Source organism: Cydia pomonella, chromosome 10, assembly GCF_033807575.1.
Source record: "Cydia pomonella isolate Wapato2018A chromosome 10, ilCydPomo1, whole genome shotgun sequence".
NCBI classification, from domain to species: Eukaryota; Metazoa; Arthropoda; class Insecta; order Lepidoptera; family Tortricidae; genus Cydia; species Cydia pomonella.
This window is the reverse complement of record NC_084712.1, coordinates 21,925,270-21,978,770: the sequence shown is the minus strand read 5'-3', so window position 1 is coordinate 21,978,770 and position 53,501 is coordinate 21,925,270. Positions and strand designations below refer to the sequence as shown.

Genomic DNA, 53,501 nt, shown 5'->3' with positions numbered 1-53,501 from the left:
CAAAACAGGGCTAATTTTACTTTTCACGTATTGCAAGTCCGTCACTCGAATCTCATCGTAACCTGGTGATTTTCTCGGTTTTAGCTGGTCTATTATTTTTTCTATCTCTTGAGGCGAGACACTCTGATAACGAAAGGAGACATTGCAGTTGTTTACGTACAGTGATCTGTCCAAAAAAGTTTTATTACAAGTGTGTTTGACTCGATCGATTTCTTCCGTAAACATTTTGGAAAAGTTTGTGCATATGCTGGGCACAGAATCAGTTTTACCCAAGTACTTCATTATTACAGTATCCAAGTCATCTTTTTTATTGCCCAACCAATTATTAATAATTGCCCAGATCTTTCTTTGATCCCCCATACAATTTAATATTTCGTTTTTTCTATGTTTGTTTCTAGCAGCATTAATACGTTTATTGGTTATATTTCTAAATCGGGTGTACTCTAACCTTAATATCATATTTTTGGGGTTGGCCCTCCAGACCCTAAACAGCTCGTCCCGACGTTCAATCATACTTTTTAATGTCGTAGTGATCCAAGGCTGAGTAACTCGCTTATCTGTATTACTTACTATCATTTTACAGCTATTATATATTTTTTTAAAGATAAACAACATATGTTCGTATAATAACAATGGACAATCGAATAGAAACATCTCTTCCCAGTCTATTTTATCGAGCTCACACTTAATTAATTTATTATTCAAAACACATCGCGTGCTATTTTGATTTGACACATTAATCGCAGAAGTCTTCAACCTAACGCCGACTAGGTAGTGGTCAGATAGTCTGCACGTAAAAATATGTCCATCTGCGCATTTTCGACTTCGCACCCATATATGGTCAATACATGTCGCTGATAACGATCCATCTTTTACCTCCTCTCTAGTACACTCATTGATGACGCACTGCAGGCCGCGTTCACACAGGGTGTTTTTGTAACTTTCCGTAATGCTGCTCGGCTCGAGAATGTTGATGTTGATATCTCCGGCTAATATAATGTCTTGATTTTTAGGTATCGTGTCGATGAGTTTTTTCAGGTCTTCTATAAATATATATCTATTGGAACTTGGCGGTCTATATGTAGCGATAACATGTATCCTTTCTGACTTGATATTAACTTGGCAGTGTAGTATTTCAGCTGCGTTTATCTGAGTGTGTTTAGTTTCGGCACGCAAATCGTTTTTGACGAACAGCAATAGTCCTCCCCCTCTCCTTGTTTCTCTGGTATATGAAAAAGTATCATATCCTTCTATTTTATACATTGGTAATTCTAACTGTTTCACATTTATTTCACTTAATATGACTATATCTATGTTATATCCACACTCTTGTAAAAGTAGCAATATTTCATTAAAGTTTTTTCTTAACGATCTTATGTTCAGGTGTATAATTTGCAGATTATTAGTTGATTGTTTTATATATATGCTCCATTGCTTCGTTTCCGTAAACGTTTTACATTCTATGTCGTCACTTTCAATGCTTTCAATAAAATCGTTCACTTTTATACTTTATTTTGAAAACGTGTAGTGTGGTCCCGCGCAGCTGTGTTATCGCTGCGGCTTTGTTATTCTGCGGTCTCGGAAGACAGCTTGTTTACGTCGGCTTCGGAACGAATATGATATATCTTTCTTTGATTATCATCCTTCTTGACGAGAATTCGCAAGTCCTGAACCCAGACATATTTATAACCACCCGTGCCCTTTAGAGCAGTCTTTGCGTACCAAAACAGCTGTCGTAAATGTCTAGGCAAGCATTCGTTGATGTACACGCGACTTTTATCCTCATTGTTTAGTATATCCTCGTTAGTCAGAGTAGTTCTTTTTCTTGAGATCCAGTCGCTCCTAGCATGCTTGGTATGAAGCGTTACAACAATTGGTCGTGGTTTAGTTTCGCTGTCTCGTTGTCGGCCTACCCTCTTTGCTTCCTGGATATGTTCTGTATTTAAATCTAGCTTTTTGGCCACTTTTTCTATTATTTTGGTAGTGTTTTCACTCTTGTTCTCCACTAGTCCTACTACTTCTACACACTTCTCTACTTCCTTAAGTTCTAGCTGGGCTACCCGCGCCTCCAAAGCCTCGGTTACTTTTAGCAGGTTAACGTTTTTGCCCTCTAGCGAGGCTATTTTTTTTTCTGCATTTGTCTTGAATTCTACCATAGATTGATATTTCTCTGCGTAAAAATCCACGGAGTCCTGGAGCTCTTGTAGCTGATTTTGCACTTTGTACAACACTTCCAGCTTTTTGTTCATTGGAGAGGTCTACCACAGGGCTCGGTTTTAAGTCCATTACTGTACAGTATATATACTTCTGACTTAGATCAGTCCATCAACCAGCATTGCAATGTCCTCCAGTATGCGGATGATATTGCAATATATTCGGCCCATAGGAACGTCGTTGATGCGTCCCATCACATAAACAATTCTCTTGTTTCTCTGGGTCTTTGGCTAGATGCCCATGGTTTAGACTTGTCACCTTCTAAGAGCTCTGCTCTAGTCTTTTTCAGAGGCAGAAATTGCCCTCCTATTAATGTGTCATTTCGTTCTCAAGCCATCCCGGTCCACAGGAATGTAAAATTTCTAGGTGTGACCTTTGATTCCAAACTATTATGGTTTGAACATATTAATAGTACAATTGGAAAGTGTGAAAAAAATTTGAATATCATTCGAGCCCTATCAGGCTCATGGTGGGGAGCCCACCCATATTCTCAGAAATTATTATATAACGCTTTAGTTAGGTCTATTCTTGATTTTGGTTCCATTATAATTGAGCCATGCCGTAAAAAAGATCTTAAAAAACTAGATAGGATTCAATCTAAAGCCCTAAGAATAGTTACTGGCGCCATGAGATCTTCTCCCATTAGAGCGCTTCAAGTAGAATGCGCTGATCCCCCCTTAAAGATTCGTCGCCAGTATTTAGCTGATAGATATTTATTACGTGTTGCTCAATTAGAAAATCACCCGATCTTCCCAAAGCTTCAACTATTACAATCTCATGTTGAAGTGAATCGGTTATGGCTTAGAAGACCAAAACCAAATCTTGTTACTAGTCTAGTTAGATTAAATAATATTGAGGCTCCGTTAATCCAATTCCCTAAGATTCCCATTTATACAGTGCCTTTCGAGGCCCTTATGTTCCAGCAAAAATCAGTGAACATTGGAGTCAACCGTAGTTCGACTGACGTCAATGACAGATTCCTGTCTACAGTAAGAACTAAATGGCAGGGATGGGATTTACTCTTCTCTGATGCTTCAAAATCAAATAATAGTTTAGTTGGAAGTGCTTTCATTCATGACAATTTGAAGTCAACCCACAAATTTCAACTTCCCTCGGTCTGCTCTATTTTCACCGGAGAATGCGTAGCCATTTTGAAAGGTGTTAAATATATAATAGAACACAAATTGCCTAAATCGGTAATTTTCTCTGATAGTCTCAGCTCGATCCAGGCCATTACCTGTAGCTCTATTAAAAATTGCTCAAAATCCCCCATAATTTGCCTAATTAAAGAAGCTCTTTTCGCTTGCCATTTGCTAAATTTAGTAGTTCAATTATCATGGATTCCAAGCCACAAAGGCATTCATGGCAATAAAAAAGCGGATGAAGCTGCAAAAGAGGCGGCTACAAACGGTAATAGGTCCTTCTTTCGATGTTTCAGTAAGGACTTGGATGTAGTTTCCTCGGAAAAGCTACATTCTGATTGGTCAGATCTTTGGGTTACCAATAATAAATTACAGTTCTTCCAAATTCAACGAAAAATTTATTCTAAGCCTTGGTTTTTCAAATTTAAGTTTAAAAAAAAAGTAACGAGTAGTCTGATTCGCCTAAGGCTGGGTCATGTGTGTTCTCCGGAATTTCTATTCAGGATAAAGGTAAAAGGTAGCCCGGAATGCCAATGTGGTTATGGCGTAGGCACAATTGACCATATATTTTTCGAATGTCCGTTGAACCGTCTTTGCTTCTACGATCTCTTGCTCAAATTCAAAGTATCTCTCCCCTGTAATGTAAAGTCTCTTCTAGCTAGTTCTGAACCCAATGTATTAAAACTGTTGGCGTTTTTCCTTGATAAAAATAATATAAGTCTTTAAATATTTTGTATGTATACAGCTATATGTGTTTATTTTTAATGTTATATTGTTTAATCTTTCATGTTATGTATATAATTCTCTAAATTCAAAATTCTGGGCTAAATCATAGGTGCACTCCTAAGTTTGTCCGTAATAAACTTGACGTTGGCAAAGTGCCCTGGCAGCAAAAGCCATTCTAACGAAAAAAAAAAAAAAAAGATTTTATCTATCTATCTATCTATCTAACGTGGCTCTGAAGTACCGGTTCTATGTAGTAGTCGTTGCAGGTTACATTTTCTGTATTCAATGATATACTTTGGGATTCTCTCTGTATGTCATTGTTTAGGGGTGGCACCGTAACTTCTCTTCCATTTATGTATAGTTTATTATTTCTCAGCATTACTCTTTGTCCGCTTTGCCTAGCTTCTTGCATTTTTTCTCGAAGTATTTTCCTGCTTCGCAAGCTCTCTGGGTCTAGGAATTGCGACACAAATAAACCTGTGTTTCTAAAGTAAATAGCATTTTCTAGAATATATTTTGTAGTTCTTTTACTTAAAAACTCCATAACGACTGGTCGCCTTGGGCCTCTGCGCCCCATTCGTCGAACTTCTTCGATTTGTAGTGATAAATCAATATTATAAATATCATAAAAGACTCTTACAATTCGGTCGATTAATGTTGATTCCGTTTCATGATCAAATTCATTTAAACCATATAAGACAAGTCGCCTTGCGCATTCTGAATAGCTAGCGCTACTTGGCTTATATAATTGTTTCGGGTGTTCGGAATGTATGCTTATGTTATTAGATGAGATATTATTTTCAACTGCAACTTTTGATTTAGGGACATTGGAATAGGTAGCAGAGTTGTTGATACGTTGTTCTAGCTTATAAGTATGCTCTTTTAAAGATGCCAAGTCTTTTTGTAAAATTGCAATTTTTTTGTTTGTGTCATTTATATTTGTGGTTGTTAACAGTCGAATATTGCCCGTTTCTATATTATTTTGGTCCGTGATGGTTTTAATGTTGTCGATGTCATTTTTCAAGGTTGTATATTTATCGTTTAATTCGTATATATTAGTTTCTATTTTATGAATTAGACTGGTGAACTTTTGCTCCTGTTGTTCTAGTTTGACTGTGATTTGAGAGCGAAAGCTTCTAAGCTCTGTAAGAATAGTTGTTGTTATTTCGTTTTGGTTCGATATTTCGCAACTTTTACTGTCGAATTTTTCATTTGTGCGTTGCAGACCGCTTTCCTTTAACATTTCCTTATGCACGATGTCGGTAGGCAATGTGTCGGTAGGCAATGTGTCTCCCAAGCATGAAACGTTACTTTCATCCAATGACATATTTGTATCTTCTAAAGCATGCATATGTTGTGTCAGACCGGTGAGACCGGCTGGGGACGCAGGTGTGTTATCGTCGCGACGCCTGCGCGTTATGTTATCACATTTAGGGCATATCCAAATCTTTCTCAACTCATTTCCGTGCTCCCTTAAAAAGGCCGAGGTGTAATTGAAACAATTAAAGTGATAACAATCTTTACATTTAGAGCAACTCAATAGTTCTCCTCTCTCAATTTTCAAGTCACAAGCTAAACAGTTCATTTTAAATAGAGTATCGATTCAATACGATAGAATAGAGTACCCATTCAGGGCCCGTGACTCAGCGTATAGGTCATGTTCAAACAGTCGCGCAGGGCCCGTGACTCACATGTGAGTCGTGAATAAATTCTGATTTAAACATAAACAAAACGTAATATGACGAAATAATATAAGTATAATTTGAGCTAACAACCATCTTTATAAGGCATGTTGAAAAACATAATTGTAAACATGTTTTTTTTTAGTGAAACAGGGTCTAGAATATTCAAGTTTGGTTTACTGGAAGTGTAATATAGTAAAAATTCTGAAATTCGAGATACATACGTGTCCCAAGCAAATGGATAAATCTACATTTCAAAAATATCAAAAATATATATATGCCTGAAGTTATTGACATGACTCAAGGTATGGGTCACCGTGGCCTGGCGCTAATTGTAAAAACTACACATATCTTCATAGCACGCAAAAATAAACTTTATAACTTAGTTTTAAAGCTTATTTCATGACGAAACTCGTTGCAAATTGTACCTTTTTACAATGGATTACTGTTTGGATGGTAGCAAGCAACATTTCTAAGGACCAAACTTATTACCATGCCAATTTTTTTTGTTTCATTATAAAAACAGGGCGGCTTAAACAGTCACCAACTAAATGGTATGTTGTATTATCGCAATAGTGTGTGAGAAATATTTAAAAGAAAAGATTTTTTCTAAACATTTTCGTGGTAATAAGTACTATAATACATTTTAAGTGCTCTATTGTTTATATTATAATGACGTTTACCAAAACAAAGTTCATGACCGGCCACATGTAAGATTATCGGAGACACTTGGACAATAAACAATGGATGCACCTGGGCGGCGGCGAATTTAGCGGCGGTATTATCTTTAACGTGGTATTTTTGACATAAACTCAAGAAATGATTCACCCGATCCCCTCTATTAGGATGTATTTTAGAGTAACATGGGAAATTATATTTAGTCACGATTTATTCGTTGGCGACTTTATGCTCCTCTCTGTGCTCTTCAGTGATTTCGTATTTTGTGATTTTTATGACCTTGGCTATGGATACCCGGAATTTGAACCCTCCTGACCTCCTGACAAATTGTGCTATGAACTGGATGTTTCTGAACCCTATAATTATATGAAAATAACAGCGCCCTCTTGACAATGATCATCTATTTCTGATCAGGCTTTAAAATGTTCATTCTTAGTTTCTTACAAATATCAACAAATTAGTAAATATATATATATATTTTAATATGAACAGTAAACAGTTGGTTAGTAAAAATGATGCATAATATTGTCCAACGGACCGGATTCATAAGCGGCAATTTCTTTGACGTTTGCGCCAGGCCCCGAGACCCATAAGCTGAGTCACACGTTTTAGCTGAAAACGGTTTGTATGGTGGCCCGGCGTGTTGTGTACGCTTCGTGGTTCGTGGCCATGAATGGGTTAAGTCGGTTATCTGTAGCGCGGCGCGGGCGCTCGACACAGACGGCACAGAACGCGACTCTTTCCAACAAATAGGCACGGTGCCGCGCAGTGCTAGAGCGGCTCTGAGCTCGCTTCGATGACTCACCGATCGACACGGACGGCACAGAACCCGATCCGTTCCACCAACTGCGCACTGTGTAACACTGTGTCTTGACGGGTATCACTAGATTTTAAATTTTGATTGTTGATTATTTGTAACTTAAGCTTCCAATCTTCACAGTTTTTTCACATATTGTTCACATTTTAGTATGTCTTTAATATTTTATATCGTTTTATAAGCGGCGATTGCATGTTACACTACTCTGATTTTTTATTTACGGAGACGGTTTAACACAAGTTATCACGGTCGGCTCGCCCGTGCGGATGTTCGTGTTGAAGGTACTTAGACAACGATATATATAATATAAATATTTATAAATACTTAAATACATAGAAAACACCCATGACTCAGGAACAAATGTCCATGCTCATCACACGAATAAATGCCCTTACCAGGATTTGAACCCGGGACCATCGGCTTCATAGGCAGGGTCACTACCCACGAGGCCAGACCGGTCGTCGTTTGCATGGTGATGTACATCATATATTTTTTGTAGTTTTATCATTCTCTTATTTTAGAAGTTACAGGGGCGGGGGACACATTTTACCACTTTGAAAGTGTCTGTCTGAAGAAAAAAATGATATTAGAAACCTCAATATACATTTTTGAAGACCTATCCAGATACCCCACACGTATGCGTTTGATGAAAAAAAAAAATTTGAGTTTCAGTTCTAAGTATGGGGAACCCCCAAAATTTATTGTTTTTTTTTATCTATTTTTGTGTGAAAATCTTAATGCGGTTCACAGAATACATCTACTTACCAAGTTTCACAAGTATAGTTCTTATAGTTTCGGAAAAAAGTATCTGTGACATACGGACACACAAACAGACAGATAGACATGACGAATCCATAAGGGTTCCGTAAATGAGACTGTGACAAGGACAAACAATAATATTGCTTTCTCTGCTACTCCCGCTGATAGATACATAAGACTATCCCGTTCGGTTATTTCCCCCCACCGCTCATTCCTGATCCAGTTATACTAGATTCATGCACTTTTTAGTCTCGTAACTAGGCCATAAAATAAAGTAAAAAATAACATACTTAGAGCGAACTCGATATATACTAAAAATTTACACTTGCGAAGGGAATTCAGGGACAGGCAATATAAATACGGTAAATAAGTGTAACAAAAAACACAAAAATTGATCGTCATCGTCTTTTAATTATTCTTACAACTCGCAAGTCTCTAAGAAGAAGCAACATTTCTGGGAGTTCTAATCTGCCGTGCTAACAACAAATGTAATAAATAATTTTAATAAGACCACCCAGAAACCACAACCGAGACGGATCCAATGTCACTTCATAATCTGTTAAATGTAGACTGCAGCCCACACCAAATAATAATTGATAATGCCTGTATCCAGTCATCAATAAAGTTTTCAGTGTTGAGTAGAATTCATATTGTGCTTATCTAATTTATTCTTAAACTCAATGAAACTTTGAGCCAATACTATATCCTCTGGGAGTTTGTTCCAAGCTTTGACCACTCTGTTGCTAAAGAAGTGTCTATGAGGATTGTTGTAGGACCTGCGAGACACCAGCTTATACTGATGACCTCTCAGACGGTTGTTGATATTGCGCTCTAGCATCTTATGAAAATCTTTGAGGTCATAGTGTTGGGCTATTTGGTATGTCTCAATCAGGTCTCCACGTTCTCTGCGCTCTTTCAAGGATGTGGGCTTCAGGAAGTCCAGGGCATGTGTTAGAGATTCTTCGGTATCTTGGTGAAACTGCGTTACACCTTCTCCAACATCTCAATATCTTTGACTCCACTTTCCACACTCAGGTTTTCTGAATTTTGAGCATCATATCCTGCGTCAGATTCCCAAAAGCTTTTCTCATACTTAAGGAATTAGTCATATATATATACACAGGCTTGTCATTCGGTTTTAATTTTTTTTTTCTGGTGCGCAGTAAACTCGTGGCGGCTGCGGTGGTGCGCGCGGCCGAAGCGCGCGCCGCAGTAGCGGCACTCGTAACGCTTCTCCTTCGTGTGGGTCACCATGTGGACATTCAAATTCCTAAAAATAATAATTGATTCTACAATTTAATAAAATCGTGCTCCCCAAGTTGGACAAGCGTCCATAGGCTATAAACTGAACGTCAAGAAAAAGTGAGATTCGAACCGGTGTCTTCACTGTCTTCAGTTTACGCCGCTAACGCCCGGAACTCTAGGCTACCCCGTCAAGGCGGTACCCGTCCCAATTTATAGAGCATAAGTATACAATCTTAGAAAGATGAGGCGTCTAATAGCTGTCGACGCCGGTTCGGATCCAGCCTCCGCTACTGGAGGGCTGTGTCTCTTTCTTTAGTATATGAAATTTCAGTTTGTAATCTAGTAGCGAGACTTAAAACACAATCTGTCCATTAAGTAATAAGTTCAAAATGGCGGTTTAGACCGCGAGCCAGGAACAGATTTCCATGACCAATCGCCTCCCGGGCGAAAACTCGTATAGTAGTTAACGGCTATATGGTGAACCCTCGTGGACGTCAGCTGCCGCTCCGTTGGTGGGTTTAGGAATGGCGGCCACCGAAACACGTAAAAAATAATAATTTGTCTGTGACGGTTTTTTTTTATTTAAAACATCATCTAAACTATCGTCTGACGAAGTATCGATGACATATGACATGACGAGATATGCTTCTGGCCCGTGGTCTATTAGTTTACCCGGTAGTCCTGAAGCTTTTGTCGCACAGCTCGCACTGGTAGTTGTTGACGCCGCTGTGCACGGTGAGGTGCGCTCTCAGCGTTTCCTTCGTCTTGAGGGCTAAGCCGCATTCGTTGCATTCGTACAGCCGCTTCTTTGAGTGGGTGCTGGGGGCCATTATTAGGTGGAGTTAATAAGTCGGTGAATTTACATGGATGCAGAGGCATAGATATACTTAAAACTAACATGCATATAAATTAACATTATTAATAATATTCTGTCAGTGTTGACTGTTGATGTTGAATCAAAGACAGGAAAGTTATCCTGGTACTCGAGTATTTTTTTATTTTTTTCTTCTTTCCCTTGCAAGAGTAACATTGTCAAGGATCTATTTTGTGAGTGTGACATACTGCGAATCCGAAGTCAACACTTACAGGCTTTTCCAATCATTAAATAATGTGTAAGATGTCCACCAAGCGGATGCATTTTTTATTGTTATGATAATTAAACACAATACATAACTTATTAATCTAAATCAGTGGTGGGCAAACTTTCTTCATGGGGGGCCAGAAAAATAAAAAAAATCTCGCTCAGATTTTTTTCATTTGGTTTTGAAACCGTTATGTCGCGAGCCCTATACTAATTATTTCGAAGAATCGGCGGCGGGCCAGATGAAACCCTTGCGCGGGCCGGAACTGGCCCGCGGGCCGTAGTTTGCCCACCACTGATCTAAATAATCCAGTTACTGTATACATACAAGTCCAATTATTCATTTATACTTTATTATTGTTGATGCTTACCCTAAATGTTCTTGAAGTGCACTGTTGGTAAAGAAAGCTTTAGGACATAATTTACATTGATGTTTTCTTTCTTTTTCATGGACCTGCCGACTAAAAGAAAACACAAATGATTAGAGGTCATTGACATATCTAAGGATGGGACTTACGGGCACTAAGAAAGGGGCCAGTACAGCGGTGTCACGTCATGCATACAAATTCGAGCCAATCGTGCAGTCTAACGCCACAACGCGATTTGTTGATGAGTTCGCATCACGCGCGCGATTGGTCGCAACTAGTTGCTTCAGATTGCACGATGGGCTCGAATTCGTCACTGAACTAGCACCATTCTTAGTAAAGTAAAAAAGTCATTTATTCAAGTAGGATTTTATAATCTCTTTTGAATTGTCAAAAGTACATTATATTAAGTGCCCGTAAGGCCCGTGCTTATATATAAGGTAGTAGGGTATAAGTAAATGTCAGATAATAATTCGTAAACTTTTAAAAACTTTATATAACCTGACTAGAATTTTTTCGTACTGTTACATCACTGAGGCCATACAAACAAATCAATTGTCACATCAACTAGAGTCAGAGTAAGATAAGTGGCAACGATTATGATAGCGTGCACTGTCCGGGCTGCCAAAATCTAACTAGAGGCTGTTAGCTGTCTGTCTAACTTACATATGTCTCGCGACAAAAGGTTTCCTGCTGAACTTCTTCTGGCATATATGACACTCGTGCGCATACTCATAGTTGTTCGTGTGCGAGATCACGTGGGCGTCCAGCTCGGTTTGCGACACGAAGCGGCGCTCGCACTCCACGCACGGGAACCGCAGCGTGGCGGGGTTGTGGCGCGCCATGTGCACTGACAGGCGGGTCACCTCTGAAATGCATTTATGATTATGTACAACTGAAGGAAATCTTATTTATCAGTTATTACTACTATTGAGTTTATAAAAAAATGATATTAGAAACCTAAATATCATTTTTGAGGCCCTATCCATAGATACCCCACACATATGGGTTTGATGAAAAAAATTTTTTTTATTAATTTTACGACGTATTAAAAAAAACTACTTACTAGATCTCGTTCAAACCAATTTTCGGTGGAAGTTTGCATGGCAATGAATATCATATATTTTTTTTAGATTTTTCATACTGTTATTTTAGAAGTTACGGGGGAAGGGGGGGACACATTTAACCACTTTGGAAGTGTCTCTCGCGCAAACTATTCAGTTTAGAAAAAAATTATATTAGAAACCTCAATATCATTTTTAAAGACCTATCCATAAATACCCCACACGTATGGGTTTGATGAAAAAAGATTTTTTGAGTTTCAGTTCTAAGTATGGGGAACCCCCAAAATGTATTATTTTTTTTTTCTATTTTTGTGCAAAAATCTTAATGCGGTTCATAGAATACATCTGCTTAGCAAGTTTGAACAGTATAGCTCTTATAGTTTCGGAAAAAAGTGGCTGTGACATAATCGGATAGACAGACAGACATGACGAATCTATAAGGGTTCCGTTTTTTGCCATTTGGCCACGGAACCCTAAAAATGGGTATTAATGGGTAAATCAACTTTTTCATGTCCCTATTCCTAAAAAAATAAATAAATACTACTTGTTACTACTATTCCAGGATCACTGAAAATTGTAAAAATATTTTTTTCATCAAACTTATGTTTGGTAACTGTAAATTACATAATTATTCTTCTAACAAATTGTATAGCCTGTCCGATTTCTAAGATCAAGTTCACCATACATTTACTATGGGGTACTTGGTCTTGGAAAAACGGACAGACTATACTTCATTTAATTTTATTGTTTGTTGTCTGGTGGGATAAAGTAACAACAACAAATTGTAAATAGATACAAACTTCAAAAATTTCCTTTTTGAGCTTTCCAAGCAATGCTCATGATCATCAACTAGATGATTAGGTTTAAAATAAAAAAGGGTTGAACATACCTTTATTGCAAATACTACATTTTTTCTTTAATCCCAAATGTACGGTCTTGTAATGCCTATGCCTATCCCCCTTGTTCAGGAACAGCTTGGGACAAGCTTGGCACTGCACCTTACGACGCTTTGTCTCTGGCTGGTGCTGCAGCAGGTGCTCCTTCAGGTTACGGAAAGTCTTGCCACACTCTTCACATATTTGCGCTTCATGTTTCTCTGTTGATTTTTTTAAGGTTTTCTTTGGATGGCTAAATTTTTTTCGTTTTGGTGCTAGAAGAAAGAAGTACTGTTGACATAAAAGTTAGTAGACCATTTGTATAATATGCAATGCAATGAGACTAGTAGTCAAACAAGTGCCGTACTTAACCCTTGACAGCCAAAGATGCCAAAGTCAACCTTTATGCATTCCAACAAGGTTCATTTTGACGCGCTGCACACATCAGGCATGGCGTTCAGATGGTTAATTCGGAATTATAAACTTAATCACTATACTTTGTTTTCTTTGCATTAGAAGAAAGGTCTGAACATGTCAGAAGGGAGGAGCCTAAGCAATATCTTACCATACAAATCTTTCCACCATTTTTTGCGGGGGGGAAATGTGCACACAATCACACTTCTCACTCACTACATACAAAATTCAATCTGTAATGACGACACAAATATATAGAAAATGACACACGTCAAAGACAAATCTTGCACACCTCGATCTCTTTTTGTGTACGGACAAGTCACAACATGCACCGCCATAGGCACAGTTATGCCAGTACTTTGGCAGAGGGGAAATAGTATGAATGCTGTCTCCCTTCTCTGTGTTGCTCGAAGATTTATATACTATATAATTGTTACATATTTGCAGTAACTTATTTTTCAACAGTGTTTTTCATTAAAAAGACACTTCAAGATTGCTTACCTTCTTTCTTATGCTAAAAAACGAAGTATTGTTGCAACTAGGTTTAGCAAGTTAGCTTCTTACCCTTAACTTTGGTTTGTTCCCTAATATCTTCATACTTCTTCTTCACTTTTTGTACTACACTTAGTGGCTCTTCATCTGACTCAACATTATGTGTATCTTCATTATCAGATTCTATTTTCACATCTACTTTGTCTTCAACCTTAACATTTCCTTCTACCTTAATTTCTGTGTTGCAATCTTCAAGCACACTGGGCCCAAAATCATCAGAATCCAAGTAATTCTCATGCTTTATTCCGTTTTCGTCTACGTACACAGTCAGTTTTTGGTCTGGTAGCTGTACTCCCGAATCCAAAGATTTTAAATATGCATCATTTTTCAAAGATAATACCTTAAATTTATAAAACGATATGATTTTTCTGTAACAGTTGTTACACAGTTTCGTTGTTGTTTTAGAGTCTTCTGTAACCTGCAATTGAATGTAGACGTGAAATAATTGTAAAACGCCTATAGATTTACTTTCACTTTACTGATTTCACTACCTCTTTACCTTGATATCCAAGCAAAACAGCATGACATCGAGGTAGTTTTTGTTGTCCTCATTTAAGCACTTTTCCAGCTCTGAGAGATGTGTGTCAGCTGGGGTTTTGAGGCAGGTTCGGCATATATTCATATTCATTATTATAAAGAGCTGTTGGGTCACGTTTAAACTAAAAGTAAAATAATTGCCTCCTCAACACCAATGTCAACAAACAACAAGCTAACAACAACAGAAATTGACACTTGACAGATGTTTGTAAGTGCGTTTTGTTTCGATTGTTATTCTTGATACTTAATACTTGCACACTATCACACAATATCTGAGTGAGGAGCACGAGCATGTTAAGGTTATTACTTCTATACTTACACTGGACACTAATAAATTGCTGCTAAGTGAAACAGGAAAACCACTTATAGTCGATCAAACAACTTTGTCACTACAAAAATGTGTGTAATTAAATTTTTCTATGGGAACCTATATGAAAATAGAATGAGATTCCTTGCAAGCTCTGTGAAATATTTAAACTTCGCGAGTGCCTCACACAGATAATTCATTAGTTACTTCGTAAGTGCCTCGACAATTTAAACTTGCGCAACTTACGAAAGTTGCGTACTCTGCTTGCAGGCTGATAGAACGAAACGGATTCATGTTCAACATAAAACTGTCAGTGTCATGATGGTGTCATATGTCCCTGCTGAATGTCAGTGTCATGTCAAAGTTGATTAGATTGTTGCTGTTGTCGTCGTCGAAAGTAAAATAGTTATTTTACTTAATTTTACGTATAAACTACGTACCTTATTAAACCTTTTATAATGAATACATGCAGAACTTGCCTCATAACTTCAGCTAGAAATGATATTTCAGACCTGGAAAAGAGCATAAAAGATGACAAAAGAAAATGCATTGATATCATGGCGTTTTGTTTAGATATAAAGGTACAATATTTGTGATATGGTTGAAATAAAGGTGTACTACAATTGTTACAAGTTTCTCTCTAATTCCAGGTTACAGAAGACACCAAAATAACCACGAAACTGTGTGATACCTGCTATAGAAATATCATCTCGTTTTACAACTTTAAGGTTTTAGCTTTAGAAAACGATGCATATCTTAAATCTCTGAACCCACTAGAGAAGCCTGCAGACCATAATCTAACTCTGTATGTGGATGAAAACGGAATCAAACACGAGAATATCGTGGAGTCAGATGATTTTGGCCCGAGTGTAATAGAATATTGCAATAGAGAAATTAAAATAGAAATAGATGTAAAGGATGACAGACAAGAAGATTCAGAAATAATAGATAATGTAAAGGAAGAAGATACATTTGCAGATGTAGATTTAGATGAAGAGCCACTGAGTGTGGTACAAAAAGTTGAATATGAAAATTTTGAGGATGATTCCAAAGAAGAGGGTAAGACTTAGTACAAGAACCATCCAGCCCAGTATATTTTTTCGCAAAAATTAATTTAATCATAGATGAAATGGCTATGTTCATATGACATGTAATATTATTCAACTGAAAAGCTAATAATAAAAAAATCTTACAAACCTAAGTTTTTATACTTTCAGCTCCAGAACACAATAGTGGGCAGCGGATGTTGAAGTGCAAGGCCTGTCCTAAGCAGTTTGTCACTTTTGGCGGGCGGAGCAAACATTACCAGACCACACATTTAGGCAAAAGGTCCAAATGTGATATTTGTTATAAAGGTAATATAGATGGAAAGTACATAATTTTTTTCTTGTGACTTATTGCCATGGCTAAATCTTCTAGCTCACTTTTTAAACCGGGTTTTATAGGATTTCATATATTCACATTTGTGATAGTTATAAGATCAATAAATAATGTCCCCTGTCATTCAGGACATAATAACAATGGAAGGTAGATCCTGTTTATTGTTATCTGACTTTACCATAAATACCATGTCAGGCATATTAAACTGTATGTTATGTAAAAAATTTGTAATGAAGATGATTAGAAAAGCTTAGAGAAAAAAAATGGTATACATAAATAATTATCAGGGGGCACCTTACACAGATCAACCTAGGCCCAAACTAAGCAAAGCTTGTACTATGTGTACTAGGCGACAATATATACATATAGTTAAATATGTATTTATATACATAGAAAACACTGATGACTCAGGAATAAATATCTGTGTTCCTCACACAAATAAATGCCCTTAAAACTCAGGGCCATCGGTGAATATCTTATACCTTTAAACGAGCAATTCTTGTATATATATTTCCGGGATCTCGGAAACGGCTCTAACGATTTCGCAGAAATTTGGTATATGGGGGTTTTTGGGGGTATACAATCTATCTAGATTAGTCTTATGTTTGGGAAAACGCATGTTTTCGAGTTTTCATGCGTTTTTCTTTCGACGCAGAATATGGTAGCTAATTTCGTGTTGCCGGCCACTGTTCGTCTGGTCCAGCGGGTTAAGACGCGGACTGCTAAACGAGAGTTACGGGTTCGAATCTCGCCCGGTGACTAACTTTTGTTTTTTTTGATATGTTCAAGCTTATATATAATATTTAAATTTTTATTGTTTTAGACAAGTTTAATTTAGTAAAAAAATGTAGTTAAGATTATCATCTATACACCACCATATTACAATAAATAGTTATAACCGAGCAAAGCGGTCGCCCAGGTACTGTATATGTTAATTGTGTAAAAAAATCAGTGTTGGACACTGAGCTAACTATCACTAAAGTAGCATTTATTTTATTTTGTAAGTTTTGCAAACAATGATATTTCAGAGGTGGTGCACCTACCGGAGCACAAGCTGCGCATACACAACCCTTCAGGCATGCGGTTCAACTGCTCGGTGTGCAAGCGCCCTTTCATCAAACAGGCGGAGCTGGACTTGCACATGCTCACGCACACCAAGGACTACAAGTTCCAGTGCGATGTGTGTCAGAGAAAGTTCAGCTGCAAGGGTTTGCTCTCGCTACATATGTGAGTAAAAAATTAACTTTTAACGGGTTGGGCTAATATGAAAAACTTAACTAAAAAGTTTATTAAACTACTGGGAATTATTTTTCTCAGTAGTTACCACTAAACTACTTGCCTGTTGTGACTCGGCCGAGGCACGTCTACACTGGCCGGTATGTGCGTGAGGAAATTGTCTCGCGCGTATGCTGACCCGGCTAATGTTCAATACTGATAAAAATACCACTGGTAACAACTTGATGGTAGCTAGTAGGAATAAGACAGGCTCTAGACAGAGACACATGGAGGAATATGGGGGAGCCCTATGCTGAGGATTGCTGCAGACAGAGCCCAATAGAGACAGTTGGAGGAGGCCTATGCCTTACGGCACACCGAACTGAGGGATATATTATAAAAAAATAAAAATAAAACTTATTTGAAATGTATATAGTTCGGAATAAATGGCTTTATTATTATGCCAAGAGCAACCAGACAGAGCGTCTGTGGAGAAAGGCTAGCAGTAAGTAGGAATAAGTCATTTGTTGCAGTAGTAGGTAGAGTAGTAAATAGCAACAATGGGAATTTTAAATAATTAAGGAATTATAATTTTGGTTGGGGTTGTGAGGTTTCTCCGTTTTTTCTATACTCGTGAGTATACTATTTAGTTGAGTCCTCCATAAAGTCACCCGTTTGCTTTGATCGTGAGTGTCACTTTTGTTTTCTCTTATATATCTTATACCTTTAAACGAGCAATTCTTGTATATTTATATATATATTTCGGGGATCTCGGAAACGGATCTAACGATTTCGATGAAATTTTCTATATGGAGGTTTTCGGGGGCGAAAAATCGATCTAGCTAGATCCTATCTCAGGGAAAACGAGCATTTCTGAGTTTTTATATGTTTTCCGAGCAATTAAATCTTTACATAGCGTCAACCCACTTACTTGAAAAACGAGACACATTTATTTAATTTTTATTTTTTTATTTTATTTATTTCAAATAACAAATTGCACCTTACAGCTAAAGCACATGAGGTAAGGTGACGCAGACTGAAGAACCTTTTGCTGGCTTTTGCTTTTGCGGTGAGTAAGGTTGCCAGAGCTCAACGAGGGGGGTGGGGTTAGGGTCGGCAACGCGCATGTAACTCCTCTGGAGTTGCAGCTGTACATAGGCTATGGAGACTGCTTACCATCAGGCAGGCCGTATGCTTGTTTGCCACCGACGTAGTATAAAATAAGAAAAAGGAACTTTAATCAGCCCACTTAATCATAAGATGTATGGCTTATAAAATAAATGACATTAAAAAAAAACTTTAATCAGTAAAAGAATACATACAAATGATAAAATAAATTAGGAACATTATTTTATTTTTGATCATTATTTAATTTTTATCGACATTGTTTATTTTGATTTGTACTTTTATTATTGTGACATTATGACATTTTATATTATTTTATTTTTATTTGCAATGTTTGTAGTTTACTTAATTGCTATTATACAAAATTAACGATCACTCTACGAATAGTAATGTAAGCTGAATTGTATATTTTATCTATGTGAAATTTGTGTATATAAGATTAATAAAACTAAACTATAAATAGGTATGTTTGCTTGTTTTAGACGCCAGGTCCATGAAAAAGAAAGGAACTATAAATGTAAACATTGCCCTAAGGCTTTCTTTGCCAGAAAGAAACTCGAAAGACATTCAAGGTAAATCGTTTTTTGGATTTTTTTGTAAATATTACCTATTTGCATCTTAATAACGCTGATAATGTTGTAACTTAATGTTTATTAAATTAAGCACCACTGGAGTTATAGAGTGCTTCCAGTTATTCTAAATTAATAAGACAACTATGAGTTTGAATGCCTTTAATTACAGCGAGAAGCTATGAACGAAAGTTCACTTTCACTTCACTTCACTCACTACATTCACTTCACTTCACTTTTATCTTCTATCGATGGGTTTGTTTTACTGAACCCAATATTTCTGACTCACAGGACACACACGAGCGACGTGTCCGTGTCCAAACTCGGAAAAGAATATCAAATCTGCGAAGAGTGCGGCGTGTCCGTAGTCAACCTCAAAACGCACGCGGCGCGCCACCAGCCCAAGGACGAGCGGCGCCGGCTGCAGTGCAAGGCGTGTCCCAAGACATTCTACACCATAGGAGGCCGGAAAAGACATTACAAGACCACGCATTTGGGCAAGATACCCAGGTGTGATATTTGTAATAAACGTAAGTTGAGATTTTATCTCCTAATGTATTTTATACTTTCATTTCATTTATTAGCCATAATTTATCGTGGTCGTCTACGGTAACGACACGTCAAGGCAAACCAGGGGACGCAAATGAACAAGATTGTATGTAGTTGACGTGGACCATCGTGGACGGCGTCTAACGCTAAATCGCCAACGATATCGTCACTTTATCTATCGTAGATTTGCAGCATGTAATACACATCCCATCAAAAACAATACTTGTCAAAAAAACCAAGTCTCGCAACTCAGTTGTTCTGCGGTAAAAAGTTGTGAGATCCATGTAATACCAAGTCGGTTATTAATTTATTCAGTCTCTACTTAAGCGACTTTCTGTCTTAATACGTCCAGTCTCTAAGACCACGATCGTGGTCCATAAGAATTGAAAATCAATTGTGTCTGGAATCTCCGTACTCGAAGCATTAAGTTGTTACGTAATAATTAACAGCATCTTATAGTGACGCATATCAATATTAAAATTCTTTAATGTTTTATATAAATATATTGAGACTTGGCCATCGCACTAAATAACATAAATAACAAGATATACCTAGATTTATAGCTAGTCACGATTCTTGAAGAAGTCTCTGCACCTGCGCCTCACTTGTGATGTTAATTATAGGTGCGGATTTAGTTTTTCTAACAAAAACTCTGCCAAAAGAAGTCCAACAGAACTCGTATCCTTTTGAGCTTGCCAAATCTCTTGCTAAAAATCGTAGTCGAGCTGCTTTAACTGTTAAGTTCTCCGTTATGTATATTGGGGTCTCCAGTATGTTATGTCCGAGTAAGCCGAGATGCTTGGCGCGTAATTTGTTGCTAGAGTTTGTCTGGTTGTACTCTTTACATTTCCCTAGAATATCATTTTTCTGTATAGCCGATACCATTTCCACTATAATGGGAGGGTTTTGCTTGTCATTCGGTCGGCTACGTACCCTGTGTATGTCCGAGATGTCCGAGGGAGATAAAGGGAGCCCTATGGACTCTGACAACTTAGTAACCATGTTAACTAGGTCTCCTCTAGTCTCTTTCTCAAGTTTATTTGAGCGCTCGCATCGGTAAATAATATAGCGTCGTGTCACTCTTTTTCGACCGTGATTTTAAATTTACAAGGGCGCTGTTGCAAAATACTAAACTTGTAACTGCGCCGCATGGTGAAAAAGATTGGGAACCCCTGACTTATTGTATATATGTATAAATAAAACATAAAACATCGTTACGAATAAAGCCAATATTGAAAAATTTAACTGAAGACTTGGCTGTATGGGCTTAATTTTCTTTGCGGTCTTTTCTAGATTTTTTAGTTTTTCCTTGATTCATACACCAAACACTACTTATATTCCAAATTTGAAGCTTCTAGGTCTGCTAGAAGTGCCTTAGAATTTTGATGATCGGTGAGTCAGTGAGTGACAAAATTAAGAAATTTGACCCGTTATAATTCTTAAAATACTGGTTCAAATTGAATGAAATTTGAAATATACCGTGTCTTTACAATGCCTGCATGGTTACTGAAAATTCAGTCTTCTAGTTTTGTCCACAACGAAGTTACAGGGGGTCGAAAATGGTCTGAATTGCTTCGAGAAAAGGATGGTACGGCCGTGCTTTTTTGCTCGACTTGGTGGGGGCACTGCCGTGCCCCCAGATTAAAGAGCGAACACTACAACTGTATACTATATAATAATTCAGCCTATATACGTCCCACGGCTGGGCACAGGCTTCCTCTCATGTGCGAGAGGGCTCGGGCTATAGTCCCCACGCTAGCCCAATGCGGATTGGGGACTTCACATACACCTTTGAATTTCTTCGCAGATGTATGCAAGTTTCCTCACGATGTTTTTCTTCACCGAAAAGCTAGTGGTAAATATCAAATGATATTTCGTACATAAGTTCCGAAAAACTCATTGGTACGAGCCTGGGTTTGAACCTCCGGATTGAAAGTCGGACGTCATATCCACTCGGCCACCACCGCACCGCCACTAACTACAATTAATTACACAATAAAACAATTTTTAGACACAAAACAATTTGCATAAAGAAAATAAAGCAAAGAACAAACGGAGATTGAAACGCACATGTAAGATTAATACAAACCTAACGTAGTGGTGATTGATGGCAAAGAACTTCCATAACTTGTTTCCGAAAGATGGCAAATTTTAATTTATGATGGCTAATTGTAATTAACGTTAGCCAACACTGATAGCTAGAATTGTTTCAAAATCTTGCGTTTTTGAAATTTCATGGCCTGGATTCATAGGACATAAGTTTTTGGCAAAAATTTTTGGTACAAGCTTTTATCGCCGACTGTACTTTTCTTTCCACAGGTAACTAATACTCATCGAGCCAATTCGAAAAACCCCAAACACAATTAAGTTGCGTTGTTTTATCACAGAGTTCCAATGTCCACCTCTTGTCTCCGTCATCAGATCAGCTCGATGGTACCATAATATTGCATGGTCACCCGACTGACATATGTATGCAAATTTTCAGCTCAATCGGAAACCGGGAAGTGGATCAAATTTAACTTGCAAGACTTGATTACAGACCGACAGACAAACGGGACAGGTGAAACTAAATAAAAGCTTGTAAAAAACTAGAGACCGGGGCGAGCTACGATGGCACCATCTATGCAAACCTTTGTCAGTTGCCAACCCTATTATGCGCACGCGATAGAGTTTGGCGGGTCAGCAGTGTAGATAGATAGATAATAGTTTATTCATCACACATGGTAATAGGTACATTTAAAATATACATCATGTACATAATATCTATACTACTAACAAGTGCGACTAGTCAGGCATTTTTAAACTAAAGTGCATGCATGTCATAATTTGTAACATTTACACTTCATTAAATTCATTAATGTTATACAAAGTCTTGTTTAATAATAGGTTTTTCACTTTAGCACGAAACACTGTCAGTCTTGGTTCTTTTTTGAGATGTTGGGGTAATTTGTTATACAGTTTACGACCAATAACTCCTGTACTGTGAAGGTTTGGCACATTCACAATATTTTTGTAGATAACTGGCCTCAGTTACAGATTTGAATTCAGAGTTATCGCCCTGCTAAATGAATAAGTTCTGCGGACCGCCATTCGGGGGGTGGCAGGCATTACGGGTACTTGATTTATAATCTTGTAAAAAGAAGAGCTAATATATTTTATCAGAAATCTACGTCAGTGTTTACATTCCCCACCGCAGATAGACCGTTTCCCTCGTTATAGTACTAATTTATTTCTGCTTATCATTCTTAATTTAAACGATTGTTTACTTAACTACGGACATTGACATATATCTAAGGACGGGCCTTACGGGCACTAAGAATGGTGGTGGTTAGTGTACCACTCACAAATTCGATCCAATCGTATACAGTCTACCGCAACTAGTTGTGTACCGCACAAATGTGGCGTTAGACTGCACGATTGGCTCGAATTCGTGTGCGTGACACTGCTGTACTGGCCCCATTCTTATTGTATGTAAGGCTCGTCCTTAGATACTCGGTATGTGTATGACTACGGACCCTGAACAGAAAATTGAACATGTTAATCATGTCAGAGGTGGTGAGCGTGACGGAGCATAAAAGGCGCATGCACGCGCCGGGTGAGCTCCCGTTCGAGTGCGCCGAGTGCGGGCGCCGCTGCGCGTCCAAGTCTCTGCTCGACGTGCATATGCTCACACACACCAGGGACTATAAACACGAGTGTGATGTTTGTCAGAAGAAGTTCAGCTCTAAGACTTTCCTTTCGATGCACAGGTGAGTCGTAAGGAGGTTGAACAGTAATAAGTGTATATAATAGGGATGATGTTGAATTTTATAACAAGGTAAATAGATAGCATATGGGCAAATTATCTAAATAATGCAGATATTCAAATAATATATGGAAATGGTAAAAGAATACAGGACCTGAAAGTTACACAATTTACGTGGCGCGAAATAAATGCATAATGCTTAGATATATTACAATAAGAAATCATGAATGAAGAATTTACTAGAGACCTACTTATTACTGGTGCCAGGCCTATGGAACTCTCCGCGCGAGCTCGGATTTATGCCTACAAATCTCGTCTCGCCGGCGGGACAAAATCCAGCCAGTTGGTTGCCACACGCGCTAACGCATGCACGTCACCGCGCGCTCTAATATGCCAATGCTGATACAAAATAAATGTCTCCGACACGAAAAAAATGCACAGCTTTTAATGTGGATGGATGCAAGAATAGCAAAACAAATAAAAAAATATTCATTAGGTTTAGTATCTTCGCCACGATCAAGTTTAATAACAGGTCACTTAGAGAAGAAAAAAATTCTAACAACATTACATAAAAGTAAACAAAACAATTGTAAATTCATGATTAAAATACATAATTTAAGATATCCATTTTATTTTATTTTACTCCGCTCTTTAAGTACCTAGGTCCTTAATTGAAAAAATTCAAGCCAAAATATATTTTATTGAAATGTAGATCTCAACTAAGATAGGATTTTTTTAAACTCAACCTCAAAGACCGGTCTTTATACTTGAATCCATCTTTAATTTAATTAGGTAAATGTGTTTGATGATTGTTTGTTTCAGGCGGGAAGTGCATGAAAAAGAAAGGAACCATCAATGTGAATTTTGTCCTAAGGCATTCTTCAAGAAAGATAAACTAAAAGAACATATAAGGTAAGCACAAATGTCCTATATCTGGCATAGCCAAAAACACCTAAACATCAAGCTAGTATAGAAATGGCTCATTATAAGCTATTATGTGTAAATGCTTTCCAGTACTATAGAGACCGTGCGTGTTTGAGGGTCTGCCATCTTGTGACCTGAATCGAAAGCGAAAACCATTCGCGCTTCAGGTGCTGCCCCCTACACTTCACGATGGCTATATTTCGCATAGAAGAGTCTTCCATCTAGTGGATTAAATAAAAAAATTAAACTTGACATAATGCTTCGCGCCAATGAATAGGCAGCTTCTGTGCTGCCGTCTACAATGCATGCACCCTCTCCATTATAAATGTAGTTGTGTATAAAATAAATACTTAATATAACTGGCAGGTGCCACACGAACGAGCGGCCATACACCTGCAACGAGTGCGCCCGATCGTTCACGAAAAAGATCCTTCTCACCAAACACCTGACCTCGCACAGCGGCGTCCGCAAGTTCCTCTGCAAACTGTGCAATAAAAGCTTCAAGACGTCAGGGTAAGATGACCCTGCGAAATGTTCGCATTTGTAAAGGTCCTCACGAGACACCTGCTCACACAGCGACGTCCGCAAGTTTCTCTGCAAGCTGTGCAATAAGGTGTCAGGGTAAGATGACCCTGCGAAATGTTCTTATTTGTAAAGGTCCTCACGAGACACCTGCTCACACAGCGACGTCCGCAAGTTTCTCTGCAAGCTGTGCAATAAGGTGTCAGGGTAAGATGACCCTGCGAAATGTTCGTATTTGTAAAGGTCCTCAAGAGACACCTGCTCACACAGCGGCGTCCGCAAGTTTCTCTGCAAGCTGTGCAATAAGGTGTCAGGGTAAGATGACCCTGCGAAATGTTCGTATTTGTAAAGGTCCTCAAGAGACACCTGCTCACACAGCGGCGTCCGCAAGTTTCTCTGCAAGCTGTGCAATAAGGTGTCAGGGTAAGATGACCCTGCGAAATGTTCGTATTTGTAAAGGTCCTCAAGAGACACCTGCTCACACAGCGGCGTCCGCAAGTTTCTCTGCAAGCTGTGCAATAAGGTGTCAGGGTAAGATGACCCTGCGAAATGTTCGCATTTGTAAAGGTCCTCACGAGACACCTGCTCACACAGCGACTTCCGCAAGTTTCTCTGCAAGCTGTGCAATAAGGTGTCAGGGTAAGATGACCCTGCGAAATGTTCGCATTTGTAAAGGTCCTCACGAGACACCTGCTCACACAGCGACATCCGCAAGTTTCTCTGCAACCTGTGCAATAAGGTGTCAGGGTAAGATGACCCTGCGAAATGTTCGCATTTGTAAAGGTCCTCAAGAGACACCTGCTCACACAGCGGCGTCCGCAAGTTCCCCTGCTAGCTTCAAGGTGGCCGGGTTTGGTGCCGGTTCGCACACTGACATACCTTATACTGTTTGTTGTGTTCTTGGTGTTATTTAACGTATACTGTTTGTGCTCAAGCGCGAACCGAACTACATTAGCTTTTGTGTAGGGAAAATTTGGGAACAAATGCCTAAAAAACTAAACTATATACTGTGTATTATCGCAGGAACTTGTCCGTGCACATGGTCAGCCACACGAAGGAGAAGCGCTACCCGTGCGCGTTCTGCGGCGCGCGCTTCGGCCGCTCCGACCACCGCAACCGGCACCAGCTCACCGCGCACAAGAAACACGGACAGACTGAAGCGGACAAAAAACCTGACAGTTGATAAATAATGATATATAAAATTAAATTATATAATAAACGAGATTTTTTGGAGATTATGATTTAATTCTTTATCAGATGTAATTAATGTAGTATAGATATAAAGTACAACCTAATCACCCCAATAATGGACTTGAGATGAAACCAATAACACGACACTGTCGTATAGGTAAAAAACTTAAGTAAGTCACCTGTTGTATGAAGTTGTGGCGTGTTCGAACAGACAATACATGTTTAAAAGACATACACAAACAAAACAAATGTCTATTCGAACACGTCACACTTACTTAAGTTTTTTACATATACGTATATTACGCGGGTAATACTAGTAATGTAATAGGTTAGGTTTTGTTTGGCAACAAACGTCAAATAAGCGTTGTATTTCTGTTTCACTCTAACATGTTGAATTCTGTGTCCTTGCATCCTGCTCACACTTGCTTAAAACGAAGTTAGCTGGCTAAGACCACAGATAACTATTCTCTGGATAAAAAAGGAATGAAAAATTGAAAATCTTTAACCAACAAATAAACAGTCAGTCAGTTATTTTTATCGGGAATTGAAAAATCGGCCATTAAACACTTAGGAAGAAAGTTTTCTTAAAAAAGTGCTGAGTTTGACGTTTTATCGAACGAACGAGCGAAGTTCTTGCATTCAACTTGGAACACACGGCTGGCTTGGGGCTAGTTCTGGCATTTCGATGTTTTTAAACTGATCTATCAGAGGATAGTTGGTGACGCAATAACTTAAGTAAATTTGTTCTCATTTAATTGACATCATTTTTAGGCATACGTATTGTTGAGGGCAATATTTTTTTTGAAGTTCAAACGGTTTAAACCTTTTTAAAAGGGTCTTGCTATACGTATATGCTATAGTCCCCCTAATGTAGGACAGGTGGACTGTTGTCTGGTTCATTGTGGTGAGTACGCGGGAAAATGTGTGATTTAGGTGGCATATAAAATATATCACGTGATTGAGTTGAAAATCGATCTCAAGTGAGAGGGTCAATAATGGACAAATTGCGCCCAATTTGATTTTCTCCTTGTTTGAATTCATTGGTCTGACATGTCAAACATTGATAACGGAGAATCTGAAAGGCAGCTTAATATGAATCTGTACTGTACTTAGTCAAAATTAAAAAAATGTATATCGAGGGTTCGCAAGACTCCTTAACAGAAATATGAAGTCATAATTGTAAAAAACGGCCGCTGTCTTGAATTTTTTTTAATTTTTGCTCTAATCATGATAAAAATTAATATCTGAGGATCCGTAAGGCTCCTAGGAATCCGAAGTCAAACTTGTATAAAAAGCGGCCGCCATCTGATATTTCTTAATTTCTGCTCTAATCATGATGAAAATTGATATCTGAGGATTTTAGTAAAAATTGTAAGAAACGGCCGCCATCTGGAATTTCTTAGTTTTTATTCAAAACATGATGAAAATTGATATTTGAGGATTCGAAAGGCTTCTTAGTAGGAATTCGAAAGAAAAATTGTAAAAATGGTCGATATCTTGAATTTCGTCGTAATGTAAATTTATGAACGAGGATCTGAAGTCAAAATCGTAAAAAACGGAAACCATTTTGCAGGTTTTATTGACGAAGGAAGGGAAGGGATGAAAATGGGATAAGAAACAAAACGCTAGGGTAATTCATTTTGTAATAACTTATTTATTTATTAAAATTAGTTAATATTTTAACATGATATTAAAACGTTTTATAAAAATGGCTTGTATGTATCATTTTATAACTAGTATCTACAGCGTGCCGTCCACTACGGGGCTTTGAACAGTTTGAATGCACTCCACAACTGAGCTACAAAACAAACTGAGCTACTTTTCGGAACTGAGTAATCGCAAAAATCTCTCCAATCGACATCCGATCAGCCAAAATGTGTTTTTCGCGATTCCGAAATTGGTGCCACAATAAAAGGTTCTAGCCAGTAGGGTCGAACCATCCATTGAAAGCTCCGTAGAGGAAGGCATATTGTATACGAGTACAACCTTGTTCCACGGATTACAATTCAAAACCGATGTTGTCCCTTTCTGGCAGTGACTCTTGACCACAAGTACAGAATGAATAATAGTACTACCGTACATAAAGGAAACTTCCTACAAAACCGAAGTTTGACAGCGATTCAGGGCCGAATCATGTTGTCCCTTTCTAATGCATGGAAATCCCTTTCGGCTATTTAGGGTTGTCAAAATTCATGTAATTATCTGAGGTTGTGCACACCAAGGGATGTCAATTTTTGCCAACCCTAATAATTGCTCGGAACAATGATGAGCCGAACGGAGCCGAGAACGCCCGAACGCTCTAGTTTCCTCCCCCTGGCACAGTTAGTGTTTCTGGGCATTTTCCGCAAGTCGACAACCATTTATTTTGCATGAAACGAGGTCCCAGCTCCTCTACGAAGCCTAGCAATGTTTTCAGGTTGCTAACTGCCTCTTTTACCCTGCCACAAGTTTGTCTCTTAATTCTCCGGCGTGAGTTGTGCTATAAAGTAACGTGTCGCGCCGATCTGTATGTTCTCGTGCCCGCGACAAGATTATCTAGCCGCGCGTGTGCTGAACCGGCTGTAAAGAAATACTCTGTTATATTTGTCCATATTAAATCCCAGTTTTGGGCCTATTTTAACTATCAGCAATCCGGCTTTATGTCTGGTTCAGTCTGTCCGTGTTTCTTGTGCGCGGTGAGCTGGTGCCGGTTGCGGTGGTCGGAGCGGCCGAAGCGCGCGCCGCAGAACGCGCACGGGTAGCGCTTCTCCTTCGTGTGGCTGACCATGTGGGCCCTCAAGTTCCTGCAATAATGCACTATTATGACCTAGAAGCTTCTTTATATGGATCCGATGTCTGAAGAGAGTAAAATTGATCTATACACGTGGGAGGAAACTGATTAAATTAGGTAATTGTGCAACTGACGGTAAAAAAAAAAATACATATATTTCAGAGTCCATATACACATTAAAAATACAAATTTAATTAAATTCAAATAAAAATCACAGTTACAAATTAGATATTATACACAATTTAGTCAATTTATATTACAAATATTCATTAATAATCAATAGGAGGGTCCACACAGAGCGAGCATACGCGTGAGGCAATTTCCTCACGCACAAACCGGCTAGTGTAGACGTGCCTCCTCGCGACGTGAACAGTAGTGTGCGCTACCCTTCCCTGGCGACCTACCCGGGCACCTTGAAGCTCATGCTGCACAGCTCGCAGGGGTAGTTCTTAACGTCGCTGTGCGTGAGCATGTGTCTTGTGAGCGCCTGTTTCGTTGTGAACGAGAGGCCACATTCGTTGCAGGTGAACGGCCGTTCGTTCGTGTGCGACCTGACGGTGATATGAGGCAATTAGATTCAACCTTTATTTAGGCATATATACCTAACTCTTTAATCACATACACATTTTTTACACACTTTTTATCATAATAGATAATGTTGGCTAAAGTGAGGACGCGAAGTACAAAGAATTTCAAACATTGACCCGCTTGTACCTATCTCTTTCGCACGCGCATAATTATATTGCTGTTTCGCCAATAACACCGGCGGTCAATGCCACTGTGCGAGCGGGATAACAACATAATTACCTATGAGCGTGCGACAGAGATAGAAAATGGTGGGTCAATGTATGAAATTTTTCATAATTTGTAAAACTCTGTCAAATAATATTGACTTTATAGTTGAATGTACAGTGAATAAAGTGCTGTTACTCGTACTACTACTCTACGAGGTCCAAACTTTTTGCAAATTAACGCATTCACTGCCACCGACGCATATATGCGTTCACCGTCATACAAGTTTGTTCCTAGGCCACGCCCCCTGGCAGTGAATGCGTTAAATGGAAAATCTACCTGCCTTGATGCTTACCTTAAATGTTCTTGTAGTTTATTTTTGCTGAAGTAAGCCTTAGAACAAAACTCACACTGATGGCTCCGTTCTCTTTCATGCACCTGTCGTCTGAAAATAAAGTCATCAAACACTTAAACCATATCCGTATGACAAAAAATTACCACCACCAATGGTACCATTAATGGACTACCTCTCACTGATTCTAATTTTGAAATAACTAAAGATTATACATTAATTTTGCATCAGTAAATGTATAACATACCAACTAATGCCTCCGACTTCGTCTGCGTGGAATGATGATGACACAGTGACGAGTGACTGTGATGGTGATTATGATAGAAACTACCCTATGTCCTTTCCCGGATTTTAAACTATCTTCATACTAAATTTCATCTAAATCAGTTCAACGGCTTAAGTGTGAAGAGGGAACAGACAGACCGACGTTACTTTCCCATTTATAACATAAACTTCTTGAGACAAGTCCCGCACTCGTGTTGGAAGTCCTTGTGTGTGTGAGCATGTGTTGTTCGAGCACGGACTACGAGACTAGTCATAGCCAAGTTACAATCATAAATGTGCTTGCTTCCACTTACTGATGCCTCCTCAGAAATGTTTTAGAGCTGAACTTCTTGAGGCACGTTTCGCACTCGTGATGGTAGTCCCTCGTGTGTGTGAGCATGTGTTGTTCGAGCACGGACTGCGAGACTAGTCATAGCCAAGTTACAATCATAAATGTGCTTGCTTCTACTTACTGATGCCTCGTCAGAAATGTTTTAGAGCTGAACTTCTTGAGGCACGTTTGGCACTCGTGTTGGTAGTCCCTCGTGTGTGTGAGCATGTGTGCGTCGAGCACGGACTGCGAGACTAGACATAGCCAAGTTAAAATTATAAAAGTGCTTGCTTCTACTTACTGATGCCTCGTCAGAAATGTTTTAGAGCTGAACTTCTTGAGGCACGTTTCGCACTCGTGTTGGTAGTCCCTCGTGTGTGTGAGCATGTGTTGTTCGAGCACGGACTGCGACACGCAGCGGCGCCCGCACTCCGGGCAGGCGTGCGGGAGCTCGTCCGGGGCGTGCATGCGCAGCTTGTGCACTGATAGAGAGACCACCTCTGGAACAAGATTAACTCTTAGTTATAATCGGGAAACTGCTGATAAAATGATAACATTTTAATCGAGGAAAACTGTATAATTATAACCGTTGTGACGAGGATTGAACTTGTAGCTTTAGGGCTAACAACTAAGCTCCCGAAGTCTAATCGCAATGTGGATAAAATCCCTAATCATTTTATACTTAAGTTTTAGAGATGCAGCTAGCGAAATCTACGAAAAGGATTACTAGACTGTCTAGCACTAAAATTCGTGACCACGAGGCTTCCACGAGGTTTCCTCAATTGCTCAAGGTTAACTGGAAGAGATCCTTGAAAGGGATAAGTTCGCCTTTGTACAAATGATGTGTGTCCTTTCCTGTTTTACGTTTCTTTTTGTAGAATAAAGTGTTTTACTAATACTACTACTGCTTATTAAAGCTATAAGCTATCTAGCTATAAGCTTATTAAGTCTTATAATCGTATGGCATAAAAAAATCACAAATAAATCGAAAAACATAAGGTATGTCACGAATCGATGTCCAAGGTCCCCAAAGCATTGAGATACTTTAGAAATGAGGGAGAACAGGTCTTCGGGGCTTCCAGGGTATGATCTGAGCGGGTACTCCTGGACTGTACTCCGTGTTGCACAATTTGCGACTCGACGTCACAATCGCAGGGCTATAGGGCTAGCACAGGGCAATATCTAGAAAGAGAGAAAGACGAGTAGTCCATCTCGCGGGCGAGATACTGGCGCGTCTCTCTTGTGCTAGGCCTACAGGCGAATCGACTCGGCCACAAATATGTTCAAAAAGTGCGGCACTGCCGAACCTTGTCTGCATTCTGGCACTATTCTTGTCCTGGCAGGCTGAACCCTTTCAAACCGAGTAAGATAAGGCTAGTAGGCTACTAACAGATCTATCAGTCTTTGACTGCCAGTGAGAAGTCCATTTTTTTAAGACTGCCTCCGGATACTTTTAGAACTAGCCATCTTAGGTACATGGTGGGTGTCTTAACTTGAGTTGGTGATTATACTGGTGTTGAGGTACTCTTGGCACCCGAGCAGGTCCACTATATATTCTGTATCTTTAAGTATTCAAATACAAGTAAACAAAATCTACCCTCAAATGGTAAGAGTCAGTTGACGGTAGATGAGAACATTACATGATCAAATAATGTAGGTTAAAGTCAGGTCGTTCAGTCACAGATCCCGGCAGTTATATTAATATATTTGGTTGGTTAATCAATAAATGTTGCAACACTTGCAATTACCCGAAAATTTAGAAATTGTTTAGTTTTATTTAAATACCTAAAGATTCAGAGGATAGTTAGGAGTTTGTGTTTCCCTTAAAAGTGCCTCTTCCCTTCCTTTTAAACTCATGAGCGATGCGGACGGAGGATGTATATTTTGTCCGGAAAATTACCAGTTTAAAGAAAAATCAGCAATATCTCTTATGTCACCTAACCTTTATCATTTAATCATTTGTAGTTTTACATGTATGTAAAATGTATAATTGTTGGTGCAATAAAGAATATTTACTTACTTACTTACTTTATTACCAATATTACACATTTAACTGGGCTTCCTGCCTTCATTGATATAGTAAAACAACTTAGGGCAAGTCCTCAAAATAATTTCATATCTCATATCAAGGGACGACGAAACGAACAGACGAAAGGAGTGCCTGTCGTTCGTTGGCTCGTAGGGTGGACGACATTCGGAAGATTGCGGGTCACTTCTGGATGAGATTGGCTCAGGACCGGGATAAGTGGCGTACTCGAAGAGATGCCTAGCCTCTTAAGGCCCAGCCATAGAAATGAAAAATCCAAAATTTGCCACTGGAATTTGAACCTATAGTGCACGGAATACAGTAGATTTTATTTTGTTTGAAAATTGCACGAAACAAAACAAATGCAACTCTGTCCTAATTGAATATGATTTAAATTTCATCGAACTGAATAAGTCCTATAGGTAGGACCTTGGGCCTTACGAGGATATGTTCAGCAGTGGGCGATAAAAGGCTGATATGATGATGATGACATCAAGGACTCAACCTACCTTTATGACAAATGTCACACTTGTACTTCTTGCCCAGATGCGTGGTCCTGTAGTGCTTCTTGCGCCCGCCGATGGAGTAGAACATCTTGGGACACGCCTTGCACTGCAGCCGGCGCCGCTCGTCCTTGGGCTGGTGGCGGAGCGCGTGCATCTTGAGGTTGACCACCGACATGCCGCATTCCTCGCAAATTTGATGATCTTTCTCATTTGTGTGTGTCCTGTAACTCGAAATTTTGATACAAGCTATTATCGTTGACTGCACTTTTCTTTCAACAGGCAACTTATAATCGAGGCAATTCTAACAAACCTAAACACAATTCGATTGCGTTGTTTTATCACAGAGCTCCGAGAGAGAAAATAAAATAAAAATCGTTTATTTCAGACCTTGGTCCATACAGTGTTAGTACGCCTTACTCTAATAATTATATTAAATTATTATTGAAATAAATTAAACTTACAAATATGCTTAATAATATCCTATGGCCACCCCCTGGGTCATAAAATCAGATCGATGATACCATAATTTTGCATTGTCACCCAACTTACAAATGTTTGTGAAGTTTCAGCTCAATGGAGTTATGGAATGGGGGTTTAATTTCATACATTAAGAACATAGATACATTGCTAGTTACATAGTAGTACACAAGCTTGTAAAATTATCTCGACGGGGATTGATGGTTTCAAAAGTCAATTAAAATTGTATGCTTACTTTTGTACGACAAAACACAAAGTATAATCATGCCTATGGAACTTTCCGCGCGAGCTCGGTTTTATACGTACGAATCTCGTTCCGTTCACGGTACAAAAGCAAGCCAGTTGGCTGTCACACGCGCTCACGTACGCACGCCGCGTCGCTGCGCGCTCGAATATGCCAAAACGTATGCGAAAGAAATATCTTCGTCACGAACATATAACACAGATTGTAGTGTAGATGGATGAAAAAAAAACAAAACTAATAAAAATATCGTTTTTGCTCTTCCGATAGATAGGAAAAGTATTAAGTAGACTTTCTCAATATAAGTGCACCTATTGTTATTGTTTTTAATTACGATGTACGTCTATTTAGTTATTTAAACTTTATTGCACAAAACAAAACTTATCGTACAAAAGGCGGACTTAATGCCAAAAGGCATTCTCTACCAGTCAACCTTAAGGTAAAGCAGAGAGTTTGTGGGCGGTGCTATTAGCTATTACTAGGTACTATTAACAAAATAGCACAACAAAATACATATATACATAAAACAAATAATACATACAATATATATTTATATACATATATAAATTATATAAACTAAATAATAGAAACTAGGAATCCTTCATACTACTAGCAAAGAAAGACCGTACCGATTTCTTAAACGCAAATTTATTTGGGGCATTTTTTATATTAAGGGGAAGTGCGTTCCAATGGCGCGCCGCCTGCACACAGTCGAGTTTGACATAAAGCCAGTTCAATGAGATGGTATGGATTTATGTTTTCTATAATATTGTGTAACATAAATCTCTATCTAGTTTTAACCTTTAAACGAAGTTTTACAATAAATTTTTGCTGGGTTCATTGTGTGGTTTACAAAACGGCGTAAACACTGCGGTTACTGCACGGAGATAGGACCTTTTAAAATGTTTCGCAGTCACTCGTTGGAATAAAACGCATAAACGGAATATTATAATTACTTATTGCAACTTTTGTCTTGGTTATCTGGAAGAGATTTCTAGCGATAAGACCGCCTGTTCTTAGGTAAGAGTAAGATGTCATAAGCTTGTATTTCGCTTTCGGTGTTTTTTATTTTTTTATTTATTTAAAACTTTATTGCACAAAAGACAAACTTAATGTACAAAAGGCGAACTTAATGCCATGAGGCATTCTCTACCAGTCAACCTTAGGGCAAAGCAGAAAAGATTGTAGGCGGTGCGTTTAAAACTAAAAGAAATTGTTATTGAAAGAATTAGAGTCCTAATACACATAAATTAATTATAAACTACTTAAATACATAAAGACACATACATACATTACATAAATAAATAAATATATATATACATATATATACATAATATACATAACCGATTCGTGAGACTGATACTTAATTGATCTTTAAACTGCCAGCAAATAAATCACGCAAAGATTTTTTGAAAGCAAACTTGTTGGGAGCTTTTCTAATGTTAGGGGGAAGACCGTTCCAGAGACGTGCTGCCTGAATGGCGTAAGAGTTAGACATGAAGCTTGTTCTATGAGTGGGGATAGAAAGAGAGAGATTGCCAGTAGAGCGAAATTGACGGTCACGAGAAGCACCATAAAAGTGAAAGAAGTACTTAAGGTATTCAGGGGAGTGTGGATCATTGAGAATGGAATAGAGAGTGCAGAGCATACGAATATTACGCCGTTGACGAATAGGGAGCCAGCCCAACTGGGAACGAAACGAGGACACATGATCATATTTCCGGAGACAGAAGATAAAGCGGATACAATTATTAAGAAGACGGTCCAACTTGTCAAGTAGCTCTTCATTTAAGTCAGGATAGCATACATCACCATAGTCGATAATGGGTAGGATTAAGGTGTTAACTAATAAAGTTTTAGTTTTGACTGGCAAAAAGTGTCTGAGTTTGTTAAGAGCGTGAAGGGTGCCCGTAACCTTCCGACTGATTTCGGCAACCTGCGGTCTCCAGCTCAAAGTACAATCCAAGTGCACACCTAAATCCTTTACAGACGGGCTAAAAGGTATAGGAGTGCCATTGAAACACACCGGCCTAATCGTATCCAGATCCAACTTGGCCAGCTGACGAGAGCTACCGATAATAACGGCCTGACATTTGGCGGGATTTACAAATAGGCCAAACTTTTCTGACCACTGCTGAATATGAGCGAGGTCCCTGTTTAGCTTTTCCGTAGCGTCTAACATATCCGTTACTTTACACTGGTCGTAGAGCTGTAAATCATCGGCGTAAAGATGGTATGCGCAGCAAAGTTCGGCGGTGATGAAGTTAATAAAAGTGGAGAAGAGAAGCGGGGAGAGAATACCACCTTGAGGTACGCCAGTAGCCAGATCGCACCAGTCCGACAAAGCCCGATCAACTCGGACTGCTTGCTTGCGGCCCCCAAGGTAAGCAGAAAACCATCTAAGGGCTGTAGATGAGACATTTAGATGGTTGAGAAGAGCAAGGAGAATGTCATGATCAACAGTGTTAAAAGCGTTTGAGAAATCAATCAAAATGAGTACTGTGACCAATTGATCCTCCATGCCACGTCTGATGTCATCAGTTACCTTAATGAGAGCAGTACAAGTACTGTGGCCAGGTCGAAAACCAGACTGAAACGGGCTCAACAGTTTATTAGAGTGTATAAAGTCAGAGAGTTGTCTGTGAGCCGTGGCTTCAGCGATCTTCGATAGAAAAGGGAGGATACAGATGGGTCTGAAATTACTAGGCAAGGTAGGATTACTAATTTTGGGAAGAGGAATAACAAATGCTTTCCGCCAGAGCTCAGGGAATTCGCCATTTGCCAAAGAAAAGTTGATGATGTGAGTTATCACAGGAAGCACACAATCAAGAATTGCGACTATCATGTGACGACTCACATCATCACAACCAACGGCTTTAGATTTGATGGCCCGAACAATGTCTTTTACATCAGTTTGAGAGGTTGGGTTGAAAGAGAAGAAAACAGACAGGGAAGAGGAGGGAAGGGACGAAATAATTGAAAGAGTTGTTGCCTTAATGCGATCGTTAACGGACAGAGCAGATGCAAAGTGCCTATTGAGTTCGTTAAGTGAAAAAGCAGTGCCATCGCATCCAGCACCTTGCTTACCCAGCCCCAGTGATTTAAGGAACTTCCAAACATCGGCCATAGAGGAAGAGGAGACATTGTGGTGAATGAAACGACGCTTCGCTGCACGCACCATCTGATTACACCGGTTACGAGCTTTTTTAAACAAAATCCAGTTGTCCTCGGTACGGCGGTGCTTATAAAGTCTAAAGGCTCGGTCCCTTCTCCTCATGGCCGTACGAACGCCTTCGGTAATCCAAGGTGACGGGGGACGCCTGACCCGCACGGTACGCACTGGTGCATGTTTATCAAAAATATCTAATACGGCAGCATTGAAAAGGGACACCTTTGCATTTTATAACTATATGGTACACAATAATGTCAATAATAGTTAGGTATTTGTTTTACAAGGGGGCAAAGTTGTTTAACCGTTCGTGCTAATATTGATACCCGAGCAAGCGAAAGATTCCAAAATTGAACCACGAGCATAGCGAGTCGAGAAATGTAATCTTGAGTGTTGAGAAGGTTTCAAGGCACGACGGTTAAACAAACTTTGCCTCCGAGTGAAACACAAAATTTTTCACCACACCAACGCGAAGAAACTATTAACTATGAAATACCAAAATATTCAAATTAAATCAAATCCAAATGAATGTAATAATAAAATTATCATTCAAAATCATCATTTAAAAGTCAATTCTACTAGCTAACATAAGGAAACAACTCAAAATTTGTATCTAATTAGTAATTACTTTGCCCACATGTGGATAAAATGCAACTTTCTCATTCGTTTTTGAACAATCAAGAGGGCCTTTACCAGTTGGTGTGGTGAAAAGAATATTTACTTACCTACTTACTTATCTTGTTACTACCTCATAGTTATTTTACGCTACCCTTTCATACAGCTAAAGGCAAGTCCTAATGCTAGTTTGACCATTAAAACTTTTATTTGTACCTACTTAAGTAGGTAGATATATTCTATAGAATCTATAGTTTAAGTATGTAGGTACTTATTTGTAAAATCATTTCTAAGCGTCGGCAACCCTATCGTTGCGCCGGTGCGCGCGGTGCGGCGCATTGAAGGTCATGCCATTGTATTTTTTTTGTAGGTATCAAAACGGTAGGTATTTGCGTTTTCTTTGAGAGATAAGTAAGAACTATTATATAATCTGTGGTATAATTGTCCAACAAAAACTCTCTTATCGCCGCCGTCTAACAGCTACTTAAGCTGTTATTACACTGCATGTTATGTGGATCTCATAATCATTTTTATAGCGGGTGTAGGAAATAAGTAACAAAGAACGGCACTGAAGTTAGAAAAAAAGTTTATTTTAATAAACGAACACCGTACTATAAAAACACAAAAAGTGATTACAAAATCGATCGGTCGTGGGGTCGAGTACGCGCACACGTTTATCCCCATCGGCACCTGCTACCGGACTAACTGCGCGCAGCGCTGTTGGCGTCCGCGCAATACTAAAACATGTGTTCCCGCAAGCGACCAGCACAAATTGACCTGCGGCTTAACCTGTCAGGAACCGAGCCGGAGGTCGACCTCGATTAGTTCTATTGGGAAGGCGCAAAGTTGGAGTGCCAACTACTTCCAACGAACGCGTAGGCGTGTCGTCTCTGTCACACGCTATAGACTCCCCCTCGAGTTCATGAAGACGCCCACGTCCATGGACTCGCACAACACTCTGGTCTCGGTTACGTGGACGACCTCTATTTCGTTTAGGCACTACGGGAGAAGGAAGGACGTCATCCCTACTATTATAACGAACCAGCTGAGAGGAGTGATACTTGCCCAGAACCTCACCGGGTGACTTAGGATCAGCGACTAGGTAAGTTGTCGGACTAACCTTCTTAACAACCAGGTAAGGGCCATCTCTTTTTGGCACGAACTTGGCTGAGACGTTCTTTGATGCGTTGCTCAGAACGTGTGACTTAATGAGGACACTGTCCCCGACGTCAAATACATCACCTGGCTGACGAGACTTGTCAGCGTGTTCCTTACGCCTGTCTTGCTGAGCTTCTACCCGGTCTCGTACTGCTGACAGAGAACTAATAAACGAGCGAAGATACGGCGTAATCTGGGGAACAAAGTTTTCCTTATCAAGGACGGCTCTTAAGTCATAACTAACCTCTATAGGAGACCTCATCTGCCTTGCAAACATGAGGTACGCCGGAGAAGCACCAGTCGCTTGACACACGGCACTATTCATGGCAAACCGGATCACACCCAGTTTCGTTGGCCATGTTGTGTGGTCGTTCCCAACCAGCTGCCCAAGCTGAGTCTTCAAATCGCGATTTTTGCGCTCGGCGGGATTCGCTTCAGGATGGTACAGCGGAAGGAGGCTTTGTTTGACTCCTAGGATGTACATGCACTGTTGCATAACGGCTCCTACAAACTGTACACCGTTGTCTGAGACTATCCTGCGAGGGAAACCGTACCTGAGAAAGTACTCTTCTACAAGAGTACGCGCGCAAGCTTCGGATGTAGCTTCTTGCAATGCATATAGTTCCACCCAACGTGTGGCGGTATCTTCCACTAAGAAAATCCAGCGCTCTCCTTTTTCTCCTTCTGGTAAAGGACCAAACAGATCAATAGCTACGACCTCGTTGCGTTGACTAAGAACAGGAGTTTGTAGAAGACCAGAGGGCTTTTCATTAGACGCTTTGTATCGCTGACAAGATACAATACTTTTTATGTATTCAGCGATGATACGACGCATACCTGGGAAGAAAAAACGTTGCGAGATCTTATGAAAGGTCCTCTCAACCCCTTGGTGCCCTGACAACGGAGAATCATGGCATTCCTTCAAGATGTCAAGATGAAGCGAAACAGGAACCACTAGCTGCGGCTCTTCGCTATCCACGTCGGGATTGTACCTGTACAAGACGCCTTGCTGCATAAAATATCCTCTTTCAGACCAACGCCTTGCTCCAACAGCAGCATCGTCTGACGTACTCTCTAACTCTACTATTATCTTTTCCAGATCCGGGTCATCAAGCTGAGCACGACGCAGGTCTGTAGGGCTGCGAGCAGGTAAGTCCACGACGACCGCACATATACCACACTGATCCTTACTTTCCTCTCCACAGGCAGGACGGCTGAGAGTATCGGCGACTACATTCGCTTTACCCGGAGTGTACTCGAACCGGACGTTGAAGGCCTGTAGTTTTAATGCCCACCGAACTAACCTACCTGAAGGTGACTTTAAGGTAAGAAGCCACTTTAACGGCTGGTGGTCGCTCCCTATCACGACAGGATGCCCTTCAATATATCCTCTGAACCGCTCTACAGCCCACACGACCGCAAGAGCCTCGCGTTCTGTAGTGCTGTAGTTTCTTTCAGCTGGCGTGAGCAGACGACTGGCGTACTCGATGGGACGTTCATCTTTACCTTCTCCTTGAAGCAAAACGCCACCGAGCGCGTAGTTGCTCGAGTCTGTTCTTAGAATAAACGGCCTCTGATAATCAGCCTGGATAAGGACAGGAGCTGTAGTCAACCGCTTTTTTAACTCCTCAAAAGCTTTTACCTGTTCCGGACCCCACATCCATACCTGGTTTTTCTTTGTCAGGCGGGTCAATGGTTCGGCAACAGCAGAGAAACTAGGAATAAACTTACGGAACCAAGAGCAGGTTTGCAAGAATGTCCGTAAGTGGCGCAGCGTCGAAGGGGCCTTCATGTCCAAGACAGCACGGACTTTGTCATCATCCGGCGAAATACCGTCTTGCGAGATGACATGACCAAGGTATTTTACCTTTTCACGCGCAAATACACACTTCTCACGATTAGCGCGCAGACCAAACATACGTAGCCTTTCGAAAACAGCACGGAGATCCGCAAGGTGCTGGTTGAAACCTTCAGAAATGACCAGCAGGTCATCTTGATAAGCGAGCAAGGTCACGTGTTGGAGAGAAGAGCCTGAGCGCAGCCTGTCTATAAGCCGCTGAAAGGTGGACGGCGAATTTTTCAACCCGAACGGCATACGCTTAAAGCGGTACGTACCAAAAGGAGAGACAAAAGCTGTCTTATCGCGGTCTTCCGGCCGAACAGACACCTGCCAAAATCCACTGCGCATATCGAGCGTACTCATATAACAGTTCCTTTTCGTTGACTGTACAAGCTCGTCGATCAAAGGCATTGGATAAAAATCCGTCTTGGTAATAGCATTAAGCTTGCGATAGTCCACACAAAAACGTACCTTGCCATTAGCCTTGGGGACCAAAAGAGCTGGGGAGCCCCATGGGGACTCGCACTCTTCTATTATATCGTCCGCCAGCATCTTCTCTATTTCCGCTCGCATCACCTCCTTCTTGGCAGGTGTGACACGATAAGGCGGCACCGCGATAGGTGCATGGTCACCCGTGTCGATCCTGTGCTCAGCAAAAGGAGTTGGCCCTCCCCCTGGCTCAAACAGATCCCTGTTCCCAGTGAGCAACTGGGCAAGCAACTCGCGTTGTTGTGCGTTCAGCAACGTAGCCTCGTTCTCCCGAAGCACCTCTAAAGCAGCAACACACAGAGTGGGAGGTGACACGCTTTCGAACTGTAACTCATACTTTTGCTTACTATTTTCAGCGAAATACCAGAGATCATCGCGAAAATCAACGACTAAATCGAAGTTCTTAAGGAAATCTATTCCTAAGAGAGACTCGTTCTCGTTACCGACGGCATCAGGAAAAATCACAAAACTAGTTTTTCTTGTCTTGTGTTTCAGTGTCACCTCCACCTCCGCGGTTAGTACAGTCATATCCCTACTAACACCGTCTGCCAACCTAACACTCATTGTTGACGACACTAACGAGTGTCCTTTACTTCGCAGGAAAGCGTACAACGTGTGACCAGCGACACTAGCCTTAGCCGCAGGATCAACAAGTGCAGAGCCACTCGCCCCGAGAATATTTATAACCATAAGAGGGCGGGGAGAAGCTTTGACATTTACCTGACAAACATTGATTTTATCAACACCAACTTGACTTACATTGTTACAAAATAAAGTTTGACTATCATTATTACAAGACAGCGTCTGATTATCATTATTACAAAACAATGTTTGTGCGTACCTAAAATCACCCACAGGATGCGTAGGGTTACTTCCTCCACAGTGCGCAGGCGAAGGGTTAGCGGTCGGCGCGGCGCATATCCCTTGCATGACCGCATCGCCCGGAGTGCGCGCCGCTGCTCCGTGACCGGCGGCGTAGGTACCGCGCTCTCGCAAGCACTCGTGAGCACGCGCAGCACTTTCGCAAGGCCGTACGGCGGGACTTTCGCCGCGCCATACACGGGCCTTCGCGGCGTCGGGCGGCGGTGACGCAGGTTGCGACGAGTCGTGTCCGCTCGACCCGCGCGAGCGCGGGTTAGCGGCGTCGTCGACGTGACAGGATACTACGTCGAGCGAATAAAACGACACCCCCGAGTTAGAGTTACAACTAGGACACTTAGACCGAATAACATTAGGGGCACCGCAACCGTAACACTTAACTTTTTCAACGACCTTATTTTCTACGCACTTATCACTTTTTTCACTTTTATTTAATCTTTCACAGTTATCTTTACTGTGCCCGCCGCGACGGCAATAAACGCAATACAAACGACGAGGCTTGACGTCAGGTTGATCGGAAGAAGACGGCGCACGCGACGTTGAAGCGTAGGTATCTTCGGCGGCGGCGGCACTTTGCCTAGCAACGCCGCTCGCACCGCTGGCGCGCGACCTTGCGCTATTCGGCGAAACGCTCTCTGCCGTGGAACTTTGACGATCGTTCGATTTTTTTCGCCGCAACGGGTATATGATTTTCTTTGCGTGAATCTTCAATACTTTGACAATGTTTCAACAATGTATCAAAAGTATCTATGTTGTCTCTTTTTAACCGTTTTCTTATTCGGCGGTCTAAAAGCCCGAACACCATGTCTATTTGCACTCGCTCACTTAGGTCTTCCCGTGGCAATTTAGCTAATAACGCTCTGGCTTTGGACACAAATATTTCTGTGTTTTGTTCGCCTTGAACTAACGAGAAAAGCTCTGTGTATATAACAAAAGGAGGGCGGCGCTCGCCGAAAGCACTTTGTAGCTTATCGAGCGCATCTGCCCACGTCCTTACTTGTGATTTTACACCTTGCCACCAAACTCCTGCGTCTTTCGTGAGTAGCAGTGACAAACCGCGAACAGCATTTTCGTCCGTAATATGCAAGCATGACTTGTAACTTTCAATGTTATCAACGAAACTTTCTAGATGCTCTTCTTTGCTGCCGCTGTAACGAGCCGTACATTGTGCAAAGTTACCATTAACTGAAGCGAATGTAGCAGCAGCAGCGATGGCAGCCGCCGTGGCGTCGGCCTGTGACGGAGTTGAAGACCTCACCTCGCGAAGCAGTTGCTGACAAAACTCGTTCTGAGTTTGTTGCAAGGTGGTCAACATCGTCGTTAAGGCTTCCTGGTTCATTGTGATGTTCTCGTTGACTGACTCGGTGCTCCCGTGTGAACCCAACGAGAGTCTACCACCACGACGCCGACGTGTGAGAGGCATTTTCTTGAAAATCCAGACAAATCACGACCGGTAGGTACTCTTGGTGAACGCGCGTTCGAACTTTCCAGACCCAAAGACGTTGGGCGGCCAGAATATAGCGGGTGTAGGAAATAAGTAACAAAGAACGGCACTGAAGTTAGAAAAAAAGTTTATTTTAATAAACGAACACCGTACTATAAAAACACAAAAAGTGATTACAAAATCGATCGGTCGTGGGGTCGAGTACGCGCACACGTTTATCCCCATCGGCACCTGCTACCGGACTAACTGCGCGCAGCGCTGTTGGCGTCCGCGCAATACTAAAACATGTGTTCCCGCAAGCGACCAGCACAAATTGACCTGCGGCTTAACCTGTCAGGAACCGAGCCGGAGGTCGACCTCGATTAGTTCTATTGGGAAGGCGCAAAGTTGGAGTGCCAACTACTTCCAACGAACGCGTAGGCGTGTCGTCTCTGTCACACGCTATATTTTTAATTTAACAAATTGAAATGACTTCATGTATGTATGTATGTATGCCACTTTATCGCAAATAAACAGGTTAACATAAAACAGACAAAAAAAAAGATATGTACAAAGGCGAACTTATCCCTAAAAGGGATCTCTTCCAGCTAACCTTGAGAAAATGCGAAAGGATCAAACAAGTTTAATTGAACATAAAAACAGTCTATGACTTAAAATATAAGTTTTTTTTTTTATACTACGTCGGTGGCAAACAAGCATACGGCCCGCCTGATGGTAAGCAGTCTCCGTAGCCTATGTACACCTGCAACTCCAGAGGAGTTACATGCGCAAAATAAGTAATAATTACGAAAGTACCAAAATATAGTTTACCTCATATGTTCTTGAAGTTTATCTTTGCCAAAGAAAGCCTTTGGGCAATGTTCACATTTATGGTTCCTTTCCTTTATATGCACCTGCCGCCTACAAAGAAAGGGCAGAATTCATACATTAACTCAATTATTCATACACTTTAAGGAACCTCAATTCAATTTTGTTTTTTTCCTAGACTGCATCGGCACTTTCCATCAGGTGAGATTGTGGTCAAATGCTTACCTTTTAGTAATGAAAAAAAAACATATATTAAAGAAATAGAGGGGCGGCCAATCCTGGTATCTTGTGTTCCATTAGTGCAAGTTCTTATCAGATTTTTATAAATCAGGTGTCCTATGAAACTTACCAACTAATTGTAAAATATTTCAAGCCCGGGTCTACCATCTTTGTGACGTCAGTTATCCATCCCACACTCTTAGAAAGTGACAAGTCTTCATTTGGTACTCTTGAAACTCTACTGAACACAACAATACCACTTGTCGTCACATAGAATAATGTTTGAGGCCCCCTGGCCACTGTACTATAAGAAATTAATTTGTAACTTACATATGTTTTGAGAGAAACCCTCTACAGCTAAACTTTTTCTGACAAACAGCGCACTGAAACCGGTAGTCTTTGGTATGGGACAGCATGTGCAGGTCCAACACAGCCTGTGACACAAAGCGGCGCTCACAAACTGAGCAGGTGAACCGCATGCCGGACGGGTTGTGGATGCGAAGCTTGTGCACTGACAGGCATACCACCTCTAAAATTAATACAATTGTTATGATTATCATATAGAAAATAGATATTTTTGGGACAGTCTTACACAAATCCCCAAACTAAGCAAAGTTTAATGTATAAAACTGATTCAGGACTTAATTGCGGATAGATTGTGTCTTTCACAATGGCTCGTGCCTTGAAATACAAATTAAAAATGACTTATTTTGCCCGCGACATGATTACACAAAGTGTTATAAGGTTTTACACAACGTAAGAAAGTACACACATTCTTGATTCATATTGTCATGTTATTAGAGGTTAGATTAGACAAATCTGTATGCCATTGTACGTGGATGACACAAATTAAACATTTACATTTTTTATTTGGCCTGACATTTCCAATGTGACATTATGTCACGGTCACTGCAGACTCTTTGTGGCCATGGACATAATGTCACATTCTAAAACATTCTCTTTCATTATTTCAAAGTCAGTTAAAGATGGGCACATAAAGAGTGATTACAAATTACCTTTATCACAAATGTCACACTTGGACTTTTTCCCTAAATGCTTGGTCCTGTAATGCTTCTTCCGCCCTCCGGCGGAGTGGAACTGCTTTGGACATTCTTTACATTTAAACCGCGGCTGCTCGCTGTTTTGTTCTGCAACTGTAAAAACAAGTATGTAGATTTTCAATGCAGGGTAATTTTCACCCCTCAACTATACTCACATACTACTAACTACAGTTATAAGCTACTACTATACTATACTATACTATAGTTATAAGCTTAATGACACAGTTAATCTGTATGGAAAACAGATGATGCTGCCCCACATTTTTATGGCTTACACACCTAACAGGTTGCGGCCATGTAGTGCTACCAGTTTCATGTCTTTACACAACATATTGTTGTTTTCAGCCTCTCTTTACACTCACCTTCTTTGGTATCATCCTCCACATTTTCATATTTAAGTTTTTGTACCACACTCAGTGGCTCTTCATCTGATTCAAATATGTGATCTTCAAATGTATATTCTTCCTTAATATTATCTATTATTTCTGAATCTCCCAGTCTGTTTTCCTTGACATCTATTTCTTCTTTAATTACTCTAGCACCATATTCTATTACACATGGGCCAAAATCTTCAGATTCCACTAAATTTTCGTGCTTAATTCCGTTTTCATCCACGTACACAGTTAATTTTAGGTCTGCAGGCTGCTCAAGTGGGTTCAGAGATTGAAGATATGCATCATTTTTTAAAGACAGAGCCTTAAACTTGTAAAACGATATGATTTTTCTATAGCAACAGTTGCATAGTTTCGTAGTTATTTTGGAGTCTTCTGAAACCTGAAGTTAAAGTAAATAATGTAAAGATTGTAATACGCCCTTATTACAGGTCTAACACTAATTTTTACCTTTATATCCAAACAAAATACCATGATATCCGTTATACTGTCATCTTTTACACTCTTTTGGAGGCCTGAAATATCCTTGTTAGCCGGAGTTTTGAGACACGTTCTACAGGTATTCATTATAAAATGATAGTAGACTCCAATATCACGTTTTAAAACAGAAAAAGCAAACACGGGATAAAATATTGTAACTGTTCTTAATCACAATAAGCCTACTTTCTGCTATGACAACAATCTAATTTGACACTGACAGTTAGAACGGTAGCACCAAGCAGTTGCGTTTCGTTATTCTTATTTTCGAACAAATCAATGGTTGTTGGGTACTTCACACGATACTTGGTAGCTTCAGAGGGCCTACCGCGAACCACGTTCGACGTGTTGCCTCTCTGTTGCACTTGTAAATTCGTACGTAAGTGTGACAGAGAGGCAACACGTTGAACGTGGTTCGCGGTAGGGCCTCTGTTCCTTGCATCGTGTATTATGCACTCCAAACATCGTGTATTAGAAAGAGATATAGGCTTTTCATAAGTAAGGCTGTTAGTATATGATGATGATGATCAGACAGGAATACGTGGGGCGAAATTGTTTGACAATTATGGAGTTCCTATATCGATAAACTCAACTATCGATGCTAGTTCTATATACTAGTGATCACTCAAGGGTTTGCTTGTAATAATATGTTTTTATTAAGAGTACAAAAATAATTGAATAATAACCCAATATACTCTTCTTCGTTTTTAAACAAGACAAGACGATTTTATAATTTTACTCATCCCAATTTTTTTCTTCGTGAATGTCCCATTAACTATTGTTAAAGTAAACGACCAGAATTTGTTCCATATTTTCGGGAATTGGGATGAGTAAAATTATAAAATTGTTTTATCTTGTCTTAAAAACAAAGAAGAGTATATTGAGTTGTTATTTAATTATTTTTTTACTCTTAATAAGAACATATTTTGACCGTGGTACAGTTTTTACTAGTACGGGGATCAGATGACGCTTACTCAATGTTTCATTGCATTTACCTTAAAACTTTTGTACAAATTATTTACAATAGTAAGTTCACCTTGTATCATTTATTACTTGTAAGCAGTTGTGAGCCATCATGTAGCTAAATAAAGTTATTTTTATTTTTTTTATTTTTTCAGATAAATTGGGTTTGCCAAACTATAGGTCCCAATCTAAATATTACAAATATAGGTTGAGCAGGAGATTGCTTCAAAATTGCCACTGTGCGCCGAAAAGTTCCAAACAAGAAAACAGTGTGAATCATAGACAATAAATATATTTAGTTATGTACAAGATAATAATTTAATTTTAATTTTATTGCACATGTTAGTGCCTCTTCCACGCAACATCTCCAATCAGAATTTTTAGATTGGTCTGTACATCCTCATTGGTACTGCATTTTCATTGGTGTCCATAAAATCAGGTGCGAAATAGATGTATTTATCTGAAATCATACAAATAAATTATTGTAATAATTTTTTCTCAGGTTATTTATTATTCTCATACTGGGTATCCTGCAACAAGAGAAAATAATTAAAACATATACTGTACTCTTCAAACGAATATATTGTACTTTTGTTCAATAACTTTTAAAAATGATGAAGTCTAAGATTTCTTATTTTTCATACAAAATAAATACTGTCTTCAGCGTACAGCCATCATCGTTGTAATTGACGTTACTTGTCCTGCTTTAAACATGATAAAATTCGCAATACATTGCGTCGTAGAATAAACTTTAAAGTGTAATAAAAATCTAAACATATTTTTTAAGTCGCTGTACAAATGTTGGTCAGTTGGAGGAGTACAGCCTACAGTTTAATTTATTGCCCCTGTTATAGGCAACACCCGGTATATTCGCCTTTTCAGAATTTAATTAACTGTGTATCCACGATGACGCGCAGATTTGTCAAAGCTAACCTTCAATAACTTGACAATATGAGTGAAGGCACGCGTCTTATTGAATGACATGGTTTATAGGTACATATCATATCTACAAAGACATCGCTGTATTTGCACGTTTCAAGTGGATTATAAAAACTTAATGCAAACTTACTAGTTCAGAGCCTCTACAGATCATGCAACAAATCGCATGCGATCGATCGATCTATTAATGCCACAATGTAACACAAATCGCATGCAATTATCAGTGAGTTGTGTAGAGGCCCATGGCGTGTATAACAAATGGCTAAAAAACTTATTACTGCACCTGTATCCGACTAGCTATCAAATTTTGAACCGTATTGCTATGAACATAAGGTGTTCAACCGCCCGTCAGATGTTTCTGGTGCGCAGTTGGCTCGTGCCGGCGGCGAATTTAAGCGGCTGCCCAATTTTGAACTCTATTCCTAAGCTTATAAGGTTTACAAAATGAGCTTCCAAAACAAACTTATTACTGCACCTGCATCCAACGAGCTGCTTGATATTGAACCGTATTACTATGAAGATAAGGTGTTCAGCCGGCCGTCAGATGTTTCTGGTGCGCAGTGAGCTCGTGGCGGCGGCGGTAGTCGGAGCGGCCGAAGCGTTTGTCGCAGTACTGGCACGGGTAGCGCTTCTCCTTCGTGTGCTTGATCATATGCGACTTTAGGTAACTGCAACATTTTAATTCCATTACTTCTCTTTAGGGAGCGTACATGAACTGTAGGGGGCAGCACAGAAGACGTCAGATTTTTGGCGCGAGGTGTAAATGTGAAGTATATGCTTCCAATGTAACCTACAAAATGGCAGAACCTACTATGCACAAGAAAACGCACGAGAACGGTAGATGGCAGCACTCGCTATGGCGTGAATCAGGCCACAAGATGGCAGACCCTGCAATGCGCACGGTCCTTATATTGAGGCCTAAATTTGCCCGCCTATAAATGTCCTTGAAAGTTTAAATTTAGAATTGAATTTGACTTGTCTGATCAGAAGGCCTACATGCGGGCGTCTTCTCAGTCACTCTAACAACGCCTTAATTGGAGTAAAAGAGATGCTCGATTTGCAAACTTCAGTGTCCGCGGTAGGTCCTCAGTTACTGCACTGGTGGGAAGCGAGTGGTTAAAGCCCCGTAGGTCAGTGTTCTTCTCTCACTCTCACTGACCGTAAGCGTGGGCGAGATGCATGTGTGTGCTCGGGACCGCGGATATCATGTACAGTGTGCGACCTCACCCAGTCAGCTCTTCGGATCGTAAAACGCTGGTGTAGAGAATTTGACCTATCAGTAAACCCCACCAAAACAGAAATGGTAATTCACCAATTAATAGAATCAGGCGTTACATATGATGTTTTTGAATTTTAATTTAAGTAATTAATGTAAGTTTTAAAACATGACGAATCTATACGGGTTCCGTTTTTTGCCATTTGGCTACGGAACCCTAAAAAGAAAAAAAGTAATTGCTGAGTTCCCTCGAAATGCGCATTTTGTGCATTCCTACTTGCTTGTGCATATTTTTAAAGTGCGTTTTAGACCTGTGTTCGTGTTTTTTTTCTATTGAGCGAAAGTCAAAAAATCAGGATTCCAATTGTTGAAGTCCTTAGAGAAAATCCTCAAAATTGCTTATTACATTTTTGCCAACCGTATTGTTATCTAAAAAGCGGTACGAATTTAAAAAAACTCCGCTCTCTGAATCTACGGCATCTTAAGCGCCATTTACATAGGAGATTTTCATCTCAAAGATGAAAAACAAGAAGCCCAAATTCCAGATGAAACTCACCCAGGACCGATAATCAATGATCAACACCAAATTACCTATATAGCAGAAGGACAAAGTAGAGATAGTTTTTGCCTTAAAAAATCGCGTAAATTTTTGTCGAATCCAGGATGGACCAAAACGGATATTTGAATTTAACACAACCGGTCGACTAATCACAAAGTTCAAAATGGCGGCCATGTTACCTGTTCGTCTTGAAGCTCATGTCGCAATACTCGCAGTGGTACTTCTTCACGTCGCTGTGCACGATGCGGTGTTTCCTGAGCGTGGTCTTCGTCGAGAACGACATGCCGCACTCGCTGCACTGGAACGGACGCTCCGTCGTGTGAGAACTGCGGGCGAAAGGGAACTTTAAATGACGTTACAGAAGGTTGAGATTGCACGAATGTGATTGGACTAAATCAAGTCTTATAAAGTTTATTTATAACTAGCTTCTGACTACTTTGTCTGCGTAGTATGTTTTTTTTAATGGAGGATAGGCAGGCGTTTGAGCACTATCTCATCCGATGGTAAGGGATGATGCGGTCACACTAACCTATGAGATACCTATTTACTCTAGACTTGAAGAGATCCAGATTATACTCATGCGGAAACACAGACTCGAGCAGGGCATTCCACTCCTTGGCAGTTCGCATAAGGAATGTTGAAGCGAAACGCTTCGTACCATGAAGCGATGCCGGATGATGATCGATAAAACTGTATGTTTTAACTAAATTTCATTTTAAAAAGTAACAGACAGACATTCAGAGTTACTTCAGCTTTTGAAATATTAGTAGAGATGATATAGCTTCTTTTTAAAACCTGTTAAGCGTTTCACTCCAGGGACAAAGAGAACTTAAAAATAATGATAGAAACTAAGTAAAGAAATCATAACTTACCCTAAATGCTCTTGTAGCATATTTTTGTCAAAGAAAGCCTTGGAACATATTTCACATTGATGATTTTTTTCTTTTACATGGACCTGCCGTCTAAAACAAACAAAGATTTCACTGGCTATTATAAACTAAACACCTATGTATATGTAGTAAAAAATAAATAAAATTAGGCCTAATAAAGCCAGAGATGTCGCCAAACATGTCGAGCGAAGTTTGGCAACGTCGCAACACTTCACCCGACGTCGCAGGCAGGCAGGAACGTTGTCCCACAGCACGTGTCGCCTGCGACGTCGGGTGATTAGACAGTGATGGGAAAGTAATCAGAAGTATTCTGTGGGTATTTTACAAGAACTTGAAAAATAAAAATAAAAACATTATCACGCACATATGTCTTGAGACATGTCCCTTAGAGCGGAACTTCTTATGGCAGACATCGCACTCAAAGGCCAGGTCCCTAGTATGGATGATCATGTGCATGTCCAGCGCCTGCTGCGACACGAAGCGGCGCGCGCACGTCACGCAACAAAATGGCAGAGCGGAGCGGTTGTGCATCTGTAGTTTGTGTATTGACAGGCTTATTACCTCTGAAATAGGGTGAATATTATTTTTTAAAAACAACACCATTTTCTACATTAATTATATAGTGGAATTCCCGCTACACTATAATGCCAGGCAGGATTTTTTACATTACAATAGAGTAAATGCCAAAGGATGTAAAGGCCTAGCGTGGAGCCTGGAGGCCTCGTTCAACAAGTACTGCTTGGAGGACATTTGGAGAGGTGTATGCCCAACAGTAGGCGCATACTCACTAAGGAAGAAGAAGAAAGGCCAGAGGATAGAAAAAAACGTATACACTATTTTCTTGTTATATTTTACAATGAAGGAACCAATCAAAAATTTATGTTGTCATTGTATAGATCTTTCAAAACAAATATGGGTTTTCAACAACTATTTTCTGAAAAATGGTCCAAAAAATAAATAACAATTGTCAAAGTTGAACTTATTATAAATACATTCAATGAAAATGAGCCATTTGTGAGTTATCCCTAAAAGTTTTTCCTTCGTAGTAAAAAGGCATACTCAGACACTATGAAGTACTCCCTTTTGCTTAGCCCCCATTCAAGGCAGCGTAACTGTGAAACCCTACACTAAGCATGACTACATGCTCTGGACAAGAAACCATTTTAAAACTCCATCTATCAAATTATAGAATTAAAAAGTGAAACTAACCATGAATCATTGAATTATAAAGTGTCAACAAACCTTTGTTACAAATATCACACTTAGATTTAAGTCCTAAATGAGCAATCTTGTAATGTCTGTGCCGCCCCCCCTTAGTGACAAACATCTTGGGACAGGCCTTGCACTGCAGCATCCGGCGCTCCTCCTTGGGCTGGTGGCTGATGGAATGCGCCTGCAGGTCCAGCACAGACATGCCACACTCCTCACATATTTGTCTCTCTTGTACATTTGTACCTTTACATAGTTTCACTTTTTTGTTTGTGCCATTCTGTCTTTTACGATTCGAGGCTATAAAATTAAGAAAATAATTTATAAACATGTACACATTAGTACTATTCTTATTGTTTATGAAGAATAAACTACAAAAGGGCCCTCTGATTATCAGTTTGCCAGATGATGTTGGCCTATCAGTTATTCGCAAAAGCAGACCACTGATATCATCCGGCGAACTGGTAATCGGTGGCCTCCTTAAACCATAGTTTTACCTTTTTCTTTTGTCCTGCTAAAATGTTCATGATTAATATTTTGTACAACACTCAGTGGCTCTTCATGAGGCACTACATCTTCAAATGGCCCAATATCTCCATAGTTAGCATCCCCAACAGTTTCTTCTCCCTTAAGTTCCTCAACTTCTAATTCGAATGTGTTTTCCTTCTTAACATTTACTTCTACTTTAATATCAGCATTACATTCAACTAAACTTGGACCATAGTCATCAGTTTCTAATGGATTCTCATGTTTAACTCCATATTCATCCACATACACAGTTAATTTTCGGTCCACTAACCGTAAATCAGGATGTAGAGATTTCAAATAAGCATCATTCTTCTGAGATAGGGCCTTAAATTTGTAAAACGATATGATTTTTCTAAAGCAGTTGTTACATAGATTTGTTGTTATTTTGGAGTCTTCCGTAACCTGCAATTCGAGAAAATCATCTAACGAGTGCTTTCAGTCTTCACAAAAGCTCAAAGATGAAAATTTACCTTTATATCTAAACAAAACAACATAATGTCGATGTACTTTATGTTATCATCTTTTGTGCCCTTTTCCAGGTCTGAAATATCTTTATTGGCTGGAGTTTTCAGACACGTTCTGCAAGTATTCATTATAATGGCCTTGAGTTGTACGTATTTAATAAGAAAAACGTTTTAATAATGGAATCTATTAACTATTTTCGATTACAGAGTAATATCAACAACACACATATATTGACGTGTCAATTTTGACACTTGCGTTTCGTTATTTGGTAATTGCACGCGGAGCAAAGTAAAATGCGCACGATGTGCACTTGCGTAAGGTATACGCATCGTTTTAAGAGTAGAGCAAGGCTGGTCCAGTGCAGTTGCACAAGATAGATAGATAGATAAATCATTTATCAAACAAATCAATCATTTACAAATCAATCTGTTACGATAAATACCCAAATGTGTGGGTAAATAGCCACTCCCATTTTGTGAGTAGAAAAAGGCGCGAAATTCAAATTTTCATCAAGAGAAAATCAGCTCACCCACCTACATTTTTTAAATTAGCGGCCTTGTTTTACGGATAAAGTGGGTGCATCTGAGTATATTTATTTGATCAGCACATCCTTAACAATATTTGAAATGTAAAAAATACTTTGTCTCTAATTGCCAAAAATAGTCAATGTTTCATATGAACCACGTTATTACTAAGGTCCGACCGAGATCTCGGTCTCGGCATCGGTATTATCGGCCAAAAATCGAGCCGAGATCTCGGTCTCGGCTCTCGGCCAAAATAGGCCGAGATTCTTGCCGAGACCGAG

General features: G+C 39.7%; 5 protein-coding genes across 6 annotated transcripts; 1 reads left to right on the top strand and 4 right to left on the bottom strand.

Annotated features, from left to right (window-relative positions):
• Nucleotides 1-8,416: 8,416 nt before the first annotated feature.
• Nucleotides 8,417-14,811, bottom strand: LOC133522416 (zinc finger protein OZF-like). Of its 2 annotated transcripts, XM_061857749.1 has the most exons (7): nt 14,471-14,811; nt 14,114-14,273; nt 13,627-14,032; nt 12,663-12,923; nt 11,376-11,577; nt 10,716-10,805; nt 8,417-10,082 (listed from the first exon to the last, which is right to left on the bottom strand). In XM_061857749.1, exons 2-7 carry the CDS (start codon nt 14,240-14,242, stop codon nt 9,932-9,934), a joined length of 1,239 nt encoding a protein of 412 aa, XP_061713733.1. In that variant the 5' UTR covers nt 14,243-14,273; nt 14,471-14,811; the 3' UTR covers nt 8,417-9,931. The 2 variants fall into 2 exon arrangements, with proteins under 2 accessions (XP_061713733.1, XP_061713734.1); XM_061857750.1 differs by lacking the exon at nt 14,471-14,811 and having other exon boundaries at nt 13,627-13,954; nt 14,114-14,458.
• Nucleotides 14,812-14,863: 52 nt separating this feature from the next.
• LOC133522415 (zinc finger protein ZFP2-like) lies at nt 14,864-25,720 on the top strand. Its single transcript, XM_061857747.1, has 10 exons — nt 14,864-15,039; nt 15,109-15,517; nt 15,676-15,813; nt 16,867-17,065; nt 18,661-18,750; nt 19,039-19,277; nt 22,847-23,045; nt 23,864-23,953; nt 24,332-24,478; nt 25,511-25,720. The coding sequence occupies exons 1-10, from the start codon at nt 14,917-14,919 to the stop codon at nt 25,668-25,670; spliced, it is 1,794 nt and encodes a 597-aa protein (XP_061713731.1). The 5' UTR covers nt 14,864-14,916; the 3' UTR covers nt 25,671-25,720.
• A 1,262-nt stretch (nt 25,721-26,982) lies between these two features.
• LOC133522413 (zinc finger protein ZFP2-like) lies at nt 26,983-46,547 on the bottom strand. The gene is made up of 10 exons (XM_061857745.1): nt 45,901-46,547; nt 45,421-45,832; nt 45,014-45,151; nt 44,328-44,526; nt 43,782-43,871; nt 32,663-32,880; nt 30,429-30,627; nt 29,536-29,625; nt 28,853-28,999; nt 26,983-28,461 (listed from the first exon to the last, which is right to left on the bottom strand). Exons 1-10 carry the CDS (start codon nt 46,015-46,017, stop codon nt 28,302-28,304), a joined length of 1,770 nt encoding a protein of 589 aa, XP_061713729.1. The 5' UTR covers nt 46,018-46,547; the 3' UTR covers nt 26,983-28,301.
• LOC133522414 (uncharacterized) lies at nt 37,731-41,223 on the bottom strand. Its single transcript, XM_061857746.1, has 2 exons — nt 40,631-41,223; nt 37,731-38,416 (listed from the first exon to the last, which is right to left on the bottom strand). Exons 1-2 carry the CDS (start codon nt 41,210-41,212, stop codon nt 37,946-37,948), a joined length of 1,053 nt encoding a protein of 350 aa, XP_061713730.1. The 5' UTR covers nt 41,213-41,223; the 3' UTR covers nt 37,731-37,945.
• A 117-nt stretch (nt 46,548-46,664) lies between the features above and the next one.
• LOC133522412 (gastrula zinc finger protein XlCGF46.1-like) lies at nt 46,665-52,953 on the bottom strand. The gene is made up of 8 exons (XM_061857744.1): nt 52,702-52,953; nt 52,201-52,633; nt 51,737-52,003; nt 50,859-51,057; nt 50,477-50,566; nt 49,784-49,930; nt 48,305-48,497; nt 46,665-47,350 (listed from the first exon to the last, which is right to left on the bottom strand). Exons 1-7 carry the CDS (start codon nt 52,822-52,824, stop codon nt 48,359-48,361), a joined length of 1,398 nt encoding a protein of 465 aa, XP_061713728.1. The 5' UTR covers nt 52,825-52,953; the 3' UTR covers nt 46,665-47,350; nt 48,305-48,358.
• Between the last annotated feature and the right edge of the window lie 548 nt (nt 52,954-53,501).

Excerpts from the sequence above, each read along its gene's own strand:
- LOC133522415 (XM_061857747.1), top strand. The coding sequence starts at position 14,917 with ATGAATACATGCAGAACTTGCCTCATAACTTCAGCTAGAAATGATATT. Across the intron at positions 18,751-19,038 it reads AAACTCGAAAGACATTCAAG|GACACACACGAGCGACGTGT; the intron begins GTAAATCGTTTT and ends TCTGACTCACAG. Across the intron at positions 24,479-25,510 it reads AAAAGCTTCAAGACGTCAGG|GAACTTGTCCGTGCACATGG; the intron begins GTAAGATGACCC and ends GTATTATCGCAG.
- LOC133522412 (XM_061857744.1), bottom strand. The coding sequence starts at position 52,824 with ATGAATACTTGCAGAACGTGTCTGAAAACTCCAGCCAATAAAGATATT. Across the intron at positions 52,004-52,200 it reads TAGCAGGACAAAAGAAAAAG|CCTCGAATCGTAAAAGACAG; the intron begins GTAAAACTATGG and ends TTAATTTTATAG. Across the intron at positions 48,498-49,783 it reads ATGAGCTTCAAGACGAACAG|TTACCTAAAGTCGCATATGA; the intron begins GTAACATGGCCG and ends AAAATGTTGCAG.
- LOC133522413 (XM_061857745.1), bottom strand. The coding sequence starts at position 46,017 with ATGAATACCTGTAGAACGTGTCTCAAAACTCCGGCTAACAAGGATATT. Across the intron at positions 43,872-44,327 it reads GGGTTTCTCTCAAAACATAT|GCGGCAGGTGCATATAAAGG; the intron begins GTAAGTTACAAA and ends CTTTCTTTGTAG. Across the intron at positions 29,626-30,428 it reads ACATTTCTGACGAGGCATCA|ACGACAGGTGCATGAAAGAG; the intron begins GTAAGTAGAAGC and ends CTTTATTTTCAG.
- LOC133522416 (XM_061857749.1), bottom strand. The coding sequence starts at position 14,242 with ATGAATATGAATATATGCCGAACCTGCCTCAAAACCCCAGCTGACACA. Across the intron at positions 14,033-14,113 it reads TGTTTTGCTTGGATATCAAG|GTTACAGAAGACTCTAAAAC; the intron begins GTAAAGAGGTAG and ends ATTCAATTGCAG. Across the intron at positions 11,578-12,662 it reads ATGTAGTATTTGCAATAAAG|AGGTGACCCGCCTGTCAGTG; the intron begins GTATGTTCAACC and ends AATGCATTTCAG.
- LOC133522414 (XM_061857746.1), bottom strand. The coding sequence starts at position 41,212 with ATGAGTGTTAGGTTGGCAGACGGTGTTAGTAGGGATATGACTGTACTA. Across the intron at positions 38,417-40,630 it reads TCCCCAAGGCTAATGGCAAG|TCTCGTCAGCCAGGTGATGT; the intron begins GTACGTTTTTGT and ends CACGCTGACAAG.